Below are 72,089 nucleotides of genomic sequence, written 5' to 3'. Positions count from 1 at the left end.
TACCAAGGTATGTGCCATTGGCTGGACTCGAACCCAGGACCCTTCAGTCCTGGGGAGATGCTCTAACCACTGAGTCAAACTGGCTAGGGCAACATTTTTTTTTTTTAAAAGAATAGTTTATTGATTTTTAGAGAGAGAGGAAGGGAGAAGAGAGAAACATCAATGTGAGAGCGCAAGAGCAATCAGCTGCCTCACCCACACCCCTCACTGGACATCGAGCCCACAGCCCAGCACATGCCCTGACTGGGAATCGAACCCGCAACCTCCTGGTGCACTTATATGCGGAATCTAAAAACAAAACAGGAAAGGACCCATAGATACAGAGAACAAGCTGATGGTTGCCAAAGAGGAAGTGGGTGGAGGAATGGTAATAAAAATAATAAAAAATAAAAACAAATAAAGGATAATCTTTGTCCTTCCCCCAAAAGAACTTGAATGAAAACATGAAATTGGAGAGAGATACATAGATATGTGATGCATTTATAATATATTGATCATTTAATATGTTTACATATGTATCTATCTAGATTCTTATAAACTTGTTGGGGAATTTCACATATGCACACTTTTGAACCAGAGGAAATACAACACACATGTCAAATTCGGGAGCTTCTTTAAAGGTTGGGTGTTGATGTGTCACCTGGGGAAGCTGGGGATGGTCACACTTGTTTACCCTCAGTAAACATGATTTCCTGTGTGGGAGCCTGGGAGGAAGAAAGCCTTTTAAAAGAGGCCATCAACCTCTCTTCAAGTGTTCTTGGACTTTAGGAAAATAATAGTTGGCTGTACTAAGTGCAAATGTGGTAGAAACATAGGGATTACATTTCACCTAAAGTACACATGAATTTAAAAGCCAAGCAAGGAAGAGATTTGCTTTTACTGAACTAAAATAGTTGAAAAATAATTGGTGACATTTGACAAAATCAAGATGTTACGGGTATCTGTGAACCTCTCCCTGAGACGAACTCTTACGTGTATGAAACTAAAGGCCCTGTCCTCTAATTCCCTTCGTGGTACCGATTCATTGTCATTTATGAGCACTACCTGAAGGCTTTAAGGCAGGGGTGGGGAACATCTGGCCCTCGGGCCGTATACGGACCTTGAAATCATTTGGTCTGGCCCTGCCAAGGCCTCACCGAAGAGAAGCAGTTCCAGCCATCCCATTAGGGGTGAATTAATTAAACATTTGACCAAATACAGCAGGCTAATTTTTAAGTTGATAATTTTATCTGGCCCTCGAATGATGTTATAAATATCCAAATGGCCCTTGGCAGAAAAAAGATTCCCCACCCCTGCCAGGCCACACAAATTCACCAGTGAAACTCTCCAGGCACATAGGGGCTGACCTCGGCACAATCTGATTCTTTGATGGTTCGCTGGTACTATAGTGAGGAGATTTGAAAACAGAAACCAATAATTAACACAACCCTCGGAGGTGAAAGGTGCTGAGAAGAGGTGAGCAGCCCTCTCAGGCTTCGGGTAGAACAGAGCAGTGGGAGGAAGGCAGTGGGGGTGCTGGAGGCGAGCACAGGGAAGGAGAAAGGGAGGGAGTTAAACGGGGTAATCAAGATAAGTAACTTTTCCTGCTTTAATCTTTTGTTTTGACGTGTTTGGGCATAACCCCAAAGAGGAATTTTAATCCCGAGTGTCCTTAACTCCGAGATGGCTGCGTGGATGACAATTTTCCTTCCCACTGTCGGGGGGCCCAGGCCTGGGAGGATCTTGGATTGCGATCTCTCTGGCTTCAGGCATTTTCATCCAGCCCCGAGACCCACGTGCAGATCTGAAAGGAATGTGCCTTGGCCCATCGTGTCCCCGAGAAAGTCAAACAAACACAAACAAATTAGAAATGTCTGCAGCTTCCCGGTTATCACCATCTTTCATTTATGAACGGGTGTATTTATGGAAAGTAAGCTTTTCTGAGTGAGCTGTTCTCAGTAACATTCCAGAAGCAAGAAACTCAAGGTCTGTTTTGCTTAAATTGAAAAGAAAAATGTAAGAGGGAGGGGAAAGGCCAGGGAAGGGCAAACAAAAAGGCTGATGGATGTAACCTCATTTTGTCTGGAAACCTTGACCAGCATGGCTGTGGCCAACGCCTCCAGTCCTCGCAGGGTTTCCCAGGGGCTTTAGGATCTGACTTGATAGACTGGCCTTGGGTTCCCCTCCAGGGCTGTCTGTCTGCAGCAGCTGGGAGGCCAAGTCCCACTGCTCGGGGTCTCTGTGGTTCTAGTCATCCACCTCAGGGTCTCCCTGTTGTCCCCTGTTGCCTCAGGCCATCTGCTCAGACATTCTTGCGCCCGCCTGGCTGCCGTAGGCACACAGATCGCAACCCCTGGCCCCTCTCTTACAGGTTTCGGAGGCTGCAGCTCAGTAGTGAATTCATTCCGAGAAGCTGCCGAAGGGACACAAAAACAGGGACTGGAAGTCACTGACTCCAATATGTCTGTAGCCTTCTTGGCACCTGCAGCAGGCTTTCTTGTGTGCACAGTCTTCGTTTTATAACCCCCTGGTCTGCGCTGATAAACCACGCAGGCCCACTGATGGAGACTCCCAGCCGACTTCAGCCTAGTAGCATGAGAGCTCCCTGGGCCTTCTGGAAGCTCCTTGGTCGAAAGGGGACAGTCCAGTCCTTGGCTAGAGTTTTCCTTGTGGCTCAGGTAGAACCAACAGCTCCTGCGCAGCCTGCCACAGCTGCACATACATCTGGACATCAGTCCTGACAGCACGCTGCTTTCTCTCCTCCAGCTCCTGGGGACCTCCCATGATACCCACCCTCCCACCTGGGCGCTGTTTCATGCTCTTACAGAGACCTGAAGACCAGAGCGGAGACAATATTGTTTCAAGAATTTCATAGAAAAGCAGTTAATGGAAAAGCAGTAATTCAGAGTTTGGGTCTCTCCTGTGACCAGGCTTGGCCTTCAAGCATGAGCTGGTCTGCAGCTTGGGAAGGGATGTGGAGCACTCATCCTTTGCTGCTTGGGTGTCTACAGATATCCATCCCTCAAGGACTAAGACAGTGTTTTCTAAAATACCATATACTGAAATTTCGTTTTCTCCCTGAGAAAAATTATGGTACCAGCTCTTTTTTTCTGATTATAGATATATGAAGTATACAGAAATGATATTGTAATAGGCAATTAGATAGACTTGAGCAGAGCAAAGACCGTGGGCCAGGTACAGAAGGTCACCAGGGCAGAAAGCCCGGATGCCTAGCAACGGGCAAACAAGAAAACAAGGACCTCACCCCAGAGTAACATTTCCACTCCTAGATATTGCTGGTCACAAGGTTTGGACCCCTGACCTCTCCTCTTTAATGATAACATCTAGGTCTCAGTTGTATTTCAGCTCCAGGCCCCAAAAAGCAGCAAAACCAGACAAGTGACACTGTGGCTGCCCCAGGACCAGCTGCATTGACTAACGACCCCCTGCCTTGGTGCCCACCAATCAGTGGAGACCACGACCCTGAAAGAGCACATCTGGAAAGCGGATGAATATTCTACTGAGACCCACCCTGGAGACCTCCCCTAAGATTCCCTCCTGTAGGAGAGACATAAATACGCTCAGGACAAAGAAACCTGCTAGCCCGCCATCCAGGGAGCAAGCCCGTGCCAATCCCTTCCCCCTCTCCTTCCTCCACAGGCACGTATCTCCTAAACTCTAAGGGACCCCACAAGACTTGCAACCAAGGGAGCCATGGGTAGTGGCAACTTGTCCCGCTAACCCTAACACCCTGAACCTGTCTCCAAGGCTGCCTTTCCTCTGACTTCCTATGCTGAGCCCTTCCTTGTTTCATCGCCCTAAGAGTGTTTTTGCTGTGGCCAATAAATTCTTGCTTACTTTGCTGCACTTTGTCTCTCCATTGAAATATTTCCTTCAAGAAGACAAGAACCGGGGTCTCATTGTCTCTCCATCACAGTACTATTATTCTGTTTTGGATACTGTTTTTCCCATTTAACATTTGGCGAACATTTTCTTCATAGAAACCAAAACTTTTATTATGAAAACAATAAAGTCCAACAATTCAAAATAAAATAAAATGCTAACAAATGACAAATAAAAGAATCTTGCTTTAACTTGAAACCCGCCCTTCACCACCACCTCCACTACCACACACACAGTGGTGCCCCTCGGGGTGACACACCTTTAGCTGGTGGGCAGAACTGGCCAGTCTCCTATTGACACTCACAGTCCATCCCCCAAGCCTGGATAAAGTGAAGTAGGAGCAGAGGGGAGCATAGTCAGGAAAGACACGAGGACATTAGATGCTGGTGTGGCGTCCTTGCCAAGTCTGTGGCAGGGGACAGACTGCCAGTAGGTCTGGGGCTTCTGTGCTCAGTCCTGAGGGGTATCCCAGGAGTGCAAACAAGATCCCAGAGCCCCGCTCGCAGAGCCAGCCAGGGCTCTGAATGCAGACAGAAATGGGAGAGATGGTGGTGAGGGTCTGGTGGGGATTAGAACTCAATCTATTTCGATTTGAAATGACTAAGGAAAAGACGGAGAATGTCTGGCCTGAACTTCTCCATTAGGTGGAGCGGGAGGTCAAGGTAAACATTGAAAATCACAGACAAGAAAACAAAAAAAAGATCCATTTATACAGGTTTGAGTTTTTAGATTAAAAATGGCATACCACTATTGGCCCCATCGATTTAAGAACTTTTCCTTTGTAAGAAACATATTAGGAATTAAAATAATCTTTGCAACCCCACAGGCGATTCTCTAGTAGTTGGCCTAAACTTACCGAAGTGGGTTGAATAGTGCCCCCCTTTCCCCCAAAGACATTGATGTCTACTAGAAACCTCAGAATGTGGCCCTACTTGGAAACAGGGTCTTTGCACATGTACTGAGTGAAGGGTTTTGAGATCCTGGATTTAGGGTGGGCCCTAAAGTCAATGACTTGTGTCTTTATAAAAAAAGGAGAGTATCACTTCTGTGCATTTGTCTAAGATTAAGTGAAGAGGAAAGAGAAAGATGTAGATACAGGGAGACACCAGGATCGGCGAGGGAGGCGAAGATTGGAGCTGTGCTCTCGAGGAGCTGAGGAGTGCCAGGAGCCCCCGGGCAGAGGAAGGGTCACGGAAGGATTCTCCTTATGGCCTGTGACCTGCTGGCAGCTTGATTCTGGACTTCTGATTTCTAAAAAACTGTGAGAGAATAGCTTTCTGTTGCTTTAAGCGTATTTGTGGAAATTCGTTACAGCAGCAGTAGGAAACCGGTACACTCCATGCTCACTCACAGGCAACTCGGTGCTTTGCTGGGCATGGCACAGACGACGGCTGTTTACCCAGCCTGTTCCAGCAAACCCTTCTTGAGTGCCAGGCACTGGTCTGGATGCTCAGGATGGAGAAGACAGCCCAGATCAGCACCCCCATGGCCCTCAAAGCTTAATTAGAGAGACAAAAACCCCAAGTACAGTAGTCATTCTTACCTGTGGCTCTGCTTTCTGAAGTCAACTGTGGGCCAAAAATAGTAAAAGGGGAATTTCAGAAAGTTTTAAACTCCGAACCATTCTGAGTAGTGTGATGAAACCTTGCGCCATCCCCTCCATACTGCCTGGGCGTGGATCATCGCTCTGTCCTGCATCCATGGCTCCCAGTATCCACGGCTCCCAGTATCCACGGCTCCCGGTATCCACGGCTCCCGGTATCCACGGCTCCCGGTATCCACGGCTCCCAGTATCCATGGCTCCGGGTATCCACGGCTCCCTGCCTGTCACTCACTTAAGCAGCTGTCTCGGTCATCAGATCCACCGTCTTGGTATCGCAGTGCTTGTGTTCAAGTCACCCTTCTTGTAGTTAAAAATGGCCAGAAAGAGCAAGAGTAGTGATGCTGGCGATTCGGATCTGCCAGAGAGAAGCTGTGAAGTGCCTCCTTGAAGTGAAAAGGTGAATATGTAAAGAAAACACAGTACACATAGGCTTCAGTACTACCTGGGGTTCCAGGCATCCTCTGGGGTTCTTGGAGCGTGTCTCCCTCAGATAAGAGGGGGCGACTGTAACCAAATCATATGGAAAGGGTGGCGTGCGCGTTGAGAGGCAGTGACAGGGTGGAGAGGAGGGACACTAGGGAAGCGTGGTCCCCAAAGGCCACGCAATGGAAGTGTCTCCAGTGGAGAGGTTGGTCAGGGGTGCAGAGGAGTGACCTGCGAAAGTGGAGGGCATCGCGACCTCGAGGGGTCCCTGTGGGAAGCACTGATGAGAGTCTGACTGGACTTGCAGGAGAGGACGCGCCGACCACGGTAGACTCGGCCCTTGGAGGAGCTCTGCTGCCGAGGGAGCGGGAACAGAGGAGCAGTTGGAGGGTTTGGTTTTTTGTTAGTTTACTTGTTTTTGTGTTTCAGGCTGAAGATGTGATAGTATGTGTGCTGATGAGAAGAACCAGTGGGAGGAAAGCCAGATGGTACAAGAGGGGACAGGGAATGCAGGGGCGCAGCCCCGGAGCAGACTTGGTGGTGGGAGGTGAGGTGTTTCCCCTCCTGATGGCTTTTCTTTTCTCAGTGAAGTAAGAACCAGGGCTGTGAGCTGGGAATGAAGAGAAGAGGGTACTGGGGGACCAGAGGACAGACGGCATCGCTGCCGTCCCTGTGCCGCCCGAGGTGCCACGTGGAACAACAGAGCAGGAGGAGTGGGTGCTGGGTGGTGGAAGGTGGGCCCAGCTGCCCTTCCGCTCCCAGGGAGCTGTCCTCGTGTGTCAGTCACTCTTCTGCTTAACCCCTCAGGTAGCTCTCAGCTGCCTTCAAAGCAGAGGCCTAAATCCCTTGACTTGGACTAGGAGCCCTCTGTGATCGTCCCTGCTGATGTTCCCACCTCTTTCCTGCCAAGCAAGCAGCTGTAGGACACCTCCCTCCCTTGTCAGAGGTGTACCCCACACTTGGGATGCAGGTGCAGTGAGGGGGGCGAGGCCTCAGCCTTGGCCAGGAGGGTGGAGGGTGGAGGTGGGGCCAGCAGAGCAGCCAGTCCCCCTGTACTCGGGTCCCTCCCCGCAGACCACAGGCCCAGTGCTGCCAGCTCCTCCTATTGGTGCAGAGAATCTGGAAACCCGGATGCTGCATGAAAACTCTTTTTCAATAGTGGCCCAACTTTTTCAAAAACTCTTCACTAGCTAAAGCCGGCAAACCCATCCGCAGGCATGTGAGCCTCAGGTTTGCTGCCCCTGGGTGGGAGCCAGTTGCCGTCCTCAGAGTGCGCTCTGCTGTTCCTCGTGTCACCTTGAAGACCTCCCAGGACTGGCTGGTGAAGATTTTGCCAACAGCCCCGCTCTGCCTTTTATGAGCACGGATCCCTCGTGGAAACGTGTTACTCCAGTAGCTGCTTTGTAACCTGGCTGGGAGCCCAGGCAATGGTGAAGGAGGTGCCCACTCTTGTGTGCTCGCCTTGCCCTTGTGGGAGCCATGGGGGAGCCCCTCTCCCACTGGGCGCCTAGCTTGCCTCGCTGGACACTGGCTGGGTGAGCAGAGTTTGCAAGTGCTCAGAAAACAGTCAGGGATCCTCATCACCACCGCTGTTATTATTCTTTCAAGGATGGGATGGAGGATCATCTTCTGGGGGAGGGCCTGTCCCATCCCCTCTATGTGGACACGACCCCTCCCTCCCCCATTTGGGCCCCACTGAGCACTGGACACGTTGTAGAAGCATCTCTAACATTTCCTCATTTACATAATGGCAGAGCCCCGAGGCTGCCTCACCCGCAGCCAGGAAGCAGGCTCTGTGGCTTCTTCGTCTGGGCATCCCGGACACTCAGCATGCCCCTGGCACAAATCTGCACCCCGTCTTCCCAAAGGACTCAAAGGGAGGCCCGCAGCCGCCTGAGGGCAGGCCTGCTTTCTGTACCCGCACCAGCTAGTGCCAGTGTCCTCAGTGCCATTCTCCTGCCTTCCCGCCGTGGAACTGTGGGCAGGTCCTCTTTCCTCAGACTGAACTTGCAAAACTGCCCCCCCCCCCCAGCCCGATGATTTTTACAGTGCTTTTGGGAGCAGATGGATCCCAGATCATTTCGTGCCAGACAGCGTTCAGCAGGAAAAATGTTTGTGCTAACTGTTCTATTTTGGTTGGGAGCCCTCTTCCTCTCTCCCTCCAGCGAACGTAAATGACACCGAAATCTTGGCCAAGAGGACAACCTTCTTAAACAGAAGCCGAGAGGCCAGATCAGCGGCTGGAGCAGGGCGTCTGCGGGGCGGACGGAGGAGGAAGGTTCCAGCTGCTGCGGGGGCGCCCTGCACCCTGGGCGTGGGGGGTGCTCGGGGGCCTGCTTGCAGAGTTGGCCCTGTTCCAGCAGCCCTACTTTATTTTTTTATTATTATTTTTAAAAAATATATCTTTATTGACTTCAGGGAGAGGAAGGAGAGGGAGAGAGAGAGATAGAAACATCAATGATGAGAGAGTCATGGATCGGCTGCAGCCCGCAACCTGGGCATGTGCCCTGACCGGGAATTGAACCCTGATCGCCTGGATCCTAGGTCGACGCTCAACCGCTGAGCCATGCCTGGCTGGGTTTTTTTTGTTTTTTTTAAGCCCTACTTTAAAAATTGATAGTGATGATTTCACACCAGCAGGAATGCAAACGTAGAACCTGACGTGTCCCCCGTCTTCCAGGCCAGTGACCCACTCTCCTGCTGCTCCGTCTTGGGCCCACATTTGTCGTCTCTTGCAGGGCAGCAGGGGGCCAATGACATACCCCACCACGGTCCCCCTAAGGCCCTCAAGCGGGTCAGGCCTCCATCGTCTCTCCTGCTAAATGCTGAAGGCCGCTGAGAACAAGGATTCTGGGAGATCTTGGAGGATGCCCACTTAGATGTGTATGTGACGATCGTGTGGCCGCATCCATGAGTGGCGAAGGTTTGCTTACGGTGAAGGTGCACTAATCCCTGCCGCCTCTCTCTGTTCAGAGAACTGGGCAGCACGTGCAGGCGTCAGATACCTCCTTGCAAATCATAACTAAGAAACTGGAAACACCTTAAATACCTAGTAACAGGAGGTGTCTAAATAGACTACGATACACCCACGAGATAGGGAACAGAGAGTCAGCGACACAAGAATATGCTCCCAGTCATACTAAGTGAAAACACAGCTGGATGTAGAAATAAATAAAGAGCACAACTCCGCTGTTTTCATATAAAAACACCGAGACATGCGCACAGAACAGAGGTTAGCAGGATGTTCATCAAAAGGTAAAAAATGTCATCTTTGGATAAGATTGCAGGTAATTTTTATTATTTTTAAAATAATTTTCTCTAGTTTCCTTTCTCTAACAATGAATATTTATTATTTTTATAATAAAAACCTATTTTAAAGCGTGCACATGCCATGGGGGGAGAAAGGGGACATCTGTAATACTTCCAACAATAAAGAAAATTTTTTTAAAAAAGGTAGAGAAGGACCAGCCGCCAGACTGCCTTCCTTCCTATGCAGAGCACGTCGTCCTCAGTGCCTCATGGTTCTCACCTCCTAGCCTGGGGTCTCCACCCTAACACCTGTCCTGATGTGAAGGCGGCTACGCCGTGTAGACGAGGGATATGAGTGGGCGGTTGGGGGGACTGCTGGGGCTTACACGCTCCCTCAGAAGTGCTTCTCCAAGTCCTACCTCCTTGTCAAGGTGCAGCTCAAAGCCCAGCACTTCCTTAGGGACAGGCTGTCCTCTGAACTCTGATACAACTCATCAAAACACACTTTTAAAAAATGTACACCTTTTTCCGTAGTCTGTACAGTCTAGGATCACCTATCTTCCAGGGTGCTGGGTGCACAACAGAGCTCCGCGAACCCCAGCTGGTTCACAGACGGGTGGGCTGCCCTTGACCATCGCAGCAGAAATAGCACCAGGTGTACAAACGGGCGCACACTTTGTCACACGTCACCTTCTGTAAGGTGTCTCCCTGCATTCCCTCGTTCCACCAGACAGTCCATGAGCCAGGTAGCACCTCCCGACCCACTTCATAGACTGTAAAACTCAGGCTTAGAGACTGAAAGCCAGGTTCTTAACCTCTGGGCTATTCTGCCCCATCTTCTTGGTGACTCCTCATAGGACAATTTCAGTGACCGGTTCCACCATGCGGGCTGCTTTCACAGCCACCGTGATGAAATCAAGAGGCTCTGAGTTCACAAATGACTACACCCTCGAGAGGTTGGGTCCCTCTGGGCTTCCTTCCACCACATCTCCTGCCTGCCCTGGGACAGCGGCTAAAACCGGAGGGCCCACTGCCACTTTGCAGGGACCCTGCCGGATCTCTCCCAGCACTGGAGCCGGCCCTTTTCTTCAGACGTGGCCCTCTGCTTCAGCTCACACTAGAAGCTCCTTTGAATTCCCAGTTTTAGAATCAAACAGGAAAGAGATGACTAAAATATTCTCTTAACTGTGCTCTTTGACCAAGCAGCCCGGGGGCGTTTCCATGGTTCTGAAGCCGCTCAGACTCCGGCCTGCTTAGGGCCTGCCTTCCAGCGTTCACACTTGGATCAACAAAGTGAGATGAAAATAGCTCTTATGGTGTGTGGCTGAGATTCGGACCACAGACCACATGAAATATTTGGACACCAGACCCTTTTTCCGAAGCCCTGGCATGGAAAGTCTGGGTCGGCGTTCACTGAAGTGGTCCTGAGATTTCCATTGTTAGGAAAACAACATGCGTAGGCCCACTCCCGCTGCACATTCTCTGTGTGAGCACCGAGTCGTGGCCTGGGGCGGAGCGTGACACGAGAACCGCAAAGCCACACTCGTGGCCTTAATGGTCTCTGGACAGTTACATTTAGTTACATCTGAGTAACAGGAGAGGCTGAGGAAACGGACTTCGCTCGTGGGGTTTAGTTTAACAACATACCTTTTCTAAGAACTTGCTGGCAGTTTAAATTGTGGCCACCATCAATCACATTCTGCAGGCTCGGAAAACATGGAAACGCAGGCGAAATGTTCAGTGCCTCTTCCCAGAACAGGAAGGAATCATTGAGAGGGAAAATAAACAGCCAGCAAGAACACTGGTCTGCTTTACTTCTCTATTTTTAAGCAACTGAAAGAAAAAATATGTTGCTCCGTTTCCTTTACTAGGTTGGTGTAAAGAGCACTTTTAGAAGAATGCGTGCCCCCCACTAGGTACACCTGTGCTTCCCGCACCCCCCGTGTGAGCCACGCACGCACCTGGGCACCAACCCGACAGAGAAGGATCGATAAAAGAGGCCCAGTCCATTTCCCATAGTCCCCTTTTTGATTGTAGCAAAATACACAGAACCTGAAACTCGCCATCTGGATTCCCGAGCCTACGGGTCGGTGGCACTGAGCACATTCACGACGCTGTGTGACCCCCAACAGCACCCATCTCCAGGACCCGTTCATTTTCCACGCAGAACTTCTGTGCCCATTAAACACTAACTGCCACTCCCTCCTCCCCCAGTGCCTGGCAACCACCATCCCACGTCCCGACTCCATGAATCCGACTAATCCAGGAGCCCCCTGGAAGTGGAATCCTCCGGCGTCTGTCCTTTGTGGCTGGCCTGTTTCACTTAGCGTTGTCTTCAAGGTCATCCACGTTGCAGCCTGTGTCAGAACGGCCTTCCTTTTTAAGGATAAATAATATTCCATTGTGCGTACACCACACGTTGTTTCTATCTTCATCTGTCGATGGGCACTCGGGAACCCTTCCAGCTTCTGGGCATTGTGAACAACTCTGCAAAGAACACGGCTGTCCAGTATCTGTTTGAATTCCCACTTCTGATTCTTTTGGGTAGACACCATAGTGGAATTGCTGGATCACGTGGTCGTCCTATGTTTAATGTTTTGAGGAACTCCACCCATTTTCCACAGCGGCCGCACCATTTTACACTCACACCAGCAGTGCACAAGGGGTCCAGTTTCTCCACATCTTCAACAGCACTGTATTTTCTGCTTTTCTGGTAATAGTTACTCTAATGGACGTGAAATGGGGTCTCCCTACTTGTGTCTTTTAAAAGAAGCACAACTCAGGTTGTGCTTCAAATGAGGTGGCAGTTTTGCCTAGATTTCGAAGGAATTTTCTAGTTCAAATCACTGAACGTATGAACGTATTTTATAAACTGCAAATTGCAAATGAAACTTAGATGGTAGATGAAAATAGAATAGAGAGATAAAAACAATTAGGCAGGGAAAAAATTTAAATATATAAATCTGTTGACCCAGCAGTGGCTTAGCTAGAACTGGCTTCTGAGAAACCTCACAGGTGACCTGAACACCAGGCACATTTGGATAGAGTTTGGTTTATTAGGTTACCGATTCCCAAGATTAAGGGGGTGCTCTCTCTCAGCCCAAGGATATTTTTCCATTGATTTTCAGAAAGAGTGGAAGGGAGGGAGAGAGAGAGAAACATGGACATGAGAGAGACACGTCGACTGGTTGCCTCATGCACACGCCCTGACCGGGGCCGGGGATCGAACCTGCAACGGAGGAATGTGCCCTTGACCGGAAATTGAACCTGGAACTCTGGTCCACAGACCAACACTCTAACCACTGAGCCAAACTGGCCAGGGCTCAAGGATGTCTTTTTAATATCGTGATTGATCACTAAAATAAAAATTAAAAATGTATAAGTCATGGGCTGATAGATTAAAACAGAATAATAAAGATGCTTGATTAATAAGTAAATCTACAAAGGAGAAATCAGGAAACAAAGAGGGGACAAATGAAAAATAATTATCAAGGTGATGGATTTAAGCTGGGACGCCTTGGGCAGGTCCGAGGAGCCGCAGGTGTGAGTGGGTCCAGCAGGAGGAAGCCTGGCCGCCCAAGTGTCTGAATCTTTGGCAAGGTTGCCCTGGCCTTAGCGGAGGCGGGAGGCGCGGGGAACTCCGCCCTGTGTCACCTGGACGCCGGGCACAGAGCTGTCATCTTTGAAGGTTCCGTGGAGCGCAGGGCATCGTGGCGGGGGAAGGGGCTCACTCTCTCATCCCTTGGGTACAGAAACCAATTACCTTTGGCTGTGCGGATGATCACGGGTGGCAGAGGCTGGCAGAATGCCAGCATCGCCCTGCGCATCCTTCCCCGCCTGGTCACCAGCATCCCCGCCTGGTCACCAGCATCGGCGAGGACTGTGAGGAGCGAGCGCTGCTGTCCATCGCCACAGAGACCCTCAGCCGGGGCGCTCGCTTTGACGCTGGAGAATCATCACCCAGAGGGAGCTGGTCCCCAGAGAGGTGAGCCACCACCTTACAGAGCAGCTGCCACCCAGGGGCTCATCCAGGGTGACTGTCCTTGACGCACCTGACCTTCGGGAAGGAGTGCACAAAAGCGGTGGAAGCCAAACAGGTGGCCCAGCAGGAAGCGGAGAGGGCCAGGTTTCTGGTGGAAACGACCGAGCAGCAGAAGGTGGCTGTCATCTCTGCTGAGGGCGATTCCACCGCCGCCAGGCTGATCGCGCGCGACTCGCTTGCTCCTGCGAGCGCGCACCCGCCCGACGGAGAGGCGCGGGGACAGCGCGCACCCGCCCGACGGAGAGGCGCGGGGACAGCGCGCACCGGCCCGACGGAGAGGCGCGGGGACAGCGCGCACCCTCCCGACGGAGAGGCGCGGGGACAGCGCGCACCCGCCCGACGGAGAGGCGCGGGGACAGCGCGCACCCGCCCGACGGAGAGGCGCGGGGGACAGCGCGCACCCGCCCGACGGAGAGGCGCGGGGGACAGCGCGCACCCGCCCGACGGAGAGGCGCGGGGACAGCGCGCACCCGCCCGACGGAGAGGCGCGGGGGACAGCGCGCACCCGCCCGACGGAGAGGCGCGGGGGACAGCGCGCACCCGCCCGACGGAGAGGCGCGGGGGACAGCGCGCACCCGCCCGACCGAGAGGCGCGGGGACAGCGCGCACCGGCCCGATGGAGAGGCGCAAGGGACAGCGCGCACCCTCCCGACGGAGAGGCGCGGGGGACAGCGCGCACCCGCCCGACGGAGAGGCGCGGGGGACAGCGCGCACCGGCCCGACGGAGAGGCGCGGGGGACAGCGCGCACCCGCCCGACGGAGAGGCGCGGGGACAGCGCGCACCCGCCCGACGGAGAGGCGCGGGGGACAGCGCGCACCCGCCCGACGGAGAGGCGCGGGGGACAGCGCGCACCCGCCCGACGGAGAGGCGCGGGGACAGCGCGCACCCGCCCGACGGAGAGGCGCGGGGGACAGCGCGCACCGGCGCGCACGCTCTCGGAGCAGCACCTCCCCGTGGGCCCGGCAGCCCGTGCTCCTCCAGCTACCCTGAGAGGCCTGCCCTGCCTGCACCGCCTCAGGCAGGCTGGCCACAGCCCCCCCCCCCCCATTCTTAACCTCGCCTGTCTTCTGCCCCCACCCCAGAATCAGTGTGAAATTTCATGATTGGCTTAAAGCGAAGGAAATAAAAGTCAAGTCACTTCAGATCTCTAAAAAAAAAAAAAAAAAGATTTAAAACTATGTCAGTTCTTTCATTAAATGCCAATGGACCAATACTCACATTAAAAGACAAAAATATTAGATTAGATTAAAAACATAATTATATGCTGATTATAAAAGACATGTCGTACGTACAAAGTTACAGATAAGATGAAAGTAAATGGATAGAACAGATACTGAGCAAGATCTAAACGATGTAAAGCTAGGGTGGATAAGTTACCAACAGATAAAGAAAACTTTAAGAAAAAGTAAATTATCAGAGATAAAGATGAATATTTCTTAATGATAGAAACATTAATTCAATAGGAAAATATGACAATTGTAAATTTCTATGCACTGAATAACAGCTTAGAAATATGTAAAGAAAAGGTGACGGAACTAAGGGAGAAACAGACAAACACACAACCATAGTTGGAGGTTTTAACATACCTCTTTCAGGGACTATTACAGCAGAAACAAAATCAGTAAGGATGTAAAAGAGTCAACTTGACCTATTTGATATATATGACATATATATAACATATATTATATATAGACACATATATAAGATATATATAATGGCCCAGCCGGGTGTGGCTCAGTGGTTGAGCTTCGACCTAGGATCCAGGCCATCAGGGTTCAATTCCCGGTCAGGGCACATGCCCAGGTTGCAGGCTCAATCAATGACTCTCTCATCATTGATGTTTCTCTCTCTCTCTCTCTCCCTCTCCTTTCCTCTCTCTGAAATCAATAAAGATATATATATTTTTAAAAAGATATATATAATGATGCAAACAATAATGGCAGAATATTTTTCTTGGCCTAAGGAACATGTACCAACATAGACCATTTTCTGAACTATACAAATTTCAAGCCTCAACAAATTTCAAAAGACTGAAATCAGATGCAGTATGTTCTCTGACCACAGTGAAATTAAACTAGAAATTAAGAAGAGAAACATAAATGGAAGATCTACACGTATTTAGAAGGTAAGAAACACATTTCTAAATAACATAGGTAAAATGAAAACTAGAAAGGAAATTAGAAATATTTTGAACTGGCTTATAATGAAAATCCAACATATTAAACCTATGGGTTTCAGCTAAAGCAGTGTTCAGAGGAAAATATATAGCTTTAAATGCATATGTTAGAAGAGAAGAAAGACTGAAAATCAACAATTTAAGCCTCTATTTCAAGAAGCTACTAAATGAACATCAAACATAAACCAAACATGCCTGGGACTGAATGCATGTATTAAAAAGAGGTAGAAATGTTAAAAACTGAATGCTCTATTTTTTTTAAAAATTACTTATTGATTTTTAGAGAGAGAAGGAGGGAGGGAAAGAGGGGGAGAGAGAGGGAGGGATTTTTTGTTTCACTTATTTATGCATTCATTGGTTGATTCTTATATGTGTCCTGACCTGGGATCGAACCCACAACCTTGACATATCAGGACAATGCTCTAACAAACTTACCTACCCAGCTAGGGCGAAAAAGAAATGCTCTAAATAGAAGAATGGAAATTATACAGTAAAAACAAAAATCAATGAAAGGAAAAACAAGCACGTGATATAGGAAATCAAGACAAAAGTTGATAATTTGAAAAGTCTTATAAAATTAATAAATGCCTGCCAGACTGGAACTCTGAGAGGAAGAAACTCCTCTCCACTCATGTTCTCAGGCCAGCATGACCCTAATGCAAAACCTGACATGGACGTTGCATAAAGAAACATTACAGATCAACAGCTCTCATAACTGTAGACCCACGAATCCTCAATAAAATAGCACCAAATCGAAGACAGTGATATTTTAAAAAAATAATAGAACAAACCAACTAGGATTTATTCCAGGAATAAAAAAAATATGTATTGAAAATAAATCAATATAATTCACTATATTAATTGAGTAAAGGATAAGATCATATGATCATCTCAAATAATGCCTCAAAAATCTTTTATAAAATTCATTACCTAACCATGATTAAAAAAAAAAAAAAAAACTCTCGAAAAAGGGAATTTCCTTAACATTGATAAAGTACCTACAGTCAATATTATAAGTAATGGCGAAATATTGAATGCTTTCTTCCTCAATTTGGTAAAACAAAGATGCTCATTAACACGACTTCATTTGACATTGAACTACAAGACCTAGTGCGAGTGACATGCAAGACAGAGGGACAGGAGTTACAAACATTGGGAAGAATAAGCTGAACTGTGGTTCCTCTCAGGTGGTATGATATGTACACAAAGATCCAAAACTCAATAGATAGAATGTTAGAGTTTATATGTGTTTATCAGGTCACTAAATATAAATTCAACACACAAAATGTCTTGTATTTCTATACTAACAATAAACAATTAGAAAATGAAATTAAAGGGAACAATAACATTTAGAAACATCAAAACCATCCTTAGTTTGGCCCTCGCGGCTCAGTGGTTGAGCATCAAGCCATGAACCTGGAGGTCACTGTTCAATTCCCGGTCAGAGCACGTGCCCTTGTTGTGGGCTCAATCCCCCAGTAGGGGGCGTGCAGGAGGCAGCTTATTGATGATTCTCTCTCATTGCTGATGTTTCTTTCTCTCTCCCTCTCCCTTCCTCTCTCTGAAATCAGTAAAGACATAGTTAAAAAAAAATTATAAAAACCTATTAATAACTAATTTAAAATGTGCAATTCTTCTACACAGAATTTTACAAAACATTGCTAAGAAAGATTAAGACTTAAAGGAGTGTTCAGGTATTGGAAGGTGCATATTATTAAGATGACAACTCTCTAAATTCAACTCCCTATAAACAGACAAGTCTCTAAAAATTAAATGCAATGCTGTGTAAAATTCCAACAGATTCTCTGGAGAAACTGACAAGATAGATTTTAAATTTTATACAAAATGGCAAAGGGCCAAGAAGAGTCAAGATGATTGGGGGGGGGCCCAAAAACAGAATAACAAATTGGAGATCTTACTCTTGTTGGTATCAAGATTTCTTTTTCTTTTTTTTTTTTTTTAATATATCTTTATTGATTTCAGAGAGAGGAAAGGAGAGGGAGAGAGAGAGATAGAAACATCAATGATGAGAGAGTCATTGATCGAGCCCGCAACCCAGGCATGTGCCCTGACCAGGAATCGAACCCCTATCAGCCTGGATCCTAGGTTGATGCTCAACCGCTGAGCCACACCCAGCTGGATGGTATCATGATTTCTTATAAAGCTAGAGTAGTTTTTAAATGTGGTATTTGTACAAGAATAGACAAAGTAACCAATGGGATAAACCAAGCATATTCACACAAAAAAAACACTGATTTACAATAAAGGTGCTATTTTAATGGAGAAGTACCCAAATAGCCATTTCGAACATGGTACTGGGTCAATTGGCTCTGCTAAGGAAAAATCTTGAGTCAGGGCCTCCAACACCACAGGCAAAAAAATCAATTCTGGATGGAATATAAGCCTGAATGAAAAGGGAGAATCAATAAAGCTTTAAAAAAAAAAAGAAAAAAAAGGTAGAATATCTTTCTGACTCTCGGGTTAGGCAAAACTTTCTTAAACTGGACATGCAAACCAATAAAGAAAAGATGGAAGAATTTGTCTTCCTTAAAGTTAACAATTAAGGACACTATGTACAGACTGAAAAGATCAAGCCACAGACTAGGAGTAGATATTTGCAACCATATATTTGATAAAGATCAGTGTTAAAATATAGTTTAACTCCTACAAGTTAGTAAGGAAAAGGCAGACAAGTCCTTTTTAAGAATGGAAAAGACTTGAACAGGTACTTCAATAAGGAGGCCCTCCTCCGAAAGGCAAGACTCACATTGAAAGAAAGCAAGCTCAACATCATCAGTCAGCAGGGAGACACCGAAACCATTAGGAGAGGCCCACACGCACCTCGAGGAAGAGCCGTGTCAGAAAGACGGCAGCACCCAGCACTGGGGAGAAAGTGGGACCAGGACTCTCCTGCAAGGCCCGGGGGTGTGTAAGCTGGCGCAGCCATTGATATTTTAAAACTAACCACATGACTACTCCATGGCCCAGAAATTTCCATCAGGGGTAACGCCCAGCAGAAATACCTGCACACGTTTCACTGAAAGGGGGGTGCGAAGTGCTCCCAGAGCTGTCCGTGGGATAGCCCCACAGCCAACGCCACAGGGCCCATCAGTAACAGAGAGGCTTTATGCCCTTTCTAGGAAGCCCGAGGGCAGGCAGAATTACTACAGGCTGAGAGGAGGCAGCACTGTGGCCATTTTCAGGGGGAACTTGCTTTGTTTGGGGGCCGAAGATGTTCTGCATCTTGGTTCGGGTAGTGGTTACTCTAGTGTACACATGAGTGGTTACACGTGTAAAAGTTTATCACAGACTTACTTAAGACTTGTGCCCTTTACTGCGTGTATGTTATATCTCAATTATTTAAAAACTGTTTAAAAAGAAGAATTCTTCATTTTTGAAGTGCCCTCCTCCACACTTTTCCCAAACTTTCTTTTGAATCCACATTTTGAATCTCTTACCTGGGCCTTTTTGCTCAATTTCAGTCTCTTAAATGCTAGATGGACTCTGTCCCTTCTATCCCTAGCCAAGCCACATCTGTTTGTTGAAATCCTTCTATGTCCAAGGCCACCTCTAGGCGCAGGTGTGCAACTCGCGCAGTTGTAGCCGATTCCGGATTTAGAAGGATTTATGCTCCGCTGTCACCATCCTGTAATCCTGAATTTTTGAACAGGAGCCTCCATTGCGATTTCATGCTGGGCCCTGCAAACTATGTAGCTGGTCCTGCGCTTAGGCCTTGTCATCTTGAAATGGCTTAGAGATTAGTTCAGAGCTGTCACCTTGGCTGCACATCGGAACAGCCTGGGGCCTGGAGATGGTGAGTTTCCTGGATGGGGGTGGAGCCTGAGCACTGGGAGCTTTTAAGCTCCTGGGTGATTTCAATGCTCAGCCAAAGCTGGGACTGGCTGATCTCATTGGAAAGATAGTGCCACATGAGTGTTTTGCAAAACATCCGGAGGCCCTAGAGGAAGGAGAGATCACGTTCCGATGGGTGGTCAGAGGCCCTTGCAGGAGACATGAAACCCTGACTTGAGTCTGTGGTGGGAATGAAATGTACAGTGTCACAGGAAAGGGCACCCAGCGGGCCTAGGAGCTGATTCCCTCTGTGGGACGTGTTGCCTCAGCCCCTTCCTTTCTCAGCTAACTTTCCTACGCTCCGATCAGTCCGTGAAATCCCATCAAGTCCTTCTTGTAATGAAGATATAAAGTGGATGAAGAATAAAGTGATGGACGTAGCCACCAACTAATTTTCAGGAGAGGAGGGCACAGTGCCTAAGTGTGAGGTGTGGATATCTGGCACAGTGGCTGCTGTCGAGGAAGGTGCTCTGTCTGGACTGGACGTCAGAAGACAGAGCTTCGAATTCTCATCTGGTACCTGCTTGTTCACAGGCGCTTGCTCAATTCTCTGGGATCAGTTTCTCATCCGAAAATTGGGTTGATTTGATGTCTAAGTAATCTTCCGTTGCCAAAAGGCTATAATTGTATTTTTTATGGCATTTCTAGGGTGTATATCTTGTCTTACAAAGTTATAGGTTGTAGATTATTTTTAAAATTTATTTTAATTTTTTAAATCCTTACCCAAGGATATGTTTTGATTGATTCTAGAGAGCAAGGGAGAGGGAGAGAGAAAAACATTGATGTGAGAGAGAAATGACGATTGGTTGCCTCCCATAGGTGCCCTGACCAGAGACAGAACCTGCAACCTAGGTATGTGTCCTGACTGGGAATTGAACCCAGAACCTTTTGGTGTACAGACGATGCTCCAGCCAACTGAGCCACGCTGTCAGGGTGGTTATAGATTATTTTTATAGATTAGAAATTGTGAAGCGGAGGTCCATGGACAGAATCCAGACAGTACACTTTTTTTTAGTTTGAATAATAATATTTTTAAAAATGTCTTGTCAACCTTATGAGATTTTACATAACATTGGAGATTTAGTCCCTCTTGAAACAGCAGATCTATCCACAGTGGACCTTCTTTGAGCATTCCTGAAGATGCGCCAAGAAGGGCTGTTCTTTTATTATTTATGTGTTTACTTATTTATTTTTAAATATGTTTTTATTTATTTCAGAGAGAGGAATGGAGAGGGAGAGAGAGATAGAAACATCAATGATGAGAGTCATTGACTGCCTGCCTCCTGAACGTCCCCTACTGGGGATGGAGCAGCAACCCAGGCATGTGCCCTGACCAGAATTGAACAGTGACCTCCTGGTTCATAGGTCAACACTGGATCACTGAGCCGCCAGCCGGGTGAAGGCTGCTCTTTTAGGGCACACACTTGCCAACGTCCCTCAGTGCCCACCCCTCCCTGTTGTGCTGATTGGCTTATTGATTTACAGGGCCATCCAGACCCCTTGTGGGGGCACCTATGTTCCATTTTGGAGCTGGTAGCTTGGAAGGCCCCTGGGAGGGCTTCTTCAGTAGAGCATTCATTCATAAGCCTGCCTCTTGCTGGCTTAGAATTAGAATGTGTTAGAAACAACAGCCTAATGAGTATTAGATGTTCTTCTATCCCTTATTTGTCTTTTCTTACTGTGACCTTAGAGCACTTCTCTGATCTCCAGCCTCAAAGAGGATGACCTCTCTTTAGATATTATTGGTTCCAAGAAAACAAATGAAACTTGGTAGTTGGGTGTTCTAAAGGAATGTGTATTTATATCCGTGTTCCTGGAATCGGCTGCATTCTTTAGGCCCTCGGAGTCTTCTAAACACATAGGCCAAATCATCCTGAAGTTATTTTTCTAACCACAATCATCCAAATCCTGTTTTGTTTTCCCTTTACTCTCCAAGTATTCAATTTGAGTCACTCAAATTTTGTGGGGGGCAGCAAAGCCTTCCCTGGTCAAGAGTGTTGTCCTAGATGGTGGTTGGAGGCCACCTGGCAGGTTGTGAGGCTGGTTCATGGCGTCAACGTTCAGCAGCTATGAGACCACCTGCCAAGACCACTTTCTCCCTCGCGTTAGCCAGAACACCCGCTTGAAGTGGCATGTGGACTAGAGAGTGAAACCAGGCTGACCAGGCTCCTGGTTTCAAGAAATTGGCCCAGTGGCTCTTCTCCAGTGTTGGACATGACTCACTCCTCAAGCCCTCAGCGCTTACGGTGCATGGGAAGGGTCATTACCCGAGAGGCCTTGACCATTCGGAGCACGTAAACGGCAGCATCTGCCATAAAGATAGGGAATTGGATCCTTGTGCTTCATTCGTGCCTTGATAAGACGTATATCCTGTTTCCAAGTCTAAAGTAAACCTGGCAAACTCAATTCTGTGATTAGAAGTTCAGGGGACGGGAGAAACTGTTTATGAATAGAGGAACCTTGTGGTGAGTGGCCTATTCCAGGAAGAGAGCCCAGTGTCCCCTAAGTCATGCTGATCTAATCACCACCAGCTGCCTGAGTTTCCAGAGCTGACCAGCCATTACCCCTCCTGTCACCTTCTGAGAGGGGGTTAGAGGGAGGGCAAGGCTCGCTCTTCCACCTTCATTTCTTCTTATGAATATAAATCCTTTGCCCCAAAAGTAGAGGCCTCTTTACAAAGAGAAGCTTAAAAGGTGACAGGAAAATGGAAACAAGGGATGCTTCACCCACGCCGGGGAAGGAGTGCGAGGTGGAAACCGTATTCCAGGGCACAGCGAGCTTGCTCCCGGGGTGTCTTCTCTCTGGTGATCTTCTCACTAGTTCCCCTTGAGGTCGACACTTACCGTGAGGCAACACTTCTGCTTTCCCGTTTATGAAAGCTGTGGCAGACCCCCTTTCTGTGAAGCATTTGGCAAAACTTTTATGTTATACCTGGTATCAATCACTGAAGCGAGTCTCTTAAAATAGACTTTTGGGATTCTGGGCACTGATGCTCTCAAAGCCCAGTGACACAACAGCTAAGTGCTCGTGTAAAAATAGACAGGTGTGAGCGGTCCGCGCTTGCCCCTGACGCATGCTCACCGCCTCCTCTCAGCTGTCAGCTCCTCTGTCCTCTGGCGTCCCACCCACTCCCGATTATCTATCTGCCTCTTAACTCCACTTGCTCTCCTCCGTATAGTGGCACCGCTGGGAAAGGGACAATAAAACACGGCCATCAACTTTCCCATTGTCTAGCATTTGGGAGACTAAAGCACAGCAAATTAGATATTTACTCATTAGAAAAAAGACATAGTTGTGTATTTACACTGGGTCTACTTGTACAGCCAACCCTAAGATAGGTACGGTAAAGCAGAACACTCTAGCAAGTAAGGGATCTTAAATTTGAGTATGTTTTAAGGCAGCTGCTGTTTTTCTGGGACTCTGACACTGATCTCTCCCTCCTCGTTTCTGAGCCGGAGTTTCAAAGAAGCCTTCAGCCCAGCTGGGCGTGGCTCAGCGGTTAAGCGTCGACCTAGGATCCAGGCGATCAGGGTTCGATTCCCGGTCAGGGCACATGCCCAGGTTGCAGGCTGCAGCCGATCAGTGACTCTCTCATCATTGACGTTTCTAGCGCTCTCTCTCCCTCTCCTTTCCTCTCTCTGAAATCAATAAAGATATATTTAAAAAAAATAAAAAAATAAAAAATAAAAGAAGCCCTCATCTGGCTAGCATTCTGGTCTCACCAGGATCACCAGAGCCTGCCGGGCAAGACCAGAGGGCATCATTCCCACGACTATGAGGTAAACGGTGTCCCCGGGAGTCATGCAGTGTGGCAACCCTCTCACCTGTAATTTCCTTGACCTGTTATGCCCAGTCCTTTCTCTCCTATAGATTCTGATACGGTGATAATGGTAGGTGGGAAAGGTGAGCACTTCGAGATAAGGAAAGTCTGAACGAGAAGAAGCTTTCTTGCCTCTTCCTTCTGCCCTAGTTCATGTTGCATTTGTTACTCAGGCCACCTTCCGACTTTTGCTTTAATTGAGCTAAGAAGTAACTGGTCTTGTCCTAGGACCTTGGAGAACTCACTCAGGGCTATTGGCAAAGGTGAGTACTTCCTCGTAGCCACTCTTTCTTCCCCCGTATGATCCCCTTCGATTCATCTACCTGAGCAAGATAAGGATGGGGAGGCCATTAGCTGCCAAGAAAGGCTCCTGAGATTCTGACAATGATGGAGCTGAAATCAACTTTATCTGAAGACTCCTTAAATTGGAAGGGATCTTAGAGGTCATCTACTCCAAGCCATCAGCCAGTGAAGGAATCCAATTCCTCTTTATTACTCTAGCCATGACTCCCCGTCATCCTGCTCCACTCTACTGATTACATTCTGGTTACAGAAGAATTTCCCTTCACTTTCATCTTGAGAATTCCTTTCCCTCTCTCCTGGTTGGATCTCCTTATCTGTAGAGCCCATGCCTTCCTCTTTCTTGGAATATTTACTCATTTTGGTGAAACACATTTCTCACATAGCTTCTTGAGAAAGAGGGCATAGGTAGTAAAATCTTTGAGACATCAAATGCCTGCCATTTGGCTGGGTATGGGATTCTAAGATAGAAATAATTTTCCCTCAAGATTTTGAAGATATTTCTCCATCGTCTTCAAAGTTCCAGTATTCTGTTAAGAAATGCAGTGTCATTCTCATTTGTGTCCATTGAATGTTGCCGGATTGATTTTTCTTTTTTCTTTTTGGAAATGTTTAGGACTTCTATGCCTCAGGTGCCTGAACGTTTATAAGAGAGAGTCTTGATTTAAACCATCTAGGGTTCTTTCAGTCTTAAAATGTGTCTCCTTCAGTTCTGGTAAATTTTCTTATATTATCTCTCTGATTATTTTCTCTGTTTGCTCCAGGTACTCTGTGTGCCATTTCTGGGACAGCTATTCTCTTAAATGCATTCACTAATATTTTTACTTTTTATTTCTTATTTTTCCTCCTTTTGTCCTTTATTATTTTTTATGAGCTTTATTAAATTTTTAACTCACAACCCTTCTAACTCATTATTCATTTTTGCTATTTTAAGTTAATTTTTAGAGCTCCGTTTTGTTTTTTGAGTACTCCTTTTTACTCAGTCCTGTTCTCTTTACACAAATATGATATCTTCCTTTATCTCTCAACATATTAATTTTAGTTGTTTTTTAAAATATCTTCCTAGTTCTCTATTTTCTCTATTTCTTATGAGCTTATTTTCCTGTTTGGTTTAGTTTCTGCCTTTCATGTTAGAGATTTTTCTTAAATCTTTGATCTTGGGCTGTGCATGTAAAAACTTTAAGACTTCAGAAGCTTTAGCAAATCCCCTTTACTCCTCAGCACAATCAGCTTTCATTCATTTTATATGAGCCAACATCGCCTTTGAAAAAGAAAACAAAATTCCATTTTGGATCCATCTTAATTCAGTCTTAATTGAGTTTTAAATGTCTGGTACTACATTTAAAAGCATATTATGAATCATAACTTCCATTTCAAAAAGTCTGATACTAGACTTTAAAAATGTTCTTAAAAACAAGTAATCCTGGTTGAACTTTGCATAACATTTTAGTTTCTATTGCCAGAGATCATCTTGCAAGAAAGCATGATGTTTATCATTGTGGAAAAAAAGTATAGAGGGGGAACTGGGAGAAGGCATGAAGCTGAGGGATGAGCTCCAGGAACGAGGAGAGGGGAACCGTCTGCCTGGATTGGAAGGTTTATCCCCACATCGCATGCAAGGCTGAGGCAACGGCTGGCATCATGAAACATACACGATGTACCCAGCACTGTGTGGTATAAACTCTTTACACAGATTATCTTGTTTAATCTTTACAATTTTAGTATTTTTTCAGATGAGAAAACAGGCTCAGGGAGGTAAAGTAAAATGCTTACTATAACAGAGGAAGTAGTAAGTAACAGAATTGGCCTTCAAGCCTGGTTTTGCCCAAGTCCAAACCCCATGTCTGGAACACTACCCAGCCTTCGGACTGGATCTGAAAGCCGGTTCGAGGATTCTGAAATGGACTTCCATTCGGTGACTTCAAAAGAAGAGCTAGAACTAGAGCCACGGCTGTAACTAGGATTCCTGACCCAGAAACGTGTTTTCACACCAGCTTTCCATAGTCTACTGATCCAACACACTCTTTCTATTTCACAAGCAGTTTTAATTGTAGTTGTGCTTGAACTTTCTCCTAAGACAGGTGGCAGCTTTTACTGCCTGGTATCGGGGTGTTGCTTTCACCAACTCCACACCTTGGGCCCTTTCCGAGCAGCAGGACTTTGAGTCTCACTAGGCTGCTTTGCTGACGACTCTTAGAGGTGACGAGCTGAGTGTGAGAGCCCCTTCAGACCACAGGGCGTGTGTGTGGAGATTAGAAACGTTTCAGGGATTTCCCTCTGTACTCAAAGAAGTGAAGTATGGAAATAAAAACCCATTTTAGGTAGAGTGCTGGCGTTTTGGGCAACACCAGAAGGAGAAGAGAAATGCGTAAAACTTCAAGCTGCTTTGTATTTTTTAATTACCAGGTGATAGTGTCTTCTCTTGTACCATTTCACAAACCCAGGTCTGATAGTCCGTTGTGCAAGGAACTGAGGTCGGAATTTCTGAATCATAAATGGCAGGTGATCTGCTGGCAAGGAGGCATAGCAACCCCTCCCTCCTTCTGTTCTAGTGAAGGTAAGACCACCTTTCTTGCACTAAAAAATTAACCCATTGAGGCCTTATTGTGAAGTTATTAAACAATATAGAAGCACCTTGTATTGTCCTCTTGGGTTCTGCCAGCACCTGCAGTACTGCCAGCCCTGTCCCCTCCCTGCCTCCAGGAGTAGAGAGCTCTTGAAAGCCTGAGGGATTTGCACGGCTGGCTTCCCCCGGGGGGTAGAATTGCTGCCTCTCAGGGAAGGGTCAGACAGTTTCCTCTTAGAAATTGTTTTTACTCAAGAGAACCTGAAGGCCCAGTTACAGCCTGTGGCCCCTTCATTCTGCAGCTCTTTCAACAACAACAAAGAAAGTTCCCACCCTACCTGGAGGGGCAAATGGATGCGGTGACCTTGCTGGCAGGGCAGGCCCTGAGGGAGGTGATGGCCTTAGCCTTTAACATTATAAATAGTCAGCCCCACTCTCCAAATAGAGGCATGCGTGGCTATCTCAAGTTGCATGTTAACAGAGTTCTGGAGAAAGCAAAGTTTCCAGTGACCCTTTTGATAAACACATTCTTGGAAAAGGCAGCCAGCTACCTAACGAGGGACCCTGGGGAAGATATTTTGAGCAAGTCTGAGGCCGTCCATCTGTACCCTTTGTGCCCAGTTTGAAGTACTCTCTAGTTTAATTGTCAGGAGTGACGCGTTAGGCTCCAACTAGCAGTTTATATCGGTATCTGTATGACCATCTAATTTTGAGTCAGGTGGGGAGCTGAGGTCCAAGATGTGGAACTTTCCAAGGTCCTTTCTCAGGCAGGACATTCCTGGCCACCGTAAAGCCTACGGCTGCAGGGATGGGAGGAGAGGGGCTAAGAAGATCTTTCCCAGCCCACAGCTCTGGTTTCTGCCGTGACCTTTCACTTGCCCTTTTGTCTGGACTATCCTGTCCACGGACACTCAGGACACAGAATCGGGCTTTTGCCTGGAGTGAGGGGATCTTGAGACATGGTTAACACAATGTGTAAACGATATGCCCCAGTTACATGTTATTCAGGACACGTGTGCGTGTGTGTGTGTGGTCTCAAAGGCACTGTATCTACATGACTCTCCTGGGCACAGTGCCCTCCCTGCATCGTATTTCTACCCTTGAAGGTTAGATGCTTCTCTCAGCCCCCAAATCCCTGGATACCTAGGGACCACTCAACCTTAGATCCAGCCTTCATTTTCAGGAGTAAATGAATCTCCTAGAACCTTTATATCTTCATTCTCCTGGCATTTCTTGAATAAGTCCTCAGAAAATTTCTGAACTGACGTTACCATTATTATGAGTACATAATCCCCCACTTGGCCCAAGACCTGTCTGAAGGGAGTACCATTAGTACTTACAACTTTGTAACACTGGTCTTCCCTTACTCCTCTGCCCTCTTTTCCCTCTACCCCCTTCCCACTTATTTTGCTTTTAATGCAATTATGTTGAATCATATAAAAACTGGGAATTTCATGCTGTTCTCCTAACATTTTTGTCATCAGGTTTCACTGGCTCTAGAATTCTAACTTCCATTTTAGATCTCTCTGTCTGTCTCTCTTTGTCTCTATCTCTGTCTCTCTATCTCTCCTCTGCCCCCATACATCCCCCAAGCTCTCTTTTTGAGGAATAATATTTTTGAGAATTTATCTCAAATAAGCATCAGAAAAATTTCAACATCATGGTAACTTAATTATGTTTTACTTCTGTTTGCCTTCTCCCCCAGCCAAGTGATAAACACCTTCAAATCCAAATAAGGTAAATTAGTGTCCCATTGTGATCTCAGAGATCATAACGTGAATGTTTCTTCTAGAGGTTTAGGTACATAAGAAAGGAAAAAAAAGCATGTTGTTAGAACTGAAAGCAAAATCATCAATGAGATGGTCAAACTAAATAACATCATCTCATATTCTAAATATATTTTCAATATAAAATAGTTTTTGCATAGTATAAAGACTTTTAAAAGTATCATATGAGAAACACATAGAAAATAACTGATTTAAGGGGATTCTCAAGGACCCAGAAGAGCATCTCAAGGCCTTGTGCTCCTTTATTGCTCCAACACTGAAAGGTAGGAGCGGATGAACACACTTGCCAATGTCAGTGCGGCCCACAGAGCAGTGCCCAGAATAGCTGCTGGCTCCCAGCCTGGGAGGCACTTCTCTTGTCAACTCTGTACTCTTGAGGGTTCTGAAATGGAAACAGAGGGGAGGACATGGTATCAGGGAACACAATGAAAGCCTTTTCTGAATTGTTCAAAGAAGACTGGAGAGTAGGAAGAGGCCTGAACTTGCGAGGTGTCCAGCTGTGCCACTAACTGGCTGGGTGACCTGGAGCGTGTCCACTCACCTCTCTGTTTCCTCCTTTGATATTTGGGTTAATAACACAGTTGCCACAGGGCTCTTATGACATTGAGATGGAATAACGTGGGAGCATTTGGTCTGCCATGTCAGTCCGTGTTGAATCAAAGTACAGTCACAGTAGCACCTGTCCTGCTCCTTGACACAGCTGGCGCACTGGAAATCCCTGGGTCACTTTTCTTTGAAATAAGAGACATCTTCATAGTAGAAGGGCGATAGCATATGTGAAACATTTTTATAAGCGGTCATCTCTATTCTCTTACAGTTAGGGGAATTAGGGAAGATTGTGAGGAATCTGAGGGCTCAGAATTTTTTTTTAAAAAAAGAAAAAGACAAGAATGGGCACTACCCATGGAAAAAAGCCAAAGTAACCAAAAACCACAACACTACCACAGAAAAAATATATGACAGAGTCACATCACCACCTAGGCTATCCAGGCGCACCAGATAATAAACACCTGTAAGTATGATTCTGACTTGAGATGTAGGAAGGAAGGAAGGGAGGAAGGGAGGGAGGGAGGGAGAGAGAGGGAAAGAAAGAAAGAAAGAAAGAAAGAAAGAAAGAAAGAAAGAAAGAAAGAAAGAAAGGAGGGAGGGAGGGAGGGAGGGAGGGAGGGAGGGAGGGAGGGAGGGAGGGAGGGAGGGAGGAAGGAAGGAAGGAAGGAAGGAAGGAAGGAAGGAAGGAAGGAAGGAAGGAAGGAAGGAAGGAAGGAAGGAAGAAGGGAGGGAGGGAGGGAGGGAGGGAGGGAGGGAGGGAGGGAGGGAAGGAAGGAAGGAAGGAAGGAAGGAAGGAAGGAAGGAAGAAAGAAAGAAAGAAAGAAAGAAAGAAAGAAAGAAAGAAAGAAAGAAAGAAAGAAAGAAAGAAAGGAGAGAAAGAAAAAGAAAAGCTGTCTTTACTTTGCCTACTTTGAACTGGGCTTTCTTCTAGACTCCCACTCACAGTTAGTGAAACTTAGTTATTTCAACATCAAGTTGGGTTAAAAGCTTAGTCTGATCCAGTATTTTAATCAGTCCATTTAGGAAGCATTCAGTGCTTCTTTGTAACACCCACACTCTCTGAGATAGCTCCCCCTTCCTGTTCTGCTTCTCTATAAGGGGGAGGAGAGGTGGCTTATGCAGCAACTTCAGGGCCTTGGGGGAAGCCAAGGGGTTAGAACCCATAGGTGCTCTTGTCCTGTCCCCTGGTTGCTGGAGACCATCTGGCCCATCTGACTGCAGCATGCCCAGGGCCACTCATAGTTGCTTTGTCTGCAGGGTGTCACTTGTGATCTGTTCTCGGGTAGGGCCTGGTGATGTCTCTGGACTACACAATCTTACCTTGGCTCCTGCTGGAGACCTTGGGACCTGAGGGGCAACGCAGCACTGAGTTCCTAAGTTTCCCTTTGGCTTCATAGGCTCCTGAGTCACACTGAAGCAGCTGCAATCTGGAAACACTGATGAGTGTTCCAAGCTAAGCCTGCTCCCTTTAGCCAAAGGACCAAGACAGGAGCTGCCTAGCGAATTAAAAGATGGAAAAACATGCACAGTGCAAACATCAATTTTTAAAAAGCAAGATTAGTTATATTAGCATTAGATAATGTAGATTTCAAAGCAAATTACAAGGGCAGGGAGTTTTAAAGAAAATCATGATAAACAATAATGATACACAATAATAGTAAGAATGCGTGCACCAAGCAATAGGGCTGCAAAGTACGTAAAGCAAAAGTGGATAAAACTGGAAGGAGAAATAGACAAGCCCATAATCACAGCCAGAGATTCAGCATCCCTCTCTCAGCAGCTGAAAGAACAATTGGGCAGAAAAATGAGTTAGGAAACAGAAGAAGAATTAAACAGCACTGTCAACCAATAGGTTCTATTCCACCCAACAACAGCAGAAAACATTTTTAAAGCATCCACGGAAGTACTGCCAAGACAGGTCATATCCTGGGCCATAAAACAATCCTTAACACATTTAAAGTAACTGAAAGCATATAGAGTGTGTTCTCTTATCATGATGGAATCAAGCAAGAAACCAATTATAGAAATATAACAAGAAAATCTCCCAAAGCTTGGAAACTAAATATCACGCTTCTTAATAATCCACGGGTGAAAGACTAAGTCTTAGCGAAGATAAAAAATAAAATGAATCACAATGAAAATACAACATATTAAAATTTGTGGGACACAGCTAAAGCAGTGATGAGAGGGGAAATTTATAGCAGTAAATGTATACATTAGAAAAGAGGAAAGTCTCAAGTCAATAATCTAAGTTCTCACCTCAACAAACTAGAAAAGCAAGAGCCAAATTAACCCAAAGCGAGAAGGGAGGAAATAATAAAGGTAAGGGCAGAAAGCAATGAAATTGAAAAGAGAAACAATAGAGAAAATGGGTAAAATAGCCAGTTCTTTGAAAAGATCAATAAAATGAATAAACCTCTAGCGAGACTGACAAAGAGAGAGAAGACACAAGTGATCAATCTCAGGAATGAAACAGGGATATCACTACAGACCCCGCACGTATCAACAGGATGATAACTACCAACTCTAAACACATAAATTTAACAACTTAGCAGGAATGGACAAATTCCTTAACACACACAAACCCCTCCAACTCTCCCAATATAAAATAGATAATTGTAATAGCCCTACAACTCTTAAGGAAATCGAATTTTTAATTTACGCTCCTCCAAAATCTACAGACCCAGATGATTTCACTGGAGAATTCTACCAATTGTTTAAAAAAGAATTAACATAATTTATGCACAATCTCTTTCAGGAAATACAAGAGTTGGGAACACTTCCCAAGTTATTTTATGAAGCCAGTATTATTCTGATACCAAATCTGACCAAGATATTACTAAAAAAAAGAGAGAAAATTATATACCAATATTTCTCATATAGACATAAAAACTTTAACAAAATATTAATAAATAGAATTCACAATATATAAGAAGAAATACATACCAAGTGGAATTTATTTCAAGGTTGGAAGACAGATTCAACATTGGAAAGTCAATCAGTGTAATCTAACATCTATTAACAATCTAAAGAGAAAAGTAATCTGGTCATATTAATTGATACAAAAAAAGAATTTGACAAAATCCAACACTTATTCAGGATAAAACTTTCAGAAAAGCAAGAAGAGAGGGAAATTTCCTCAACTTGATAAAGATCATCTATAAAAAGTATACAGCTGGCCCTGGCTGGGTAGCTCAATTGGTTAGAGCATCGTCCCAATACACAAGGTTGTGGGTTCAATCCCCGATCAGGGCACATACAAGAATCAACCGATGAATGCATAAATAAGTGGAACAACAAATGGATCTCTCTCTCTCTCTCTCTTTCTCTTCCCCTTCTTCTCTCTCTCCAATCAATTTTTAAAAAGTATAGAGCTAATGTTTTTAATGCATAAAGACTGATTCTGTTCCCTTAAGATCAAGAGCAAAGCTATGTATTGATAATTGAATGCTTTTTGATATTTGACAAGTGTCAGCTCTCAAAGATTAACTACAATGTGTATGTGGAAACCATATTAGTAAACGTTTTATACTCTGTTACATTAGATTCCATTGGTGTATCTTGCACTTTGAGTAGATCTTTTAACCATGCATGGTTTCTAACTTCATGTGTCGGTCACTTAGAAAAATATTGGTTCACTGAGTTATGAAGATATATACAATATTAAAAAATGATAATCATACCATATAAAAATCACATTTGCTAATAGCACCACTGACCTTATCAGAGAAGTCTTTATTTGGAAGCTGTCAAGCTCATGGTTATGAATAGAAGTTTTACAAAATTCTAATTTTTTCTTGAAATTTAAAATTTTATCATTGACAAATGCTGTCAATAGATTTCCTTGACTTGATAGGTTCAGTCTGTTCATTTTCAAGAAAATGTCTACCAAATGCCTAGTGTGAATAACCATCATTTGTCAGTTCTTTAAACTAAACATGCTGTTTCCGAAAAAAGTGGCTAGTTTAGCTTGTAACCCAAGTAATCTCACAAGTGCTTTCCCTGGAGACAACCATCTTTGGTAGGCAGTAGGGGTGATTTTTTGCACACTTCCCATCCCACCACACAGGGTATTAAAAAGGATTGCCAGACATATCTCAGACATACTGTGTGTTTGGTTCCAGACCACCACTATAAAGCAAACATCACAATAAAGTGAATCATATCTTTTTGCTGGTGAAGGGACTTGCCTTCAATTTATAAAAAGCACACCTGTGAAGCTTAATAAAGCAAAGTGTATTAAAATAAGGTATGCCTGTATACAAGGGTTTATATTTTATAAAATTAATAATTTTTACTGATTTAAGGAGGACATTTTAAAGTGAAACTGTTTTTCCTGTGAGTACAAACGGAATGTGTGAATAGAAATGCAGACTAGAATGACCTCTAGAGTAGTTGAATACCATCCCCTTGATCTGTGCTGGGGTACTAGCCATTTTAGCCTCTCTTGCTTTGGCAATAACATTTTAGTATTATTACAGAAATAGTTTTGATTTTGAGGATCCCTTGAAAGGGTCTTGGGGATCCTCAGGAACCTGAGAACCCTATGTGAGAACTGCTGTTCCAGAGCAAAAGAAGCCCAGAGGATTGGATGGGTATTAGAACACTTCCATCTTCACACCTGAATCAATTAATTGAAAAGTGTATAAGTATCAATAAGCTCAGCTGAGTGCCAGGAGGACAGTGAAGAATTAGTGCCTGCACCTGAACTTTCCCATCTAGTTGGAAAACCAAGGAAATATAAAGACTTAGCATATTGCGGTTAGACATTTATACAATTCATAAGGTGGTCCCCTGGTAAGTCTAGTACCCGCCTGGTACCAACATAGTTATTATGATATTATTGACTATATTCCTTGTGCTGTGCTGTACTTTACATCCCCTTGATTAACCACTATAGTGTACACCTGAAACCAATATAAAATAATATTGAATGTCAACTGTAATTAAAAACTAAGAAAAATAAAAAAGGAATGAAAACAAAGAATTAGCACATTGTGAAGAGCCTAGAAGTTCCTGCCTTCTCCTTTGAAACCCTATATTTTGCTTATGGTCAGCATCACACAATGTACCAATTTATTACCTTATATTCTCTGCAGATGATACATGTGTTAACATTGTCCTGTTAATACATTTCTTTCTGAACTTGGTTCAGATTTCCAGCTGTTTGGAATCTCTGAAGTTTCAGGGCCACAGTTTGAATCTCTTAGTACCTACTGACCTCAGTGACAGTCAACAAGCTCAAGGTCAGGCAGTTACAAGCTTTGTCCATGATCTGGAAGAAAATCTACCATGTCCCCATGAGCATTAGCAGCCTGAAATAAGACACCAGACCTCTCAGGCTTCAGTTTTATTTTTATTAATATAAAATAACAGCATAATCTTCTCCCTATAACTCTGAGTTCTTTTTATTTGAGACCAGGGATTGTACCAATCTTCACATTTTACCACAGTTGATACAGTATAAGCTAGTGCATGAAAACACTGGCTTTCAGCAGATAGGCCTGAGTCCTGATTTCAGCTTCATTTCACACAAACTGTGAGCATTTGGACAAATTACCTAATCTTGGTGAACCTCAATTTTATTAATGGGTAAATGAGAATAGTGATAGTTAACCCCTAAATTTTTAGGTAATCCACACCATTCTCATGATAAAGATTTTTCTGGTCAGGTAGGAATTCTTTTTAATGAATTATTTTGACTCACATAGCCCTCTCCTCACCTTTTTCAGGTCTTAGTCTTACACATGGACTTCAGCAATTACAAATAGGTTCTTGAGTCACTATTTGATGAATATCTGCTGTGAGCCCAGCCCTGTGCCCAGAATTTTGAGCAATCAAACAAACTAAACACACATTGTGACCTTAAGAAACAAAGAATCTAGCGTGAGAGACAGAAGGTACAGATAGATACAATGAAACCATTTTTAGAACCTTGAAAATTGGAGAAGAACTTTCAAGGTCATCTACTACATCCTTCTGGCCAAAGAAGAAAGCAATGTATTATGAAAATGATGAATAAAGACCAACAGCAAGCTGAATGGGCATCACCAGCAGAGTGCCGATAATAGCTGATAAAACACTTACTGAATCCTTATTATATGTAGGACATCGTTCTTAGTGTTCTACATGTGCCATTTATTTAATCCTCTTGGAAACCTTATGAGATTATAACACCTATTATTATTATTATTATTACTGTCTTCAGAAGGAGAAGCCGAGGCACTGAGAAGTTGATTAAGTAACGAGAATAGAAACAGAAATCAAGCAGTATCTTCTGCTGCTCTCGACATTTTTCAAGATCACTTTATGCTGTACTTTAGCCTACCTATTCTTAAGGGTTCTCTATTAATTTTCTATTTGTCCTTACTTTCTTTACGAATCTTTCAAATATAACCTAATCAGAATTTCTTGTGCTGACACATTGATTTCTTTAAGTGTCTCCATTTTCTTCTTAATTGACCTTATTTATAATAAGTTTTTTTTTTTTTTAAATATATCTTTATTGATTTCAGAGAGAGGAAAGGAGGGGGAGAGAGAAAGATAGAAACATCAATGATGAGAGTCATTGATGGAGCCCGCAACCCGGGCATGTGCCCCGACCAGGAATCGAACCCCAATCGCCTGGATCCTAGGTCGACGCTCAACCGCTGAGCCATGCCCGGCCGGGCCATATAATGATAAGTTTTAATATTGGTTTTTTAAAGCATCTTTATTGTTGAGAGTATTACAGATTTCCCCCAACTTCTCCTTGGGGATCTTATTTTTAAAATTAAGTTATCTCTAGAGAGAGTTTCAAAATGGCAGTGGATTGAGTGGAAGCTACACTGACACTCTCCCAGGACCAAACTGGAATTATAACTAAAATATAGAAAAACCATCCTGAATAATCAACTGCAACTGAAGACAAGCTGGAGAGCACCCTCATTACCAAGTAGTAAAAGTGGAGACCACATAGAGACTGGTAGGAAGTGCGGAGGTGCGAGAGTGCTAGCTGGGCTCCCACAGGCAGCAGCTGAAGGTCAGGAGGGAGATCTCAGCTGTGGGGGGGTTCCCACTGAGGACTCTGGGGCCTAAACCCCAACCTGGGCCTCTCAGCCAAGAGCACCAGAACTGAGAAAGGTGCCCAAGTAACATCTGGCTGTGAAGAGCAGCTGGGATTCTGTCTGTCGGAGAGATTTTTGGAAGTACGAGCACTCTCTTAAAGGGCCAACACACAAAGTTTCATGTGCAGCCACTCACCTTGGGCTCTGGCAGAGGGAGGGCAGAGTAGACTGGAGCTGTGTGAGGAGAACCTAGGGCTGTGGGCTCTGGAGATGGACATCAGAAGGTACCTGTCTGGATTCCTGTGCCCAGTCATTCCCCCATACAGCAGAGGACATCTTTCTCAGGTAGACATTTATCTTCCAAGCAGCCTTTGCCTGGGGGGAAGCAATTGCCCCACCCTGCTGGAAAACCTCACTTCCTACCCTGTGGAGTTTCTACACCCTGGGGCTCCTTAAGAGACTGACAACAATCAGTCATCCCATCCTGTGAAGTTTCTATAGCCTGAGGCTCATTAAGAGAATCAGATTAATCAGCCTGCAGGTAGAGGCAGACTTCATAGTGCTTTGAGTCTTTACCTGATCTGCTTCTGGACCTGGGCCTTAGAAAAGCAGACTTTGTCACACTTCTTGGTCCCGTCCAAATGTACCCAGCCCCAGCAGAGGGGACTTCAAGCCATGGGTTGTTGATAGCTCCAAACAGGGTACTCAAGGCCAGTCACAAACAGAGTCTGACATTGGCCTGCATGCACAGATACCCTCCAAAACGACTGAGAGTTCTAGCAGGTCTACCTAATACATAGAAACAAACCCAAATAGGCAGCCAAAATGAAGAAACAAAAAAACAGGTCCCAAATGAAAGAACAAGAGAAGTCTCCAGAAAAAAAGTTAAATGAAACAGAGATAAGTAATCTACCAGATATAGAGTTCAGGATATGGATTGTAAGGATGCTCAACAGCATGAAAAGATATGGAAACTATGAAGGAAATTAAGAATGAAATAGCAGAAATAAAGTATACATTGGAAGGAATAAATAGCAGATTAGAGGAAGTTGAGGATCAAATCAGCAAATTAGAAGATGGGGTAGAAAAAAATCACTCTATCAGAGATCCAAAAGAAAAAAACAATTAAAAAACAGGAGGGCAGTTTAAGGGAGCTGTGGGACAGCCTGAAGTGTAACATATTCACATTATAGGAGTATGAGAAGGGGAAGAGAATAAGTAAGAGATAGAGAATTTGCTTGAAAAAATAATGTCAGAATACTTCCGTAACCTGGTCATGGAAAAAGCCACACAAGTTCAGGAGGCACAGACAGTCCCAAGCAAGAAGAATCCAAAGAGGCCCACACTCAAAAGCATCATAATTAAAATGCCAAAATTCAAGAAAAAGAGAGAACATTAAAGGCGGCAAGAGAAAAGCAATCTGTTACCTACAAAGGAGCTCCCATAAGGCTGTCAGCTGACTTCTCATCAGAAATTCTACAGGCCAGAAGGGTATGGCATGAGATATTCAAGGTAATGCAAAACAAGGATCTGAAATCAAGACTACTCTATAAAGCAAGCCTATCATTCAAGATAGATGGTGAAATAGAGAGCTTTCCAGACAAAAAAAGGCTAAAGGAGTTTATCACCACCAAACCAGCATTGCAGGAAATGTTAAAGGGACTGCTGTCATTAGAAGTAGAAATGTATCTATAGAGAAAAATAGGCATAAAGAATTAAAATGGCAATAGATAAGTATCTATCAATAATAACCTTAAATGTAAATGGATTAAATGCTCCAATAAAAAGATATTGGGTAGTTGAGTAGATAAGAAAAATGACCCAAATATATTCTGTGTACAAGAGACTCACATCAAAACAAGATTCAGAGAGGATGAGAGTGAAGGGATAGAAAGAATTTTTCCATGCAAATGGAAATGAAAAAAAAGCTGGGGTAACAATACTCATATCTGACAAAATAGACTTCAAAATGAAGACCATAAGGAGAGACAAGAAAGGTCATTACATAATACTAAAGGGATCGATCCAGCAAGAGGATTCAACCCTGATAAACATATATGCATCCAATATAGGAGCACCTAAATTTATAAAAAAACTTCTGGAGGACTTCAAGGGAGAGATCGACAGTAATACAGTTATAGTAGAGGTCTTTAACACCCCACTGACTTCACTGGATAGGTCTTCCAGACAGAAAATCAACAAGGAAACAGTGACCCTAAATGACACACTAGGTCAGATGGATTTAATTCACATTTACCGAAAGTTCCATCCCAAAGCTGCAGAATATACATTCTTCTCAAGTGCACAAGGGATATTCTCAAAGATAGACCACATGATGGGACACAAAATAAGTCTATACAAGTTCAAGAAGATGGAAATCATATCAAGCATCTTCTCGGACCACAGTGGCATGAAATTAGAAATCAACTACAATAAAAACACTAAAAAACATTCAAACACATGAAGGCTAAATAGCATGTTATTAAACAATGAGTCGGTTACCCAAGAGATCAAGGAAGAAATAAAAAACTTCCTGGAAACAAATGAAAATGAACACACAACAATCCCAAATCTATGGGACACAATGAAAGGAGTCCTGAGAGAGAAGTTCATAGCACTACAGGCCTAACTCAAGAAACAAGAAAAACTTCTAGGAAACTCTTTAATCCTGCAACTTAAAGACTTAGAAAGAGAACAGCAAGAAAAGCCCAGAGTAAGTAGAAGGAAGGAAATAATAAAGATAAGAGCAGAAATAAATGACATAGAGACTAAAAAAAAAATACAAAAGATCAATGAAACCAAGAGCTGGTTCTTTGAAAAGATAAACAAGATTGATGAACCTTTAGCCAGACTCATCAAGAAACAAAGAGAGAGGACCCAAATAAACAAAATCAGAAACAAAAAAGGTGAAATAACAACCGACCCAACAGAAATACAGGAGATTGTAAGAAAATACTACAACAACTATACACCACCACGCTGGACAACCTGGATGAAATGCACAATTTCCTAGAAAAATACAACCTTCCAAAACTCAATCAGGAAGAGTCAGAAAACCTGAATAGGCTGATAACCACTAATGAAGTTGAAGCAGCAATCAAAACACTCACAGCACACAAAATCCCTGGCCTGGATGACTTCACAGGGGAGTTTTACCAAACATTCAAAGAAGAATTAACACCTATCTTCCTCAAACTATTTCAAAAAATCCAAGAGGAAGGAACACTTCTAAGTTCTTTTTACAAGGCCAGCATTAGCCTAAGTCAAAAACCAGATAAAGACACTACAAAGAGAGAGAATTACAGGCCAATATCCCTGATGAACATAGATGAAAAAATCCTCAACAAAATATTAGCAAATCAGAATCAGCAATATATTAAAAAGATCATACACCATGACCAAGTGGGATTTATTCCAGAGATGCAAGGCTGGTATAATAGTCACAGATCAATTTATGTGATACACCACACAAACAAATTGAAAGACAAAAATCACATGATCATATCAATAGATGCAGAAAAAGCATTGGACAAAATCCAACACTCATTTTTGATAAAAACTCTAAGCAAAGTTGGACTAGAGGGATCATACCTCAACATCATAAAGGCCATATATGACAAACCTACATCCAATATCATACTGAATGGGCAAAACTAAAACCATTTCCCCTAAGAACAGGAGCAAGATGGGTGTCCACTTTCACCACTCTTATTCAACATAGTACTGGAAGTCCTTGCCACAGCAATCAGACAGGAAGGAAATATAAAAAGCATCCAAATTGGAAAGGAGGAAGTAAAACTGTCATTTGCAGATGACATGATATTGTCATCTAAAGACTCCACCAAAAAACCACAAGATTTAATCAATGAATTCAGCAAGGTAGCAGGATACAAAATTAACACCCAGAAATCGATGGCATTTTTATACACTAATAATATACTCTCAGAAAGAGAAACTAGAAAACTAATCCCATTTACCGTTGCAACAAAAATTAAGGTACTTAGGAATAAACTTAACCAAGGAGGTAAAAGACCTGTACTCAGAAAACCACAGGATGTAGTTTTCTACAAGAGACAGAGGAAGATGTAAACAAGGGGAAGAATATACCATGTTCATGACTTGGGGGAATTAACATCATTAAAATGTCCCTACTACCCAAAGCAAGTTATAAATTCAATGCTATCCCTATTAAAATACCAACAGCATATTTCACAAATCTAGAACAAACACTTCAAAAATTTATATGAAACCAAAAAAGACCCAGAATAGCCACAGCCATCATGAGAAAGAACAAAGTTGGAGGGATCACAATACCAGATATCAAGTTATACTTCAAAGTCACTGTAATCAAAATAGCTTGGTATTGGCATAAGAACACACATAGATCAGTGGAACAGGACAGAGACCCGAGAAATTGACCCAAGCCATTATGGTCAATTAATACTTGACAAAGGAGGCAAGACCATACAATGAAGTAAAGACAGTCTCTTCAATAAATGGTGTTGGGAAAATTGGACAGGTACATGCAAAAAAATGAAACTAGACCACTAACTTACACCATACACAAAAATAAACTCAAAGTGGGTAAAAGATTTAGATGTAAGACATGAAACCATAAAAATCCTAAAAGAAAACGTAGGCAGCAAATCTCAGACATCTCTCATAGCAATATGTTTGCAGATACATCTCCTAGGGCAAGAGAAACAAAGGAGAAAATAAATGGGACTGCATCAAAATAAAAAGCTTCTGCACAGCAAAAGAAACCATCAACAAAATGAAAAGGGAGCCCACTGTATGGGGGAACACATTTGCCAAAGACATCTGATAAGGGGTTAACATCCAAAATACATAAGGTACTCAACACAACTTAACAAAAGGAAGACAAACAATCCAATTTAAAAAATGGGCAAAGGACCTAAGTAGACACTTCTCCAAAGAGGACATACAGATGGCCAAGAGACATATGAGAATGCTCAGTGTCACTAATCATCAGACAGATGCAAATTAAAACCACAGTGAGGTATCACCTCACACCTGTCAGAATGGCTCCATCAACAAATCATCAAATGGCAAGTGCTGGCGAGGGTGTGGAGAAAAGGGGAGCCCTAGTACACTGCTGGGGGGAATGCAGACTGGGGCAGCCACTATGGAAAGCAGTATGGAGTTTCCTCAAAAAATTAAAAATTAAGCTGCCATTTGAAACAGTGATCCCACTTCTAGGAATATATCCTAAGAAACTCAAAACACCAATCAGAAAGAACTTATGCCCCCCCCCTAGGTTCATAGCTAAGGTCTGGAAACAGCCCAAGTGCCCATCAGCAGATGAGTGGATAAAAAGCTGTGGCACATTTACACCATGGAATACTACGCAGCTGTAAAAATGAACAATCTCTTACCCTTTGGGGCAGCATGGATGGAACTGGAGAGTGTTATGCTAAGTGAAATAAGCCAGTCAGAGAAAGACAAGTGTCACATGATCTCACTCATATGTGGAATCTAATGAAAAAATAAACTGATGAACAAAACAGATCCAGAGACATAAAAGCATGGAACAGACTGAGGGATCTCAGATGGAGGGCAGGGGTGGGGTGGGGTGAGGAGAGATTAATCAAAGAACTTACATGCTTATATGCATGACTTATGGACACAGACATTGATATGGGGAAGGCTTGGGGGGGTGGTTGCAGGGTAGAGGGGATCAATGGTGGAAAAAGGGGGACATCTGTAATGCTTTTAACAATAAAGATAAATTGTTTAAAAAGTTACCTCTAAAGGTGAAATTCACAAGAAGCAGACTGGGATGCTCCAGGCCCCCATTCCTTCAGAGAAACATCAAGTAAACAACAGACTAAAATAGCTTTCTGGGGGCTGTTGAAACAGTCAAGGATCTGCGGCAACCAACAAATGCCCACACGATTGAAGTTATACTCAGAATGGCAGCACATTCTGTGGTGTTTTCGCTCACTTTTGCACCACCCCTTCTCTGATGTGGTGTTGCCCGGTTGAGAGGAAGTCACCCTATTCTGGGCCCCTCCCTGGGACAGAAGGAAAAAGGAAGTGTCAGTATTGTTACCGTGTCTTTGGTGTTGTATCTGTTTCAGATACAAATTTGGGTCCACATTTATTAATCTGCTCCTCTTGCCAACATTTGCTCTTGAGAATTATCTCATGTTTCCTCTACTACAGTATTTGTCACCTTCTCTATTCTCCATAGAATAACATTTTAGAATTACTTTCAGGAATTTTTTTCATCCTGTTCAAATTCCAATTGGAATTTTACACGAGCAGGTTGGGGGTCTCCTGTCAAAAACATTCCTGCCCTGAGGAGGGAAGGTCAGTAATGAGGGAAAAGCCCAACTACATAAATATTCTGTATGAAAAGGGCATCAAGAAAATTTTAAGGAATCTTCATTGTTTGGGTGTCAAATAAAACCATTCTGGAGCTTAGAAACTGAGCAAATTAAAAACTTTATGAAATGAGAACCTGTCACTTGTACTAATGAACCAAAAACAGTACCAACTAACCTCTTGCCAGTGCTCTGGAGTGAGTTTCTCTCCTTCTGCGAGATGCTGTTTTCCTGCCAAGTACATTTTACCATTTAGTCTTTAATGGGTGTCTTTGGAAATAATTCTATTAAGAAAACAAAACACTTCATTCCTTATGGTCCAAAGGAAGTGGAACCTCTACAATGTTTTCACTTTCTCCTAAGATCAAGAACAGAGGGCCATAAAGAACCAGTCAAGAAGAGGGTGTTTTTTTATTTTACAAGTTACATATGAACATTTCTAGAATAGGCTCAGTCTTGGTAGTGTCTAGGACCGCCAGGCCAGGGCAGCAGTGACTCAATCTAGTGGGAGCGGTGTGGTGTGTGACACTGGAAAGGGAGAGACAGAGTGAGGAGTGGCTGAGGAAAAGTAAACCCACATCCTCGGTACTTTCCATGTGGAAAGTGGCAATGGTGTGGCTTTGGAAATAAATAGTAGGGAACAAAGAGAGAAAAACCCTAAACTTTTGATTTAGTTTTATAAAAGTAATATTGGTTTTATTTATACAAAGTCTTTACTTCTTAGGTGCCTTTCATGTAGCAGAGTAACCACTCTGCAGCATTACACCCATGTTGGGCTAATGCTTTTGTAAGTTTTTTGATTATATTAATAAACTCCATATAGGACGACTTACATGTTGTAGGTTTCCCAAGAATAATTCAGTTCCAAAAATTTAATCTATTTGTCAACAATTTATTAAAACTTCTCATTGGGGAAATTCTACAAGTGGAGAAGTTCTTGAAGTAGCCCACAGAATCCAACATTAACCTCTAATATGACTGAATTACAGGGCTAGCTGTGTACCAATCATGGCATCAGGAGGGTAGAGATAGGAGTGAAAGGAAGATAGTTTTTGTTTCTCTCTGTTTGTGCAAGATTGACCCTTAATGGCATTGGAAACAAGGGCTGTTTGGGGTATGTTTTGGCATCTGAAGTAGATGATGTGAGTGCCCAGCCAGGTCCTCTCTCTTTTTTTTTTTTTTAAATATATCTTTATTGATTTTTTTAGACAGAGAAAGGAAAAGGGAGAGAGAGGGAGAGAGAGAAACATCAATGATGAGAGAGGGTCATTGATCGGCTGCCTCCTGCACGCCCCCAAATGGGGATCGAGCCGCAGCCGGGGCATGTGCCCTGACCAGGAATCGAACCGAGACCTCCTGGGTCCTAGGCCGATGCTCACCCGCTGAGCCACACCCGGCCAGGCCAGCCAGGTCCTCTTAACTGACCAGTGCAGTCACCCCAAGCTGCTAGGAGCACCTCTGCAAAAGGCTCTTACCTACCTGCTTCTCCTGGCAATTCCCCTGGCCCATGGGACCTGCCTGGCCCTTGAAACCTGGGCGACTTTGCCCCCCACCACGGAAGGCTCTCAGCCAGGGACTGACGGATACTGGGTACAAAGTCTGGGCTCCTTGCCACAAGGGGCAAGAACTCCGCGATGCCATCTGTACCCCAGAGCTCTCTGTGGAACAGGCTGAGGGCGATGTCCAGAGGGCACCTCCCCAAGCCCTCTGCGATTCTCACATTTCTTACAGGTTTTCCTGAGAGCTCTAAAATCTCTCGCCCTAGAATCTCCATCTCAGGCACTGCTTCTAGGGACCTGACCCCGCGCAGCATCTTCCAGGCTACATCCTTTCTCGATCGACGGCTTCCCTCTGCCCCCCTGCACTAGCAGTCAGCTGGACAACAGGAGAGAAGCCAGCTGAGCCAGTCAATTCATTTTACCGTGAATGACGATTCCCTCCGCCTTCCCGAAAGCAGTTACATTTAAGGAAATTAGCTGAATTTGAATGTCATGCAGTGTTTGGGCAGATATGTATATGTGTATGTATACATATGTGTATATATATGCATATATATACATATTTGTACATATACATATATATATCTCCTGATTGAGACATGGTAGACCAATAATTGTTTCAAACCACTATTCTTTAAATATTAATGGAACATCTATTTAGCAGAGAGGGTGAATTTTGTTTGGGGTAGAGCAGAGAGTGAGGACAGGGGATGCCTCTATGATGCTGCTCTGAAGAATTCAGCTCTGGCTTCAAAATAGCATCTTCCATTCAGCAAAACGAAATCCCGAAATTAACTGGCCCAACCCAGTTTAGCAAGTGCTAAAGATCATTTGCTGTTGCTTGAGCATGTCCTTTTAGGATGAGTTTTGTAGTCTTCTAGCTCCTGCCATCACCTCAAGTGGTTTATCGAAGATTGACAAGATTCCTTCCATCTCCCCAATGGAGAACTTAGAGCAATACCTCTGCAAGGGGCTAATTTTCTCCACTGTGATCTATTACCATTGACATATTATTGCTTCATTATATGTCATTGCCCCAGGGAAGCCCTTGGACTGATCTCTCCCTTAATCCAAATCTGTGCATGAAAGGAAGGGTTGAAGAACCAAGAGGAGGAGATTGACAGTGCTTGTATCAGAGACTGAATTGCCTTTGAAAGCCTCACCCGAAGGTGAAATGAACGCATCTCACAATACATTCCTGACTTTTACTTATGAGCCCACAGATACTGGAGTCCTAACATTTTATCCACTCTTCATCACACCAAGGTTCGTGGCGATGGGAGAGACAGGGCTCATGATGGGACTGGGAGATGTGATGGACAGAGACAATAAGCCCGTTGAAAATGTGTTACTATAGTTCAGAGATGATCTATATACTTAATCTTTATAGATCAAAAATTAGAAAGCCTGCATATCTTCTTGCAAACTATTTTTTAAAATCATAGGGGACTTGGAAAAATCAGACAATCCCTGATCCAAGCATCCCTAGGAACTGTGCTGAGAAGGCCCATTTCAAATGAGGCCATTTGGTTGAAGTATGCCAAGGGTCAGTGCAGCTCTGCCTGGAGGTAAAAACACAGACAGAGCTTGTCTCAGGTGGGCAGTGGAATACACCTTGTTTAAATCTACATCTCCTTGGTCAAAGCAGCAACCATGGTCCACCCCAGCCAGCCTAGCCCTCCTGGAGTAGAGCCCACGAGCCCCCTCCCATCATTTACAGCCAAAGCCTTAGGATGAACCACAATGATGGGAGACACCATGGAGGTCATTGTGTGGGGTCATCTTATTCAGTCATTAAGAAAAAAAGTCTGGAAAGGTTAAAAATAAGATGCTATTCCTCCCATATTTGCACTGGGGTGATGCTTCCAAATACAATCGGACTTTATAGACATTTTAGGCCTCCATGGAAGAGGAAAGTTTTTGAGGTTAGGAGGATATTTTCCTAGCTGTGTAGTGTAGGTATGAAAAGTAAAATACACCCGGTCAGGCGTGGCTCAGCAGTTGAGCATCGACCTAGGATCCAGGCGATCGGGGTTTGATTCCCGGTCAGGGCACATGCCCCGGTTTCAGGCTAGATCCCCAGTCGGGGGCGTGCAGGAGGCAGCCGATCAATGACTCTCTCATCACTGATGTTTCTCTCTCTCTCTCTCCCTCTCCCTTCCTCTCTCTGAAATCAATAAAGATATATTTTAAAATAAAAAAGAAGAAAAAGAAAAGTAAAATACTATTCCTTGGTCTACTTTAGTAGTTTTGCCATAAGCCATTTTATAGGAGGAGGGTGGTACTATAATCTCTTTGTAGACTTAGAATACATTTGGTCCAAGAAAAAACAAAATACCGAGAGGGAGAGAGACATAAGAAGAGTGGAGAAGGAGGGAGAAGGGAACTGAAAGGAAAAAGCAACGGTCACTGAGACCTACCCTCTTCCAGGTTCCTTGCTGCTCAGGTCAAAGGACCCTCATCAACTCTCTCCTGATCATACAAGCTTTTCAACATTAGCTGCTATTTTCTGATGTTTTTAAACTCTTGTTTCCTAGCACTGCACGCCCTTATCTTCATTCTGTGGCACACACTCAACTCCCTCCTTCCTCTTTCTGGGCCGCATGTACCCATTGGGGAAACAAGGCTGTGTTCCCGCTGATGTATTCCAGCCTCTCTCTACACAGCCATGGGCCATGGCGGGTCTGCCTCAGCCATCCTCCCGTCATCGCACTGCTGCGTCTTGTTGTTTGACCCACATGAGTGACATGCAGAATTTGATCTAAACACTAGAGGATGTGAATCTGCAGAGACTGTGTGGAAGCTAAATGAAAACCTTTGCCACTTCCCCCCATTTCATTACTTTCCACGCGTCTCATTTTATCAAATGCGAATACGTAAATTAACTTTTTATGCCAAGCAGTCTTCATGGAAATCAGTCAAAGGTAAATATCTATTCCTTTGGGCCTTACAAAAAGCAAGCCCATCTACTGTGGTAATTCTGCACAATCCAGACCTGCCTAAATATAAAGACCTTTAATGCTTCCCACTTCACTGATAATGTAAGGTAAATTTGGTCATTGGTTTCTTTTAGGATGTATTTATTCCTCTAATGAGTCCCATTAATACAAATGCTGGAAATCCACTTTCTCACTTTTGTTCAGTAATCCCAGCATCCCCTACTTTACAGAGTAAACTGGCCAGGAGCTCATGAGAACTTCTTTGAGGCTGGAGATGATGGCCTGATCTTCCAAAGGTGGCTGTGTGAGTCTGCCCCGCTCCTGCCACCAGCAGGCCCCTGGACCTCGGGAGCAGGGCACAGGGCTTGGCCATAAAGTCTAGCTGACTTTCTAGTTTCCTTATAAAGCCGGCTTCGGGCCTTGTCTGGCTTTAGACCGAAGCTGTGCAGGGCTGCTCCTCGCTGTCAGATCCAGGGCCAGATCCTCTCCTGGCTGCAGCCACTGTGCCTGCTCCCGAAGCAGACACTCAGCCTCCCCGTCAGGGAGTCTTAGTTCCAGGGATTATTTTAGTTGAACGGAGCACCTCCCCCAATTTTTCCCATTTCTGAGGCACCAGGCCATCTCCTGCCACTCCTTTCCGCCCTCTTCACGTCCCCTCTTCTGGACTTGGGCCACAGTACTGGAGGGTCTCAGGCTCCCTCATTTCTCCAGGGCACAGAGGAGTGGTGTGAAGTTTCACCTGGTTCAATGAGGCCATCCCGTGAGTCAAGCTGGGGCAGCACTTCCCGCTGTGAAGTGACAAGTGGCCGAAGCTGTATCATCAATTTTATCGCCATGTCATTTGTTGGGCACCAGGTCAGTCTGCGGTGCCTCTCTCGTGCCATCTGCTCTATCTGCTCAAGAAGACTGGCACTGCCATGCCTCTCCTGACCGACAGTAGGCATCCAGGAGGGCCGTGTTTTCTGTCACCCCATCCCCATCCCTACCAGTACCGGGGTGTGCAGCCGTTCCCTGTGCTCCGGCCACCGCAGGGTACAGTAGCCTATGTTTGTATAATGACTTACAGGTTTTCATGTGTCACTTCATTCAACTCTTACAAATTCTGTGAAGTGTGGGAGGTAATAGGAGCATTTTACAGAAATGGGAACAGAGCCTCGAGTTTAACAATAAACTAGTACTTAGTGGCAGTATTTGAATGTAACTGTTTCAGGTTAGTTCCTTTCTAACTAACCACTTATTTTTATGCCATGAGTCTTGTGCTTTAGGCTCAAATGCTTCCAGAGGACTCAATTGTACTTGGCAAGACTGGTCCCTTGGAGCTGAATGTGTGTGTTGACACAAGCATGCCCAGGGTGACATTGGCAATCAGCCTGGGTCTGTCCCCAAGCTCTTTTGCACTGTCCCTGGCAGCAGTTGGCAGTTTCCATCCAGCCCCACATGCTCCCGCATGCTCCGGGCAGGAGCAGCAGCTGGCGCGGAGGGAGCGACAGGCGAGGCGAGTCCATAGTCCTGAACGTGCTCTGCTGCCCGCAGGATAAATGCCTTGCTTCTTAAAAAGGGCACCAAGCTCCCTGCTAACCATGCCAGCCTCTCTCTCCACACCTGCCCTGCCATCTCCTCTCCCCTTGCGCTGCTCCCAGACACACCGGGGAAGGCCTGCCATGCCCCTTTGAATCTCTGGCGTTACACGTATTGCTCATGGCCCTTGTGGTGTTTGCTCACAGTCCTTCCCGTCCCTCTCTCACACGGTCACTGAGGGCGAAGCGGACACCCTGCCTGCTGATGATGGACCTGGACATATGACTTGCTCTGGCCAAAGGAATGGGGACAGAAGGACATATACTGGTTCTGGACTAAGGTCCTAAGAGGCACAGCGGGTTTCTGCTCACCCCTCTTCTTAAGAAAAATAAATAAATTTATTGATTTTAGAGAGAGAGGAAGGGAGAGATAGAAACATGATAAGAGAGAAACATTGACTGGCTGCCTCCTGCATGCCCCCCACTGGGGATCGAGCCTGCAACCTGGGTGTGTGCCCTGATGGGAATCGAACCAGCGACCTCTTGGTGCCTGGGTGGATGCTCAGCCACTGAAGCACACCGGCTGGGCTCTGCTCACCCCTCTTGTGCTCTCCCATCCTGAGGAAAACATGCTCCAAGTAACTGCTGGTCCCCAAATCCAGAGATGTGGGGAGTACAGCTGAATTTGACCCCCAGCCTGGAGCCAGGCCCAGCTGACCCTTGGGCCGGAAGTGAGAAATAAATGCTTGCTGTCATAGCCACTGAGTTTTGGGGTCATTTGTGACTAATCTTACTGCATACTAAATGTTAATTACTTATTAATTACGGCCCCCACCAGCACATGCACATGGGCACATGCACACATACACACACAAACTCACACACTTAGAAATCATTTTCCCACCTGGAAAAGCTTTTGCTCACTTTTTCGAGACTGATTCCAGGGAAGGCTGGCCTCAGGCGGAGCTGCATCTCCAGGTGTGGCACTCTGAGGGGGTGCCACGTGCGAGTCCAGCCAGGCCCCACGCAGCTCTCCCTGTTAGGACAGACCTGGTTGGAAAGAGAATGTGAACCCGAATTTCCTGGGGGTGGGCGTGTTGGTGTGTGACCAGTAGCCAGTCTTGTTGAAATGGAAGAGCAGGGCCAGGCTTGGGAAGGGCAGAGAGCAGCTCCCATGAAGGCATGGGGTCAGTGGCCCTCTGCCCAGCACCCGGGGATGTGGGGTCAGCACGCTTGGATCGATTGGTGTGTTTCTCACAACAGGACTGTAACCACCCGCTTGTTCTACATCAAGGTGCCCGCAGCCACACTCCCCAGCTGAGCCTTCTTGGCTGAAGGCATCCGGGCACCATCATTACAATTCGATCAGGGAAAGCAGGACGACTTGGAGTGTGGCGGAGAGATTTATTCAGCCACATTAGTGAGCTGAATTGATTTACCAAAGGAACTAGCAAAACATAGAGCCCTGGTGGGTGGGGACAGGGGACACATTCAAATGGGACGAGTGGGTGAAGTGGGACACGAACCTGCTCGCTTTCCTGCAAAGCACCCCTGCACCCCTGTTCTCTAGGGTCAGGCTGCAAGCATCCTGGGCCTGTTAACTTGATTTCTAGACAGTAATGCGAAAAGGATATTTCAATAGAGGATTCTTTTTGTTTCCAGGGCCTGTCTGAGATCTGACTTTCTCTCCAAGCACAGGCCTTCCTTCGGTGGCACAGGCCCTGGCTCCCTGTTCTCTTTGCGACAGGCTCTGGCAGGTGCTCCCACACTTGGCTGGCAGAAGACTGGAGCGTGTGGGACGTGTGCCTGGGGCCTGCAGCCAGGATTTGGGGCTTTTGGCATGCTGCCCTCTCTAACTGACCCCTGCTTTCTGCAGAATGCCAGGCAAGCTTGAGATGGTCCCCGGGGACTTGCTGCTGGCTGCCGCCTCAGCCAGCTGGGCAGGCCCCGCAGAGCGGCCCTGCAGGCCAGTGTGCCCAGCAAGAGAACAGCAGTGACTGGCCTCTCACCCTTCCCTTCAGCGCTCGTCTGCCCCCAGCAGGCAGGTGGGAGAAGGAATTCGGGACCTTTTGTCAGGCAGGGCTGTCAGGAAGCCTGCTGTGTGCTTGGGTAGAGTGGGAGTGGGACTGTGACGCTAGAGTTAGCCAAGCGGACTTAGGTGAGTCCTGGCGCTCTGCGTGACACCTGTGTGAGCCGGTGCGGTGGCTCCATGGAGACACCTGTGTGAGCTGGTGCGGTGGCTCCATGGAGACACCTGTGTGAGCCGGTGCGGTGGCTCCATGAGCCGGTGCAGTGGCTCCATGGAGACACCTGTGTGAGCTGGTGCGGTGGCTCCATGGAGACACCTGTGTGAGCTGGTGCGGTGGCTCCATGGAGACACCTGTGTGAGCCGGTGCGGTGGCTCCATGGCGACACCTGTGTGAGCTGGTGCGGTGGCTCCATGGCGACACCTGTGTGAGCTGGTGCGGTGGCTCCATGGAGACACCTGTGTGAGCCGGTGCGGTGGCTCCATGGCGACACCTGTGTGAGCTGGTGCGGTGGCTCCATGGCGACACCTGTGTGAGCTGGTGTGGTGGCTCCATGGAGACACCTGTGTGAGCCGGTGCGGTGGCTCCATGGCGACACCTGTGTGAGCCGGTGCAGTGGCTCCATGGCGACACCTGTGTGAGCTGGTGCGGTGGCTCCATGAGCTGGTGCAGTGGCGGACTCCCCAGCTGGAGTCCTCCTGGGTGAAGGGTGACAGCCATTGTCACAAGGTGTCGAGGGGCTGACCAGGAGGCCAGTGCAGAGCCCGGGATGTCTGTATCTTCAGGAGAGCTTTCTCTTTCAGTTATTACTACCCTGGGTTGGGGGGAGGAGGCTGGGGAGCGGGTGTGTGGGGGGGACTGGTTCTAACACTGATGAGCGTCTCTACCTGCAGCCCTGCACAGGGACTCTACTCACTCATTCCTCCCACAAACAGAGGGGTCGGTGTGGTCATCCTCAGGTCACACTTGAGGGAGTGAAAGCTCACAGAGGTCACCCAGCCAGTGAACAGACTCACACCCACGATGTCGCCTCATCTGCTTCCCCGGGAGGTCCCAAAGGGCCCCTTTCCCTCCATAGCAGCTCCTCTCCTCACTGCTGAGCTTCGTCATCTACCTGAGTTATTTCCCTGCTAAAGAAACAGAACAATACAAAACAAAAGCCATTTGCTCTTAGAGGAAAGATAATTTTTCTTTCTACCTTTGAAAATTCTTCTAGCTGGTCCAATAATCAAATCAGCGTGAGACAGATTCACGGGAAGATGATGAAATTTTATCACATGTGCACGTCTGGGGGCTCCATGAGAGTATGGGCCCAAGGACAGACTCGCAGGCCAGGCTCACCCGCCTTCTTGAGCTAAAGAGAAAGTGGTGGTTGGTTTGGGCTTCGGGGGGGGGGGGGGGGGGGAGCAATTCATGTGGAGATGGAGAAACAAATGTTTGGTAAACAAGTTTGCTGGGCCCTCCTTACAATGGGACACAGAGAGGACTTTGAACAAATGGCCTTGCTAGGTTCCTCCTGTCACGCTTAGCTCCTATTAAACTGTTGATAGCTCCCTTCCTGGAGCAGGTCCTCTAGCTCCATTCTCTTAGGCAGTTAAGGGGAGAGTCAAAGGTTTTTTCTTAGTCTTTCATTTCGTAAAAATAACCGGCTTGCCCTGGCCAGTGTGGCTCAGTGGTTAGAGAGTCAGCCCTCGGACTGAAGGGTTCCGGATTTGATTCCGGCCAAGGGCACGTACCTTGGTTGCAGGCTCAATCCCTGGCCCAGTAGGGCCATGTGCCGGAGGCAACCAATTGTGTTTCTCTCACGTCGATGTTTCTCTCTCCGCACCTTCCCCCGCCCCCGCCCTCTCCCTTCCACTCTTTCTGAAACTTTCTGAAAAGCAATGGAAAAAATATCCTTGGGAGATGATTAAAAATAAATAAATAACCAGCTTAAAATAATTAGTATCTCCAAAAGGCATATTTTGGGGTGGCAAACTCTGCCCTCCCTCGCTCTACAAGATTAATACCAAGCCCTGAGCTCAGCCCAGGAGAGAGACCCTTTACTCCTCTGTTACCTGACCCACTGGCGAGCTCCATGGGCAGACAGCTCTTGTGGCTGCCCCTTCTTTGCTGCTGTGCCTCCCCCCGACCCTCCTCCTCCCGAGGTGCCCCCTTAAGTGTAATCTCTCTGGGGACCCCATGCCTCACCCCCACAGAGCAGTCCATCTTCTGCTAGAGAAGGTGTTGCAGCTTCATGGTGTTAACACCGACCAGTTTGCGTGTGTATGTGATGCAGAGTGAAAGGAAATTCAGCTCGACCCACAACTGTTGGCCTGCCTTTGCGCAATGGGCCTAAAACTAGTAGTTCATTCATAAGGTTTTTCAAAAGATTAAGTGAGTTAATATAGGCAAAGTGATTAAAATAATGCTCGGCCCATAGTAAGAGCTAATAAAGCCTGGCTGTTATTAGCACTAAACTCTCAGCAGATGTTACATTAATACGTAAACAGAATGAAAGGGAGCCCAGTGTAGCTTTTTGCATCTCAGACTTTTGGTTTCCTTTCTTCAATATCTATAAACTATTGGTTTGCCCAAAGTGGTTGTTCAAAATTAATCAAATGCAAAGAATGAATTAGTTTGAATATCACAGAAAAAATTAACATCTAAGTCACACAACGTTACTTATTGGAAGATGTCAAGCACTCAGCCATATGGCACCACTAAACTTTAGTTTGCCTTGAAATAAAAAACCATTTCTTCACTGACAGTAAAGAACGTGCATTGGAAAAATTAGCAAGGGCTCGTTTCAACCAAAGTAATTTCAGTTTTGGTGAAATCAGATTTTCAATTGTTTCTCAGTGATGTAGAGATGTTGCTATTTCATTTATTTTATATCCTCTGGGTTTCCGTGCTCTCAAGGGCTCCAGTCATAGACGGAGGAGAAGAAACGGAAGGCCATTAGCATTTAGTGAGTTCTGCATGTACCAGGCAGTGCTCAGGGTGTAAATAGTCCATCTAGGATGTGAGATAAATAAGAACGAAACTGTTAAATATGTGGCATGAAAGGTAAGCATCTGGGGAACCTACAGTGCACCAAGCTGTGGCCCCTCTTCTCTCACCTGCCCACCCATGAACTCATTCAGTCCCGTCCCAGCCCCGCTGGGTATTTTGCTGAGACATTTCAGTCCCAAAGCTTGGTTGTAATTACACTTTTGGAATATAGAGCTACATTTTGAAAACTATATGGCAGGACGATAACCTCCGTGGATATCTGTGTCTGCCGAACATCACTTATTGGTAGAACTGGAGAGAAGGTCTCCTTTATTATAGCGGGCACATTGGAGGTTTATTACACTGGTTGTTAAAAAGGAGTATCTCTCTCAGGAGTTTAGTCTTTGCTCTCAAGTTTAATCGGCAAAAATCAAATGAACATAAGATAAATAACACACACAAGAAGGCACGAGTAGCAGTTAGCTCCTTGGAACTGGTAGGAGCAGTAGACATATATGTATCCGGGGAACTGTCTAGTTGAGGTTCTGTAAACTAGAAATGCTAGGCCCATACACTGTCTAATGCATATAAAAATTTTAAACCACATCCGAAATTGTGTCAATTTGAAAGTAACTACAAGTGTCATTTAAACACACTTATTCCTTTGACAAAACAGGTGTGAACCAGCCCAATCACAGCTGTTAGAGCTGGGTCCCTGATTCTGAAGAAATGGGTTAGGGCCAAGTGACTTCAGTGTGTCCGTCCTACCGTGAAAGCTGTTACCCAAATTGCATCTGCCTGACACGGTCCAGCTCTGCATACCCTGAGCTCATAAGGAAGGCAGGCTGTCATTTCAGAAAAGTCTGGTTTAAAAAAGCCAAAGGAAACCCACATCCGCCCTCTGGTGTAATGAAAACCAGTCATTGCAACTCTCCTTTGCTTCCAACTGGAGATAATCCAACTGGAGATAATCCCTAATCCCACTGCTCCTCACCGATGACAGGTTGCCGTGACGTGGTGGCACTCCAGCTACTTGGGCTTCCCAGGTGACTGAAGCTGTTACAGATTTTTAAAAACTCTTGATGGGAATGCTACTAAAAGAATCCCTCATTTATGCCTGCAGTGAACCCCATGGCGCCACTCTTTGGGGACTCAGCATGCTGATCGTGAGCATGCCTTAGCTCACGTCTCTATTCAGAGATGACCCCAGGGGTGCTTGGGACTCGGCCCCGCCCTGAGTGGCTCGGGGACTGCAGTCTCTAGTCTGTAGCACGTGGCCGAGTCTGCTCCATGCGACATCCCTGCCCGCTCTGGGAGCTGGCCACGCTCCTGGGGCTGGGAACTGGAAACCTGTTTGCAGAAACCTGAAGCCCCGGGGCAGAGATGGGTTTGATGGAAACTGGTGGCCTCCAGATGCAGAAGCAAACCTGGAAAGTAGAGCAGAAGCCAACAGGTCAAATAAGCAGGGAACTCTCAAGGCAGAGGAAAATCAGACACCTAAAGAATAAAAATGAAGGGAAGGGTTGAGGTGGGGCCAAAGAACTATCTCATAGCTGTAAGCACTGCAACCCAGAAGGAAATCTGTCACCTCTTGAGCAGGGCTCTAGGTCCTGTTCATGGAGCTCACCTAAGTCGGGCCTTCCCTTGCTGCCGTCGAGGGTCTCAAACTTCCATGGGAGACAATCAGTGCGAGCGGTTTACAAACAGCCTCCGGGCCAGGCCTCCTGAGATGGTGAAGCAGTGGGTCGGAGATGGGGCCTCCGAGGCTCCGTTTTTAAATAAAACCCATAGATCACCTTGGTCCAGACAGTACCAAGCCCCAGTTTGAGAAACAGAAGCAGTTTCTGAAATCCTCTAATTTGAGGTTGTTTACCACATGGCTGAACTGAACAGATACCAGGTTTGCAACAAGTAAGTTACGTGTGGCCTCTCACGCTCCTCATGAACCTGCTGTGATCACACAGAGTATCAGCAATGCCTGTTAGGAAGTATTAATTGGAAATATTTCTTTAAAAACAAACTAAGTAAAGCTGAATATTTACATCCCCCCCCCCAGCAAAGCAACAAAATGGTGAAATTATTCCTAAGAGCTCTGACACTAGGGGCACATCTGCAAAACGAGAGGATTGGAACCAAGGAAAGAAATTCAAGCAGAGGATTTACTCTCTGATAAACATTCAGCTTAGGGGCTCTGAAGAGCCTACTTGTGAGTTCACCTAATTTTGTGAGACAAACATTTTTGGGCTCATCCTTCATCTAACCTCTAAATTCAATTCCATTTAAAAAACTTCCTTTAAAATCTGTCTATTTTATCAATGTATAAGAACTTCAAAGGGCAATGCAGAATTTTTCCAAACAAGTGCATATTTCATACGAAGAGGAGAAATCCACAGTCCTTTTCTCCGTGATAATTGCCTGTGAATGGTGACTAGGACAGATGTCCAGGCGGAGTGCATTAGATCGTTCGTCTCTTCAAGCAACGTTTTGCTATCATTCCTAAACCTGGTGGCTACAGGTGGGTGACCGTGTGGCCCATGTCCCCAGGGAAAGCCCAGTCCATGCCTGTTGCTCTGTTCACCTTGTGCCCCTTTTCCTCTCAAAGATCTGTTTGATGACAAATAACGTTTACCTTAGAACGAGGTAAATAGCACCAACTCACAAGTAAATACAATTCTTTAGATCCAATGAAACCTTCGCTTTTCTTGTCAAAACAATAAATGCTACCTAATTTAAATAAAACCTCTTAAGTATGTTGTTGTTTTTGTTAATACCTTTCCCACTGATTTTTTTTAGAGAGTGGAAGGGAGAGGGAGACGCAGAGAGAGAGGAACATTGAAGTGAGAGAGACACAGCGATCGGTTGCCTCCCGCACACGGGCGGGGGATCCAGCCCGCAACCGAGGTACGTGTCCTTGTCCGGGATCAAACCCGCGAAAGGATCCATGGCCGACGCGCTAACCACTGAGAAAAACTGGCTAGGGCTTAAGGGCATTTTTAAAAAAAGAACTAGATGTTTCTATATTACTTTAGAAATTATCATCTAAAATGCAAATTTTTGAAAAATTCCACCTCTGGCAGTTTTTACAGATAAACTCACCTACTAGAACCCTCTAGTTCTAGGAAACTAGAAAAGCTCAATTTAACAAAAATTGTGTATATCTCGTAAGAATGTTTTTTACATTTTTAAAGAGTTGGGGGAAATCAAAGCAACACCTGGGCACTCTCTGAAGTTCAAATGTGAATGTTCTGAATAAAGTTTTATTGGGACATGGCCACGCCCCCCTTTGCATAGTGTCTCTGGCGGCTTTTGTGCTACGCGGAAAGGTGGGTAGTTATGACAGAAACCACAAAGCACACGGAGCGTGCCGATTGAGTGTCTGGCCCTGTCTGCTAGAAGTTTGCTGACTCCTGCTTTAAAACATCGTGACACACTTGGTCTTTCTGGTAGGATTATAATCAGCGGCATGCTGTAGACCCGTAGTGTGATGAACTAACTATCTAAACTAACTAATTAAAAAGGGTAAAGAGGCACATGCACACACATCTGCATACATGTATGGAAAGTCTTTCATTTCAACACATGACAATTCCAAGACAAAACTTATTAAAAAATATTTTAATTTAAAAAATGATGTATAAAAGTAAAAAAATAAGTTATACCCCCCCTCCCCTAACAACCCTTTAAAATGTCTCTGAATCGAAGGGGAACATGCAACGATTGGTGAAAGTCCTAACCTTGCGACTGAAATGTCGCTGGGTGCTTTGAGCTCATTGGCACAGGTGACTGAATGTTGTTGCGGAAGGGGCAGGTGACTATCGAGGACCCATTTTCCAGGGAGCAAAACCAAGGCCAAAGCCAAGGCACACCCCCACCTGTCAGGGCAGGAACCTGGATGACACCCCCACCCGTCAGGGCAGGAACCTGGATGACACCCCCACCCGTCAGGGCAGGAACCTGGATGACACCCCCACCCGTCAGGGCAGGAACCTGGATGACAGCGCCCCCTTTGCTCTGAGATGCCACCTTGTGCTCTCCGGTGAGCCTGGCAGGTGGGAAGGGTGGGCAGTCTAAAATCATCTCAGGGTGGAGAGGGGATGCCCAAGGCCGCCATGCTCTTGGCCGTTTCACATAACAGCTCTCCCCTGAGGAGTCCCAAAGTGCAGGGCTGTAGCTGACGTACAGGGAGTGATCAGAAACCTAGCTGGAGGGAGCAAGACCACGGTGTCCGTAATGAGGCCAGCTGAGCCGGGCACTTCAGCTCTTGGTGGCTCAGTATCTCTCTGTGTCTTAATCTCTGAGACCTAAGGGCACTTCTATCCTTCTGCCAGGGACAGAGTCTCTGCACGGAATCTAAGCACAGTGCACAACAGAAGGAAAGGATTCAATTAATTTTCTAATGATGTTTCGGTTTAAACAATGCCTCTATTTCATAAAACATCTAGATAATTAAGGGGAAAACAGCATCTTAGATTATTTTATTTATTTCTTTGGGTTATATATTTCATACCTTCTGGCCATAGATATTCTGACTTAAACCAAGGACAATAACAATAGTGTCCTCATAGGAAATGAGCGTAATAGAGAAGCAGCCAATGCGGAGCTTGGTTTAGTGATCTAAGGACCAGGGGATGGCCCTCAACACATCACAGCCTCCCCACTGATTAGTCACATTGAGATGCTGTGCCTTCGGGTACAATGATGCTAATTATGTAGACGGATTGAACAAAATAAATCTCACACTTCTGTTTCCACATTAGGTGTTAACCATCTGAGGTCATTTTCATGCAATGATTAAGTCTAGTTTCGATAACATCTTCTCCTTGCCTTTGACTAGCAAGTTAATGCAGGTGACTGCTCCTTGCCCCGAGTGGCCTCAGTTAGTATTTGATCAGTGAATGAACCAGGGAGGAAATGGGTCATTAGACCAACACAGATGTCAGGGCGCTGACCTCAGCTGGCTACCAGCGGAAGGAGCAATCTTTGAAGTTGGCTGCTTGTCAGCTGGCTGGCGAGGGTCCAGGCTCACAAGGAGTGTTCCGATGACACATCTCATCATGTGGTGGGGAAGTACTGAGCCGGGGAGAGGTCACGTCTTAATTCCCACCTGGGAAGCCCAGGTTGCGAGTAGGAAGAGCCAGCAGAGCAGGTGGCCCAGACAGGGGTCCAGACAGGAGACTGCACACCCCATGTTGGAGAAAACAGGCAAAAAGGATCCTTTGGAAATAAAAATCACTGATAGCAAGTTTTACAAGAACCGGAGGATGTTTGTAAGACTGTGGTCTGTGGGTGGCTGAACTATTCAGGAAGAAAAGCTGCACATGACACTGTTCTTGACCTTGGGGCTCCCCTCAGGTGTGTCTGCTGATTTAGCACCTCAGCATCCACGCCGTGTGTGGGCTGGATACCCCGCTTTCTTCCCTTCACCCGCACGTGCCATCCAACACCAGTCCCTGTCCTCCCAGCACCAGCGTCCGCACCCATGCTCTCACTGTCCCCCCGCCCCTGCCTCGCGGTCTCCCACTGAAATGACGCTGCTCCTCCCCCTGGCCCCTTGCACATGGCAACCCAGGCTGTTCGTGAAAACTCCATCCTGGTCATTTCACTGCCCTGCTCAAAAGCTGCGGTGCCCTCTGCATCGAGCTTGCAGCTACCCAGAGGCCCTGCCAGCCTGACAACTCAGCCCACCTCCCAGCACCCCCGACTGCCCTCCCAGTATCAATCCTACTCTTCTACTAATGTCCCCAGGCTCGTCTAGCTCTTATCTACACCTCCTTCCCAATCCTTTCAGTTGTTTCTCTGACGCTTAGCTCGTGTATTACCTTCTTTCTGAAGCATCCCTTTCTTCCATGGTGCCCGCTTTAAGCCCTTCCTACCAGCCTCTGTCCCAGTGCCATCTGATAACTTATTTATATGCCTTCTGGGGGGAGAAAGAAACTTTCCTCTTCTAGATTCTTCCAGCTGGTCTAATAATCAAATAGTCATGAGGCAGAAAATTACCAAATTTAATTAATATGTCTTTATGGGGACCCCGCAAACAGGACAGTGTCAGAGACTCACCTGCCTGAGAAGTTTAGAGGCAGGCGGGGAAATGAGGCCCTTGTGGCATCTGAGCTGAGGGTGAGGCACCTGCGGCTTCAGAGGGAGGAAAGTCACTCACAAGGTGGTAAGAGCAGGTGCTCAGTCACTAGATGTTTGCTCTGCCCTGTAGACAGGTCAGAAACAGTTATTTCTAGTGATAACACTTATGGGCAAGGCCCTTATTTAAATTCTTTAAGGGACAGGGAAAAGTTTCTCATGAGCCCACAGGGTCTTGATTGCCCTCAGCTCAAAATCACATGCCGAAGTGGCCCATCCTGGAGAGGCCTGTTCTGAACCCCTTTACCTCTCTCCCTCTCCCACCCCATCCTGAACAGAGGCAATGCCTGACACAGTGCCTGACACACATGCTCAGTAGGTGAACACTGAGCGGACATAGGGCCAAAAGGTGTTGGCAAAAGATGGTAGCCACCAGGTTTTCTCGACCTGGCTGAACATTAGAAAACTAGGAAGTTTTCACATATGCCCAAGTCCCATTCTGACTGACCCTGGTTTAATTTAATTGTTAAAAAGCTTGCCAGTCCTGGCTGGTGTGGCTCAGTTGAGTGTTGTCCCATGCACTGAGAGGTCTCCAGTTTAATTCCCAGTCAGAGCACATGCTAGGGTTTCAGGTTCAATCCCCAGTAGGGGGTATGTGGGAGGCAGCCGCCTGTCGATGTTTCTCTCTCTCTCCCTCTCCTCCTCTCTCTAAAAAATCAATAAAACATACATATATCTTACCAGCTGATTATATAGTACAGGAGTGATTAAGAGTAGGGACAGTCAGCCCTGGCTGGTGTGGCTCAGTTGGTTAGGCGTTGTTCCATGCAGCAAAAGGTTGCTAAGGATCCTGAAACACCAATTGGAAAGAATCTGTGCCCCCCTATGTTCATAGCAGCATTACTTACAATAGCTAAAATCTGGAAACAGCTCAAGTGCCCATCAGCAGATGAGTGGATAAAAAAAGCTGTGGGACATTTACACCATGGAATACTATGCAGCTGTAAAAAAGAAGGTTCTCTTTCCCTTTGAGACAGCATGGAGGGAGGGACCTGGAGAGAATTATGCTGAGCAAAATAAGCCAGGCAGAGAAAGACAAGTATCACATAATCTCACTCATATGTGGAATTTAATGAACAAAATAGATCCAGAGACATAGAAGCATGGAACAGACTGAGGGATCTCAGAGGGAAGGTGGGGGGATTAACCAAAGAACTTATATGCATATATGCACAACCCATGGACACAGACAATAGTGTGGTGAAGGCCTGGGGTGGGGCAGGAGTCAGGTGGAGGGGGGCAATGGGGGAAAAACAAGGGGGGACACCTCCAATAGGATCAACAATAAAGAAAATAAAATTTTTTAAAAATTTAAAAAAAGAATAGGGACAATCCCCTCTTTAAAAAAAAAAAAATAGTGATTTTATTGATTTCAGAGAGAGGAAGGGAGAGGGAGAGAGAGAAACATCAATGATGAGAGAGAGTCATCGATCGGCTGCCTCCTGCACGCCCCCCACCGGGGATCAAGGGATTGAGCCTGCAACCCGAGCGTGTGCCCTGACCGGGAATCGAACCATTACCTCCTGGTTCATAGGTAGATGCCCAACTAGGGAGCTATGCCGGGTCAGGCAGAACAATCCCCTCCTTTAATGATGAGAAAACTGAGAGAGAACATTTAGGAGACACTTAGTTATTTAGGAAACATTTAGGAAACAGTTATTTACAATAGCTAAGATCTGGAAACAGCCCAAGTGCCCCTCAGTAGATGAGTGGATGAAAAAGCTCTGGGATGTTTACACCATGGAATACTATGCAGCTGTAAAAAAGAAGGATCTCTTACCCTATGAGACAGCACGGAGGGACCTGGAGAAAACTGATGAGAAAACATTTAGGAGAACCTAAATGACAGCCAAACACATGGTTGAGTAGTGGCAGAACCCAGGCTGGAATCTAGACAACTCGACTCCTTGTTAGGAACGAAGTAGCTGAAGATCCAAGTGTATGGGACATGGGCTCCAAAACAGGACCTGGTGTCCTCGCAGAAGGAAGAATTGCTTACAATGACCTGTGTGCAGGCAAAACATGCAGGACACAGCCATGGTGACCACCTGCCTTAGTCTCTTTGGGCTGCTGTAACAGAATATCCTAGACTGGGTGGCTTATAAGCAACATAAATTTATTTTTCACAGTTATGGAGGCTGAAAAATTCAGCGTCAAGGTGTGAACAGAACTGGTGTCTGGGGAAAGCCCACTTCCTCGCCCATAGACAGCTATCTTTTTGCTGGGTCCTCTCATGGCAGAGGGGAACAAGCTCTCTGGGGTCTTTTTTATAAAAGCACTAATCCCATTCTTGAGGGCTCCACCTTCATGACCTAATTACCTCCCAAATGCCCCACCTCTAAGCATATCACATGGATATGATATTTCAACATGAATTTTAGGGGGGACATAAACATTCAGTTTATACTACAACCCCAGGCCTAATGAAAGGAGGGACTGGCTGCCTGATTCTGGAAGAGAGAGAGTGGAGTGTTGGCCTGAGGGGAGCGGTGACCTTGTCCCCAGGAGCCTGGGCAGCCTGAGATGACTTTGTAGGGGAGCCAAGAAAACAATACCTCGGCTTCACTCTCTGCTCCCCACTCCCAGTTTCTGCCTAACTAATAATGACTGTACCTTCAATTCCACTTGGAAGCCATGAGCCAAACCTCTCGGCCAGTGCTCCAGGCCAGGGCAGATTCTCCCACTCAAGATGCTTGTGGAGCATCTAATGTACTCAAGAACCATTCTGTCCTTCCTTCCTCCGTGGCGTCACCTTTCACCTCTGACCCACGGCCTTATTATATACGTATCTGCCCAAAGGGGCGCTTCATCATGGTACTGGGTTAAAGGAAAGGGCCCAGGGCACCGGACTGGGAGAGTGGAGCCTAGATGTCCAGGGGCAGAGCACTAGCCTTGTGACTGTTTCCGTGACTTTGAAACAAGGGTGCTGACAGGCCCTGCTTCGCTGGTACGCTGTGGGGCCCAACCAGGACACTTTGAAAAGGTGATGGAAACAAGGGCCATGTTACCTACATGCCAGAAATGCACCACTGAGGAAGGATTATTTTTATAATTAAAGGACTTGCTTCTAGGTTATTCTACGTAACTAACAGTTGTTGGAAGTACAGACCTATAAATTCTGCCCTTGAAAAGAAATCTTAGCTCATTCGGTCATCACCACCCGCAGTGAGACAGATATTAATACCGGCTGACAGACAGAAGGCGGGTCCTAGATTTGAGAAACTCGTGCACGGCTGGGAAGCCTGGCAGCTGGGGTCCAGCCGGGCCGACCCAGGCCTCCGCTCCGTGGTCTGTCCCTGTGCGGCGGGGCAGCGTGGAAACGAGGTGACACGTGGGAGTGCCTAGAGCAGGGCCTGCGCGAGTGGACTCTCCGCAGCTGGCCTATCCTTCCCATTCGTTAGAACTTCTAACCACACTGATAGATGTGGGTGCAACTGACTAGCAGCAAAATATACCTCACCCCGATTCCTTCGCAAACCCCTGGTGACTCAAGACGCACTAACTAAATGGAGGCTGGAGGGGCCACGGGGCTCCTTGCATTTGAAAAGAGGGTGGGTGGCTGAAGCTCGTGCTTCATTGGCAGCACGCCTGTCGGGGACACGGAAACAACACACCTGTCAGCGACAGGGAGCACTTCCACTTCGCCTACCACCCGAACTGAGCTTGTCTGGGCCACACGCATCGCCCCTCCTCTATTCCGTGTCTGTCTTCAGGCCCCATGAGCAGTAACCCCTCATCAGCTGGGGCATTTTATTCCTAATGTATCTGGTGTGAAACACCACTGAAAACCTCAGACTGATATTCATTTCCTGTCACCTCTTTTGAAGTTTCCATCACTGAGTCCCCGAGTGCACTCTGGACGGGCCCTTGGCTCCTCCTTTCTAAAGGCGCGCACCTGTCCCTCTGCGAATGGGCACTGGCCCCAGGCGGAGCTCAGCTCCCCTCTGGCTCCCTGATGCCCCTCAGCCCCGGGCAGCCCTGCACCCCCGCTGGACTCGGGACCCTCACTGTCCGCCTCGCAGCCCCGTGGAGCCCCCGCACAGCCCCTGCACTGAGGTAATGACACCATTTCCCTTCGTGGCCTCGCTGCAGCTTCCTCTGGTTATTCTCGCACTCTCCCAAAATAAAAAAGTTAATTAATGTTGAGGGGACCCTGAGGCTGCTGTCTAAAACCCTCCCGTCCCATGCACCCCCCCCCCAATTACTTTTCTCCCCCCTTTGTGAACAATGCAGTTCCCTTTCTGCCCCCCACTTAGAGCAGCCCTGTCGGGAGGCAGGTTCCCGGCCAGGACGTGGGCGCCACCTCCTGGTGATCTTGGGAAGACGCGCTTACCTCTGCGTTGTCGAACCACCACCAGCGGTCAGGAATTATTAACACAAACATTTTAGAGGAACAGGCAAAGTAGCAACTCAAATAGGATCTCAGCTTCGTTGTATCTCGACATCTTTGTTTGGGCTTCCTGCAATCCCATGGCTGCAAGACGGAATAATTATTTGTCTATTTATTTATTTTACAGGGTGATTTTTATGTGAAGGGTTGAGCTTCTAAAAAGTGGTTAGAACATTGTAGGAGACAGCAAACGATGATTAGATTTGGAGTCTGTAATTAATATTAATGTTTTGGATTGGATGCGCACATTGGTGATTTTGAATACGGTTTAATTGTCCCGCTCCCCGCCCTCCCCTGTCCCCAACCAAAGCAGCACCCTTCATACTCACGGGAGGGCTTTCTTGGGGTGGGGCTGTTGTCTCCTCATGAAGCAGGTGGTGTGTGGGGGGGAACCACGCACCGGCACCCCCTTTAGAGGTCGCTGCTCTCTCTCCTCAAGAAAAACTGGGTCCAGCCTTTGAAACAGAGCAGCTTCAGCTGCTGGGGGGCCTCGAGGTGAGCACTGAGCAGGCCTTTCCGCCTGCAGAGCAGCCTTCCCAAGGGGAGGAGACTCGTCCTGCAGGGCGAGCGAACAAACAGGCGTGGATGGGGGAGAAAGAGCCTCCAGAAATGCTGAGCGGGGCTGGGGGAGCTGGTTATCAGACTGGGAGGTCAAGGCCTGCTCATGCTGCTGGGGCGGAGCAGGGTTTCCAGTGACAGCCGGGAAACTGCACCAGCCAGGGAGACACAGCAGAGGATGAGAAACGTCCTTCTAATTTCTAGAACACAAGGTACAGGACGTGTGACTGTCCCTTTACTCCACACACCCTGCTCTGCCTTCCCACATCTTCCTGTAGCTAAAAAGTAGGCACTATGTTCGTCTCTTAAAATACAGATGAGATGAGGTTTGGGCGCCCGAGACCCCCGTTTTTAAGATGTTTTTAAGGTTCAGCTCGCCACGTTCCTGCCGTGCGCGTCTGGCTGCTGGCAGGAGGACTCGATGCCTGCTCTGCAGACAGTGAGAAGAGCCTGGGCCCAGGAAAGTCACGAACAGGCGGGTGTTAATCCATAATTCTCCCATCTAGGCCTCAGCATTTTGAGAGGGTTCCCCACCTCTAGCTGTTTCATTTTCACCATCCCTAAAGCCAGCTACTACATTCAATGTTATGCAGTCATACGTTTCAACAATAAATGACCTATTATGCCAAGAAGTAGCACTGACAAAGAAAGGCTTTCTAGGGGCATTTCCAACTGGATCTGTGTCTATGTGTTTAATGCCTGAGGCTAGTTTTTGGTTATGCTTAATTTAAATTAAAAATTTAAATTTAAATTTCTCCTCTCCACCTTGCTCCTATAACCCCCCCCATTGTTTCCCCTCCCCCCATCGCTCCTTATCACTGAACTTGTATTCCGATCTCGCCACGTGGTCGCACAGCCGGAGAACCTAGCAGCCTCTCTTACAGCGACACGTGCCTTTCCTTCCAATACCTGCGCTTTTAAATCTGCAGCTGATTCATTCCTCTGTCTTCATGAGCACCATCCTAGCCTGATCTACTATCACTTCTTTGTTTTTAAATATAATTTTCGTTTTTAGCATATATTTTAATTGGTAATCCAAAGGTACAAACCCCCAGATTCAGAAGGTATAGAACAGTCCGCCCTGAAGTCCCCTGGCCAGCCCGCTGCTGTCCCCCAGGCATTTCAGGCTCCCGGGCCCTCACTGTCCTCGCAGCCAGAGCCCAAATATCCAATTACTCTACCGGGCACCTTGGTGTCGGTTTGTTTTTAGCATAAGCACATTTCTTTACGAAGGGACGGTCCTGATTAAACCAACACTTTGAAATAGTTGTATGTCAAATGTCCGCGATAAGATAACTGGACACAGAAAAAAACAAACCAACCTTGGAGAGATTTGCTCCTTGAGCCGAGCTTGTTTATCTTCGCAGCTAATCCCCCTCCAGGAGGATGGCAGGACGAAGGCATCTTTGCTGCACGTCCTCGCAGAGCCTAGCACGGGTGACGCTGTTGCGAACGCGACACATTCCGCCCCTGACTTCCCGTCTCCCAGTCCCCTTGTCTCTGCGCTTTCCTTCCCATCGGCTTCCAGACGCTGAACCGCTAGGTCTTCTATGAAGCTGCGGGTGGTCTGCGTTTTTCTGCGTCAGCGGTGGTTTCTTCTAAGGCCTCTCTCAGGTCGCGTGAAAACTGCCTTGCTTTCAACGTGCTCTCAGCTTTTCTGGTGAGGTTCTGGCGGCAGAAGTGGTGACGCAGCCTGGCCGGGCGTGTGCCCGGTGTCCTCAGAGCCATTCCTCCCCTTTCCTCGTGCGCCCCTCCAAGTCTTTGTTCGACGCCGTCTTCCTGCCACCTGCTGTCGGGGCGCGGTGGGCACGGCAGGGGCGGGGCCGCCAGAGGCTGCCGCAGGGAGCTGGCCTCTTGGTTGTTTGTGAGGCTTTTAAAAAATGTATCTTGGTACTTATTCCATAAAGAGCTTCTTTATTCCTTAAACAGCTGCATGTTACCCCGTTACAGAAATAACCTACAATTTCACTAGTCTTTTATTGACAGACCGTTATTGTTAGTCTTTTTGTGTCTGTAAAATAAATTCCTAAAAGTAAAGTTGCTGAGGTAAAGGCAAAGCTGCCATCATTTCTCCTGGAAGCAAGAGCATGCCAACCGGTGCTCCTTCAGCTCCTCTTGACCCCTGTGTTCCTCTCTCTACGCTACAGCCAGAGTGTTCATTTTCCCCTGCAGTGTCCCCGTTCTACCGGCACCATTTGTTGAAAAGGCTCTTTTCCCTTCCTTATGCCTCTGTCAAAAAAATCTATTGACTATACCCCCCCCCCCCCCCCAAGAACTCTGTTTTGGTGCATTGATCTATATGTCTATCCACACATAAATTTCAAACAGGCTTGATTACTATAACATTTGCTATCCTGGGTCTTTTCATTTCAGTGTAATTTTAGAATTAGCGTCTTAATTTCTATTAAAAAAAAAGAAAAAGAAAACCGCAAACACCACCCACAACAATCTAGTGTTGGCGTGTTGACTGGGATTGTGTTGAGTCTGTATAGATCAATTTGACAAGTTGGAGAAAATCAACTTAGGGAGAGTTATATCTTAATAATATTTATCTTCCAATAAATGACATAATATAGCTCTCATTTTATGTAGGTCTCCTTTAGTTTCTCATATTATTATTTTATAGTTTTTAGTGTATAGGTTTTGCATACTTTTGTTAAATTTATCTCTAAGTACTTAAGGTTTCCTTGTGCAATACTTTCAAAAAATTTTATTTTCCGATTGTAGTTAGTATATAGATATAAAATTGATTTCATGCATTTGTGATACAAATTTTCAGCAAACTAGGAATATGAGGAAACTTTCTCAATTTAATAAAGGGCATCAATGAAATTCTACAGCTGCCATCATACTTAATGGTGAAAGACTCAATGCTGTCCCCATAAGATTAATAACAAGGCAAGGCTGTCTTCTCTCAACACTCCTATTAATATTGTACTGGAAGTGCTAGCTACTGTAATAAGGCAAGAAAAACAAGATACCCAGATTAGAAAGGTAGAAATGTTAAATCTTTATTTGGATGTGATATGATTATCTATGTAAAAATAATCTCAAAGAATCTACAAAATGTTCCTATAACTGGGAAGTTATTGATCAGGGTTGCAGGATACAATGTTAACATATAAAGACAATTGTATTCTATATACCAATAATGAACAATTGAAACTTGAAATGTTAAAAATATTTGTAATAAAACCAAAAGCAATAAAATACTTAGGTATATATCTAACAGGTTATGTATAGGATCACTATGATGAAAACTATAAAACAGTGATGAAATAAATTAAAGAAGACACATAAATGGGGAGATACACCATTTTCATGGGCTGGAAGACTCAATATTGTTAAAATGTTTATTTGACCCAATTTGATCTGGAGATTCAAGAAAATTCCAATTGAAATGCCAGCAAGCTGTTTTGTACAGATCAGTAAACGCACTCAAGCAAGGAAAGGCAAAGACAGACAAACACTGTCAACTGGTTTTTGACAAAGGGGCAAAGGCAATTCAATGGAGAAAGAATAGTGTTTTCAACAAATGGTGGTAGAACAATTGGATGTCCATAGACAAAAAACAAACAGAACCTCAATATATACTTCAGAACTTATTAAATATTAACTCAAAGTGGATTAGACTTAAAGGTAAAACATAAAACTATAAAACTTCTAAAAGAAAACATAGGAGAAATGTGTGATGACCTGGGGTCTCACACACAGTTTTTAGATGTGTGTGATCCCAAAAGTCAAGTCTGATTCTATCAAAATTAAAAGCTTTCGCTGGGTGAAGGATACTGCAGAGACAATGAAAAGAAAGCCACAAACTATAGAAATGCGTTTGTAAGTCACATACCCAAAGGAGGGCTTGTATCTATAACATATAAAGAATTCTTAAAACTCAATAATAAGAAAATAAATAACCTAATTTAAAAAATAGGCATAGGGCCCGGCTGGGCGTGGCTCAGCAGTTGAGCGTCAACCTGGGATCCAGGCGATCGGGGTTCGATTCCGGGTCAGAGCACATGCCCGGGTTGCGGGCTCGATCAATGACTCTCTCATCATTGATGTTTCTATCTCTCTCTTTCCCTCTCCTTTCCTCTCTCTGAAATCAATAAAGATATATTTAAAAAAAAATAGGCATAGGATTTAAACAACCACTTGACCATACACAGATGGTAAATAAACCTATGCAAAGATACTCACTATTATGAGTCATTAGGGAAATGCAAATTAAAGCGACAATAAGACACCACTACACCCATCTTAGAACGACTTAAAAAAAGAAAAGAAAACCCTGCCAGGGCTGTGTTGACGGGGGTGCAAAGCAACTGGAATTTTCATCCATGCTGATGGGAATGTGCAGTGGTACAGCCACTCTGGCAAACAGTTCAGCCATTTTTATAACGTTAAACACTCATTTATCATGACTCAAAAATTCCACTGCTAGGTATTTATCCAAGTCGACTGAAATCTATGCTCACGTGAAAACGTGTGTGAGACTATTTATATAATCCTTGTTTCAGTCGTAACATTGGAAACGAGCCAGGCACCCTTAACAAGCTGTGGTATATCTGCACCGTGCAATACCATTCAGCATTAAAGAAAGGACGTGCTATTTATTCATGAGATAGCATGGAGCAATTTTAAATGTATTTTGCTAAAGCCAAAGAAGCCAACACTAAGGTGCACGCATTGTATGACTCCTTTGCTATGACAATCTGGAAAAAGCAAAACTATGGGGAGACAATCAATGGTGGCTAACGGTAGAGACTAAAGGGACGATAGGAGGAAAATTTTGGGGTGATGAAACCTGTTTTTATCCTGACTGTGAGGTGAATTCCTGACAATGCAATTGCAACCTCCATGGACGTCTTCGCCACAAAGAGTGAATTTTACTGTTTGTATATTTTTTAAAAAGAATCAACCTGGCTCTCAGGGGACCCAAGAAGGAAGGCAGACTGGACAAATGAATCTAATTGCATTTCTAGTGAATGGCAACACCGCCCTGAGGGGAAGGTAAGAAAGGAACTGACCTAAGTAAACTTGGAAAACAGGTTTGTTTGGTTTTTCCTGCATACTGTCAAGATAAAAGACCAAAAAAAAAAATCACAAAAAAAAAAAAAAAATCACTGGATACAGACATTGTTCTCCAGCTGGCAAATTTGGTTTCATAGGGGTGCAGGTTAGTTAACTCTGTAACTACTTTCCATGTAGTCCCCCTTTATCCACGGTTTTGCTTTCTGAGGTTTCAGTTACCCTTAGTTAACTGTGGTCTGAAATACTAAATGGAAAATTCCCGAAATAAACAGTTCAAGCCCAGGGAGTGGGTCATCGCTTTCTCCGGCACATCCACGCTGTGTTCCCTCCCCGCCCGTTAGTCGCCTAGCAGCCGTCTCGGTTATCAGACCGACTATCGCAGTGTCCCAGTGTTTGTGTCCAACCTTTCCCTTACTTAGTAACGCCCCCAAAGCCGTTTGCAGTACTTTTATTAACAGCATGTTGTTATAATTGTTCTATTTTATTATTAGTTATTATTAATCTCGTACTATGCCTAATTTATAAATTAAACGTTACCATAGGTACGTAGGGGTAGGAAAAACCAGTCTATGTAGGGTTTGGTAATATCCAAAGTGTCCGGCACCCACCGGGGGGGGGCTCCTGAGGATAAGGGGTGACTGCTGCGTTCCAGGTGCTTAGGGTCAGGCTTCTCACGTCGGGAAACAGTCGCAAATAAGAAAGCGGGAAAGCTAGACTGAACCCTGCGGTCCGGGCCTGGAGGGGGAGATGCCAGTGTGAACCGTCTGCTTTACACTGCTGTGGAAGAAAGTGCAGGTGCGTATTTGCCCCTGGGCAGGCCCCTCTTTCCTGGGGCTGCCTGCTGCCTGGGCACAGGCCCAGTGAGGGCCTAGGACGAACAAGCACCTCCAGGGCTCGACGAGGGGAGCAGGGCTCCTGAGAGTACTGGCTGATTTCAGGGCAGGGGGACAGAAAGCACAGAATTGGCCTGGAGCCCCTGGAAGTGCCAAAAATTAAGGAAGAGAAAGGAGAAAGAAATAGGAGAGCAGAGCAGGGGGAACAAACTGGGACAACTTGAGGAACAAAATGAAGCGTTAAAGTATCGGCTTACATGCCAAGGATGAAATAAATATCTAGGGTCCACATTGCTATAAAGGATTAACTAAATGGGCATAAGGGACAACTCTTCCTTACAGGAAAAATTCCAATTAATAGGTGTAGAAGGAATGGGGAAAAATTGAGAATCGCGCCCAGAATATCACAGGAATAACTGTTGCAGGCGAGACCCCCAGGGGAAGCTAAAATTCGTGGAACAAATTCTAAGAAACGGGATTTTGGGAAGCTGCAAAGTATCACTCCCCAAATGCTGATTAATCACTCTGGTTAACTGCAAGTAATGACTCTACTTCACAAACTCTCCTCCTTGATCAGGGGGAGAGATGAATTTAAATACGTAAGTGATACATACACGTGCACAGGTATGTGTTGAAATGCCTCGTGTGTGCTGGGCACGTTTGCGGGGTGCTTCACCTACGGAAAGAACAGCCAGCACCTGCTGGGCACGTCCTGTCCTGTGTGCCAGGCACGGGCGGGAAAGCCCTTCGATCCCCAGGGCAGCCCGGGAGCCTCAGGACTGGCCCTCCCCGCCAAGGCCACGCTGAGCCACCTGGGCAAAGAGACCTGTGCCAACAGGGAATGGAGCGAAAGCAAGGTATCTCCATGATGCCCCTTTTTCAGTAGGAAAACTGTAAGGCCCCAAACAGCCCAGTCATTTGCCCAGGCGCGTACTAGGAATTGGTGGAGCTGGGACCCCAGCCCGACGGGGCGGCCCCGAGCCCGTGCTCTCAGTCCCTGCCCTGCTGCACGCACCGTCTGGGCGGAAGCTGGTTTACAGTCCTGCTGACCTCAGCGGAGAGGACAGCACAGTCTCCAGGCCCCTCGGTGGAACAGCCATGACCAGGGCGGGAGCCAGAGTCCAGGCAACAGCTCACACTATGGGAGGAAAGGAAAATCTGGGACCAGCAGCAGCGAAGTGACCGGTAAAGGGCCCGCGGGCCCGGGCCCGCCCTCCCCAGGAGGCGAGGGAAAGGAGGGAGGCAGTGCTCGTGGACAGACTGACGGCTTCACAAGATCAGAGCTTGGACACTAAGTGCTGACGCAGACACGGGCTCAGGGCGCTCTCCGTGGCTGGGCTCCAGCAGTGCTTCTCCTGCTCCCACGCTGAAGGGAGTTTGCTCTGCCCTTTCCCCAGGCCACTCCTGACAAGTCTCATCTCCGGCCCCTCTGGCTTCAGCCTGTTTATTTCATTTTTTTTCTAACAACGAAAGCCATACCTCCACACTGCACGACTCCTGTGCTCAATTTCTCCCACCTCTCGGAAGCCCTGGGTGTTAGGGTGCCATGCTGGGTGTAGATTTCTATTACTGTGTTGAAGTGATGTCATCCCTAAAGAGAAACATGAACACCCTTGATCAATACAATACAAACGACCAGAAGGTAAGGTGCAGATTTTAGGAGAGTCATCTTGGTTCTAGGAAAAATAAGCCTTTTTCTAAGGCAACATCATTTCTTTTAACAAAGAAAAAACCCTTATCCTATGACAGTTAGTAGGAAATGAGAAAATTCTTATTTTCTTCTGTCAAATGCTATTGACAGAACAGGAGAAAAGCATGGCTGTGAAGGTTATATGAGGATTTTTACCAGCCAGTGTCTGAAAATCGCTCTGGTCAACCACAGTCTGCTTGCAAAAGAGAGAAGCACTCCTTTCGGAGTTGAAGCCACCCCCCCATTTGGAAGGCCCCATGGCTTCGGCAGGTGCACTGACGGCCTTTCTTCTGAACCAGAACAAGCAACGTACTTCAGGGACCACTCAGAAAAACGCAGTGAGTTGAGTTTTCCACATGTCTAAGGGCAACGGTGTTTTAATTTCTAGCCAATGGTTGTTCTTTTGTAAAACGCAGCGAATCGAGGGTGCCCACCGCTCTGTGCCTGCCGTTTCCCCTCCTTGCACTGTGTCTCTTCGGGGCACCTTTGTATCCAGGAGTCACAGCGCACTATACCAGGGAGGTGGTTTTAATTGCTTAGACCCTAGGAGATCTTGCTAAAGTCCCAGATAAAATTAGAGGGTGGGAAGTGCTGCCCTCACCATAGGTAGGGCTCTGCATGGTCATCCAGTAACTGCTCAGGTGACAGGCCATTGTCTACCTGAAGTCTACCTGACTTCCAGGCTCAACTGCTGCTGCTGCTAAGTCCCTGTCCCAGCACTGATTACAGTCAGGCAGAAGGGGTTGTTCTTGTCCTGGGCTGGAGCCTAGAGGGGTGGGACCCATCTGTGCTTGTCTCAGGTGAGTATCTTCAGTCAAAATGAATATAATTTTGTCCTGTAATATTAGATTTTA

Source organism: Miniopterus schreibersii (assembly GCF_964146895.1).
Source record: "Miniopterus schreibersii genome assembly, chromosome: 13".
In the NCBI taxonomy this organism is placed as follows: domain Eukaryota; kingdom Metazoa; phylum Chordata; class Mammalia; order Chiroptera; family Miniopteridae; genus Miniopterus; species Miniopterus schreibersii.
The sequence above is the reverse complement of the archived record's forward strand: the minus strand, read 5'-3'. Positions refer to the sequence as shown.